At 45.3% G+C, this 72,089-nt stretch overlaps 1 protein-coding gene across 1 annotated transcript; it reads left to right on the top strand.

The window, feature by feature from the left end:
• The first annotated feature begins 19,273 nt into the window (after nt 1-19,273).
• On the top strand, nt 19,274-70,396 carry LOC137301341 (V-set and immunoglobulin domain-containing protein 10-like 2). The gene is made up of 13 exons (XM_067970788.1): nt 19,274-19,346; nt 22,450-22,530; nt 24,075-24,428; nt 27,006-27,284; nt 31,051-31,326; nt 38,561-38,818; nt 42,028-42,318; nt 48,506-48,633; nt 48,676-48,844; nt 55,424-55,481; nt 56,841-57,022; nt 64,202-64,324; nt 70,317-70,396. The coding sequence occupies exons 1-13, from the start codon at nt 19,274-19,276 to the stop codon at nt 70,394-70,396; spliced, it is 2,352 nt and encodes a 783-aa protein (XP_067826889.1).
• Nucleotides 70,397-72,089: the final 1,693 nt, after the last annotated feature.

The following is a 72,089-nucleotide window of genomic DNA, read 5'->3' as shown; positions in this document are numbered from 1 at the left end:
CCAAGAATGGCTCGGTAGCACCACTACTGGCCGAGTCCTGAAGGACATAGCTGCCAGACTGGGCCTGCGGCAGGTGGTGAGCGAACCAACACGAGGGAAAAACTTACTTGACCTCGTCCTCACCAATCTACCTGTCCATGACAGTATTGGTAGGAGTGACCACCGCACAGTCCTCGTGGAGACAAGGTCCCGTCTTCACACTGAGGACACCATCCATCGTGTTGTGTGGCACTACCACTGTGCTAAACGGAATAGATTCAGAACAGATCGAGCAGCTCAAAACTGGCCATCCATGAGGTATTGTGGGCCATCATTCAGCAGCAGAATTGTATTCAAGCACAATCTGTAACCTCATGGCCCGGCATATTCCTCACTCTACCATTACCAACAAACCAGGGGATCAACCCTGGTTCAATGAGGAGTGTAGAAGAGCATGCCAGGAGCAGCACCAGGCGTACCATAAAAATGAGGTGCCAACCTGGTTGAAGCTACAACTCAGGACTACATGCATGCTAAACAGCGGAAGCAACGTGCTATAGACAGAACTAAGCGATTCCACAACAAACGGATCAGATCAAAGCTCTGCAGTCCTGCCACATCCAGTCGTGAATGGTGGTGGACAATAAAACAACTAACGGGAGGAGGAGGCTCTGTAAACATCCCCATCCTCAATGATGGCAGAGTGCAAAAGACAAGGCTGAAGCATTTGCGTGGAGAGTTGTGATCAGACTGCGGTCAGTACTCTGCGCTGTGACCACACCACCTTCACATCGATCCCGAGTCACCGTGGAGGCTGCCATCTGTCTGTTTTAAGTGTCGTTCACTTGCTGCTGATTCAGACGGTTGGGGGTTCGAGCCCCACTCTAGGACTTAAGCACCTGGGTGGGGGGGCGTAACAGCCAATCAGCAGCCTCCTCAGTTTGAGGGCGCACTTGTGCAGTTGCCTTTCTGTTAGTGACACCGGGGGCAATCCAGGGGGAACCTGGGACAACCCGGGGCAACACAAGGGAACCCTGGGCGACATAGGGACAACCCAGGGGAACCCGGGGCAACGCAGGGGAACCCGGGGGAACGCAGGGACAACCCAGGGGAACCCAGGGGAACCCGGGGCAATGCAGGGGAACCCGGGGCAATGCAGGGACAACCCAGGGGAACCCAGGGCAACGCAGGGGAACCCAGGGGAACCCGGGGCAATGCAGGGACAACCCAGGGGAACCCAGGGGAACCCGGGGCAACGCAGGGACAACCCAGGGGAACCCAGGGGAACCCGGGGCAATGCAGGGGAACCCAGGGGAACCCAGGGGAACCCGGGGCAACGCAGGGGAACCCAGGGGAACCTGGGGCAACGCAGGGAACCCGGGGCAACGCAGGGGAACCCAGGGGAACCCAGGGGAAACCGGGGCAACGCAGGGACAACCCAGGGGAAACCGGGGCAACGCAGGGGAACCCAGGGGAAACCGGGGCAACGCAGGGACAACCCAGGGGAACCCGGGGCAATGCAGGGGAACCCAGGGGAACCCAGGGGAAACCGGGGCAACGCAGGGACAACCCAGGGGAACCCGGGGCAATGCAGGGGAACCCAGGGGAAACCGGGGCAACGCAGGGACAACCCAGGGGAACCCGGGGCAATGCAGGGGAACCCAGGGGAACCCGGGGCAACGCAGGGAACCCAGGGGCAATGCAGGGGAACCCAGGGCAACGCAGGGGAACCCAGGGGAACCCGGGGCAATGCAGGGGAACCCAGGGCAATGCAGGGGAACCCAGGGGAACCCGGGGCAATGCAGGGGAACCCAGGGCAACTCAGGGGAACCCAGGGGAACCTGGGGCAACGCAGGGAACGCGGGGCAATGCAGGGGAACCCAGGGGAACCCAGGGGAACCCGGGACAACTCAGGCAACCCAGGACAACCCCTATTGCTTTATTTAAAATAGACAAACTGCCGGTTGGGCCATCCTGGTGGCGCTCAGTACAAAAAAAAGAGCAAAGCTGCACATCGTCAATCGTCGCCTGAGAGGCAAAGTATTCCTGGTGAATGAGAGACTGGGAGCAGCTCCACATTTCTGCCGTTACTACAAGACAGCCACAACACGGAACCCTGTTTGTGCCAACCACATCAAAGAGACCGTGTCTCAACGTTTTGGCCTATTCAGACCCTTAATTCAAACTTACTGAAAACATACTCTCTACACTAATGTTCCCACCAGTGTTCCTGAGATTGGGCTGGCATAGCTTCAAGTATGAAGGGTGTAATGATGGTTAAAGCCTTGGGCTATCGCGAGGCATCTTTCAACAACAGCTCCTGATCTACTGCGTCGAAGAATGATAAAGAGAGCGCATTCCTGTTTCCCATGAAGAAGCGGCTCCTGGTTGTTAACTGCTGGGATTATGTATGGTTTGGTTATTGGCCAGCCCAAACCAATGGCTGGTTCATCACAGGAAATGGAGACAATGGAGCATTTCTTCCACACGCAGGGCGGTGCCAAATGTACCCATACCAGCCCCAGCAGCAAATTCAGCTTTCACTAAATTTTCATTCTTTTAATTCTCAAGCGTTTTGTTCATGAGTAAACCGTCCAGAAAGAAGAAACTCACATTTCTATAGCGCCTTTCACAACCCTCAGGATGTCTCAAAGCGCTTTACAGCCAATGAAGTACTTTTGAAGTGTAGTCACTGTTGTAATGTAGGAAACGCAGCATCCAATTTGCGCACAGCAAGATCCCACAAACAGCAATGTGATAATGAGCAGGTAATGTGTTTTAGTGATATTGGTTGAGGAGTAAATATAGGCCAGGATACCGGGGAGAACTCTCCTGCTCTTCTTTGACATAGTGTCATCGGATCTTTTACATCCACCTGAGGGCACCTCAGTTTAACATTCTCATCCTCCAACAGTGCAACACTCCCTTAGCACTGCACTGGAGTGTCAGCCTACATTGTATGCTTAGATCTCTGGAGTGGTAATTGAACCCACAACCATCAGATTCAGAGGTGAGTGTGCTGTCACTGAGTCCATTCTTCACACGTACCTTGACCCTGAATATGGGTCAATTATTCAACCAGAGGGGGTGCACCAGTCTAGACTGATCCTGTGTTCAACTGATGTCCACACACATGCACTTGCCAGGACTGGCTACTGGATAACAAGTCACTGGATAGAAAATCACTGGATAGAAAATCACTGGATAGCAAATCACTGGATAGCAAATCACTAGATGACAAGTCACTGGATAGCAAATCACTAGATAGCAAATCACAAGATAGCAAGTCACAGGATAGCAAATCACTAGATCACAAATCACAAGATAACAAATCATTGGATAGCAGATCACTAGATAGCAAGTCACTAGATAGCAAGTCACTAGATAGCAAATCACTGGATAGTAAGTCACTGGATAGCAAGATATTGAATAGCAAGTCACTGGATAGCGATCAGGAGCGAGATCTCTTACTGACTATTTCTCATCTCAGTTGCAACCCCAGGTTCAATCTCCACTCTGTGCTGAGTTGGCTGATCTCAGTCGGAATGACAATAGGGGAACTAAGACTGGCCACATTGCAACGTCCCAACTGCCATCCCAAGCTGGGATCAGCTAACTCAGCACAGAGTGGGGATTGTAACCTGGGATTGTAGCCCTGCTGTTTCTAGCCTGTATGAGCCAGTGCCACACCTGGAGCTGCGTTAATCCACCGATCCATCGCGGGGCAGGAACATTCTTCAACAAGCAGGTTCTTACATTACTAAACCATTGTGCTTCTCAGTGTGAGTTAACCAATGATAAATATTGTAAAACAAGCAGCTGAATTATTGACGTTAGCTGCTCAGACTCTTTCAGCAGTGCGTAAATAGGATTAGAAATTCAATCTGCCACACATTCTCAGTTACACTGTGAATTATTCAGTAGGACAGGGCCGTGCATGAAGCATATCAAGCCTCCATCGGCTATATATCTCTTTCGTTACAGAGATGACACGGGTGAGGAGCTGCGTTTGATGTTGCCCGATGTTTTCCTGAAGCTGCTATGATCCAGCAGCACATGGCACAAAGAGTTCGAATCCACTTCAGTCCGAAAGGCAAACGGATCATGAACATCCGCGCCTGCAAGATATCCGAATCTGTGAAGAAATTGCCCCTTGCTTTGTAATCTGGGTGAAACCTTTTCCATAGCTAGACACATTGGGATAATTTTAACCCAACCTGCCCGTCGGGAAGCTGATGGGGTCGGGTGTATCGCTGGTTTTACACCTCTCCATTGAAGTCAGTGGAGACCAATATTAGGCAGGTTGTAAAATCAGCGTTCCGCCCAATCCCATGGGCTTCCTGCTCGGTGAGTTAGGTTAAAATTACCCCCTGTATATCAGGGGTGCTGTTGGTCTGCAATGTTCAATTAAACAAAAACCTGCACATTTTGTGCAGTGATGTCCCGTTCGCCCTACTGCTCAGGCAGATATACTGGTTAAATGCAAAACACATAGCAAGGGTCAAACCTGCACTGGGTCAGTTACTTAATAACCAACTAGCGACCATCCCTCTTGGTGTTGGGGAGGTGTGCAGAGTTTATATGGAGTTTAGTTGGCTCTAAGTTGATATGCCTTGATATTGGAACTGTCCTCAATCCCTGGGGAACACTGGGTAATCAGATATCTAAGAGCAGGGGAGTTTTCCCTGTGTCCTGGTGCCAATATTTATCCCTCAACCAACATTACTAAAACAGATTATCTGGTCATTATCACTGTGTTGTTTGTGGGATCTTGCTGTGCGCAAATTGGCTGCCGCGTTTCCTACATTACAACGGTGACTACACTTCAAAAGTACTTCATTGGCTGTGAAGCACTTTTGGACATCCTGAGGTCATAAATGGCGCTATATAAATGCAAATCTTTCTTTCTTACCCGAGCTGGGAAGATGCATAGTACTCCAGTGTGGTCTTCAGGACTGGCCAGCTCTTTGATGAAACTCGGAGCTGAGACTTCACAAGATGTCTGGACCATCCTGGGATGATCCCTGATCACCTCTGTAGGCTGTGCCGACCCTTATTATTTCAGACAAACCTCCACCCGATCACTGCACTGATTCATTATTCTGCATGCAGCAATGCAGCCAGGTTTCCCTGAAGCACTGGGAGTCGGGATCTGCTCCAGGTATCCAGGGACCTGAGGCGATATGTAAAGCCATACACTGACGGAGATCCAATTCTTACAGTAATTACCAGAACTTTGCATTATCAACGTCACATTAAACACAACTTTAATTCATGGTAGAGGTTGAACTGAAACACCAATTCAGGCAATCATTAGAGGGTGGAAAGGGTGAAGTTTGTTTTTGCCAGTAACCCGATAGCGAATCGGAAGTCTGTTTTACACCATGACTGCATTTATTTTTTTTGACTTCAGTGGAAATGAAAATTGAGCTTGGTGTAAAATGGGTTTCTGATCCGCTATCGCCCATCGCTGGAGGCCGAGACCAATTCCATCCCGTGGATCTCACTTGAATAAACCAGGTTGCCCCTTTCCTGCCTTTCAGCCACGGAACCCCGAAATGGCGAGCCTCCGTTCCCTGCGCGGAGCCTCGCTCGAGAGGAGCACAGGTTGGAAAATCAGAGGAGGTCAGCCCGCCTGACCTGTGGCCACTTTCCAGCCATTCATTTTAATTGTGGGAAAATTGGGTGCTCTGCTAACTGGGCTTTCCCCACCTCGTGCCCCATTCTCCGACTGAACCAGGAGCCCAGCTATCAAATTGGAGTTAGGTTTAATGCCTTCCTCTCTCTTCTACCTGCTCATCAACAGGCATATTTCTTAAAGTATGAATTTGCTTAGTGATGTTCAACTATACAGCCTTCACTATGGGACTGTGCCTGATGCATTTCATTTACCCAATTGTTTCTCCCTTTTCTCCCATTCCCTTCAGGACGTGTAACTTGTGGAGTGCGGTTCCACAGTCACTAGTAGCTCTCTTCATGTGTAAGTGAGTGCCAGAAGGTTATTTATCATGGGAGGCATCACAGTCTTGATCCAGAGATGGATGCAACAGCTGAATGCCGGAGGACAGGTGAAAGTAGCTGTCCTCGCCACCAAGTATGGCACCAAGGAGCCCAAGCAAAACTGAAGTTACTGGGCGTCAAAGGGAAAACCTTCAGTGGCTGGGGTTATGCCTTACGCAAAGGAAGATGGTCGTGATTGTTGGAGGTCAGTCATCACAGCCCCAGGACACCACTGCAGAAGTTCCTCAGGGATGTATCCTCGGCCTAAGCTGCTCCATTAGTGACCTTCCCTCTTTCTTAAGGTCAGGAGTGGGGCTGTTTGCTAATGGCCCTACAGTGTTCAATTCCATTCACAAGCTGCCTGATAATGAAGCAGCCCATGCCAGCTTACAACATGACCTAGATAACATCCAGACTTGGGCTGACAAGTGGCAGGTGACATTTGTGCCACATAAGTGCCAGGTAATGACCACCTCAGACAAGAGAAAGCCCAGTCACCTGCCTTGACTTTCATTAGCACCATCATCAAAAGACCCACACCTTAAACATCCTGGGGCTCACCATTGACCAGCCATATCAAAACAGATGTTATAAACTGGATAGCCAGGTGGTGAAGGATAGCATACTAGATTATATCTCTTATATATGGATACAAGAGAGCCCCAATTGATACGCGCCACCTGAATACAATTAACACTAATTGGTATAATCACATGGATACAATTAACACCATCACTACCAAGACCCCCCACCATAAACATCCTGGGGGTCCACCATTGACCAGCCATATCAACATAGTGGCCACAAGATCATTATAGAGGCTGGATATTCTGCGATGTGTGATGCACCTCCTGGCCCTCAAAGCCCCTCCACCATCTACAAGGGTCAAGTCAGGATTGTGACAGGATCTTCACAACTCGCCTGGATGGGTGCAGCCGTATCAATACTCAGGAAGCTCAATACCATCACGGACAGTGCAGTTCACTTGATTGGTGCCCGTACCATTGGACCCAGTCTCCACCCCTCCACTACTGGTCCCCTGTGACTGCAGTATGTATGGTCTACAGGATGCACTGAAGCAACTCACCAAGGTTACTGTGACAGCACCTCCCCTGTGACCTCCACCATCAAGAAGAAGAGCAACAGCAATGCTGTGGGAACACCATCATCTCCAAGTCGCACACCATACTGACTTAGACATATATCGGCTGTTCCTCCATCGCCGCTGGGCCAAAATCCTGGAACTTCCTACCTAACAGCACTGTGGGAGCATCTTCTCCAAACGGACTGCAGCGGTTCAAGAAGAAGGCCCACCACCACCTTCTCAGGGCAACTCGGGAGGGGCAATAAATGTGCCCTTGCCCATGTCACCCCCATCCCAAGAACAATTTTTCTTTTAAAACAGCTAGCTAAACCCTGACCCCAACCAACTTAGCTCAACATGTGCACCAGTGGCTGGGAGGGGTCACCTGATAACAAACAGGAGTGGGATCCCTGGCTGATTTTTAAAAATTAATCCTAACTCTAACCAATACTGAGTGGGACATTTGACTGGTGTAATGTGAACCTCAACTCAATAAGGCTGCCCTCCACCCATTAGGTTGTCAGGGATAGTGCGACCATATCAAGTTGCATGGACTAGGCTTGTATTCCCTCGAGTATAGAAGATTAAGGGGCGATCTAATTGAGGTTTTTAAGATGATTGGTGGGAGAGTCCAGAATAAAGGGGCATAACATTAAAGTTAGAACTAGGCCATTCGGGAGTGATGTCAGGAAGCACTTCTTCACACAAAGTGTAGTGGGAATCTAGACACTGAAACTTCAACAGACGTTCTTAATCAACGCAAATGTTTTAGCATAACAGGGAGATGAAAATATCCATCTTAAGCTGCACAATATATCTGCTGTTCCTTTGTATTTTCTCCTGTGTAATTGGAGATTTTTTTCAGTGACATTACTCCAGTTAACATTTCTACTTAAAGACCAAAGTGTTGGCATTGAAAGGATTGGCATATAAAACCATTTCACTCATAAGCAATAGAATGAAACGTAATGTAAGAATTTCACATCTGTAAGAGAATGGTTTATAAATTACTTGGTGGCGAAATTGTTTTTCTTAGTCATTTAGCAGAACCATGTAGAAATAATGCAAACCACATTTGGGGCACTCCTACGAGGGATGAGAACCGTTTGCCAAGGCCGGATGCATTGGCCTCTATTACAGATGAAAGTGGAGGACAATGTGAAGCAGCACAGTGCCAGGCCATATGGTCCCATCTGGCAGAATGTCAAGGGATTCTGCTTCATGAAAGAGCCGAAGGAGTCAGGAGAGCATTTACCAAGTCAATGAATTCCAGAGAGACCGGTCGTGCCAGTGCTCAAGAACCTTACATTGTAATCCTGTGAAAGGCTAACAGGTTCATCAACAGCAACAGCTTGCACTTAAAGCACCTTTAACATAGAAAAAGCCTCCCAAGGTATTTCACAGTGGGGTGGTGAGAAATAGGCGCTGAGCCAAAGAGGGAGAGATTATGAGGGGAGAACAAAGTCCCGGTCAAAGTGTGAGTTTTAGGAAGGAACTTAAAGGTGGAGAGGTGAAGGCAATTGGGACGAGAGTTCCAGAGAATGGGGCCTAGGCAAATTAAGGCATGACCATCAACGGTGGGGTGAAAGGTGAGGGGCTAGTCCACAGCTGCTAGAGGAATGGAGAATTCTGGAGAGGTCGTAAGGTTGCAGGAGGTCGCATAGGTAGGGAGGGGTTGGGCCATGGATGGACTTAAAGACAAGGATAAGAATTTTAAATTTGAGTTGTTGGTAGATTGTGAGCCAATGTAGGTCAGTAAGGAAGCGGATGATGGGTGAAGCAGGATTTGGTGCTGGATAAGATACAAGCAGCAAAGCTTTGGATGAGTTTGTGGAAAGAAGGGGTTGGGAGCCCGGTCAAAGCATCATTTGAGTAGTTGAGTCTGGAGGTGATGAAAGCATGAATGAGGTTTTTGGTGGTGGATGGGCTGAGGTAGGAGCAGAGGTGGAGGTAAGCCTTCTTTGCGATAGAGAAGATATGGGGATGGAAACTCAGTGATTGTGAGCAGTCTGGTTAAGGCTGAGACAATGGCATAGGAAGCTGAGTCAGTGGCGAGTGAGTGGAGTCTTCGGCAGGGCCCAAGACAATGGCTTCAGTCTTACCAATATTTAGCTGTAGGAATCTAAGGCTCATTCAGAATGGTATGTCAGACAAGTAGTCTAACAAAACAGAGACAACGGAGGGAATAGATATGGTGGTGGGGAGGTGGACCAGGTAGAAGCTGACTTGATGCATGTGGATGGCCCCAAGGGGCAGCTTATGGATGAGAAAGACAAGGATGCCAAGAATGGACTCCCGGTGGACTTTGGAGGTGACAGTGCAGAGATGGAATGAGAAGCCATTGCTTGAGATGCTCTGGCGATAATTGGATAGGTAAGGTTTAAACCAAGCGAGGGCAGTCCTACCATAATGGCGTAGGAGGAGGATAGTGTGGTCAATGATGTGACAGGCTACGGAGAGACTAGGATGGATAATGCGCCACAGAATGTCATTTGTGATTTTGATAAGGACTATCTTGGTGAAAGGGGCGGAAACCAGATTGGAGGGATTCAAACATGGAGTTACAGGAGAGATGGGCATGGAGCTAGGAGATGACAACATGTAGGAAAGGAAGGTAAACTATTACCTCAGTCGTGACTGCAGTACCTCAATCATGGCTATAGCACTCTAATAATGACGTTAGTACCCCAATCATAGATCGAGTACTCTAATAATGACAGTATTACACAGAATTACATAGAATCTACAGCACAGAAAAAGGCCATTCGGCCCAACAAGTCCATGCCAGTCTTTATGCTCCACAAGAGCCTCCTCCCTCCTTACTTCATCTAATCCTATCAGCATATCCTTCTATTCCAAAATAAAAACAGAGAATGCTGGAAATATTCAGCAAGTCAGGCAGCATCTGTGGAGAAAGAAACAGAGTTAATGTTTCAGGTCGATGACCTTTCAATCTGAAACGTTCACTCTGTTTCTCTCTCCACAGATGCTGCCTGACTTGCTGAGCATTTCCAGCATTTTCTGTTCTTATTTCAGATTTCCAGCATCTGTAGTATTTTGCTTTAACCTCCTATTCCTTTCTCCCTCATGTGTTTATCTAGCTTCCCCTTAAATGCATCTATGCTAGTCACCTCAACTACTCCTTGTGGTAGTGAGTTCCACATTCTAACCACTCTCTGGGGAAGAGGTTTCTCCTGAATTCCCTATTGGATTTATTAGTGACTATCTTTTATTTATGGCCCCTAATTCTGGTCTCCCCCGAAAGTGGAAACATCTTCTCCATGTCTACCCCATCAAACCCTTTCATAATCTTAAAGACCTCTATCAGGTCACCCCTCAGTCTTCTCTTTTCTAGGGAAAAGAGCCTCAGCCTGTTCAATCTTAATGAACAAAACCTTCACCATTATGTATGGTAATTAGCAAATTATGAATGACTTTCAATGGGTGCCCATTCCACTAGCCCAGTACTCTGTGCGGAAATGTCTTATTCCTAGTCTCACTTGAAGCTTGTCAAATATTGCACTCCAATCCCTCAGGACTGCAATCACAGTTTAACCTAACTTCCTTACTTCTGTATTATCTGTATATCTCAAAGATCTGGATCATGTCTCCTTCTCAATCTTCTGTACTCATTTCTTTGTCTCCTGTTCTCTTAACAAGAAAGAAAGGACATGCTTTTTAAAGCACCTTATCACCTCCTCAAGACATTGTAAAACACTTCACAAATAATGAATGCCTTAGAGTTCTGTGTCTCAGAGTTATTCTTGCTGTCCATCTCCAAGCATTCTCCAATGACTTTAGGAACTTTGGAACATAGACCAAGGTCCATCTAGTTCGCCTTCTACCATCCTGGTAGTTGTATGATACAACGATAATGGAGTTATTGACCAATCATAGCAATCAATCTCTATCAATTAGTCTACAACAGGTGAGGAAAACTCCTGTGGTGAAACATAAGAACATAAGAATTAGGAACAAGACGAGGCCATACAGCCCCTCGAGCCTGCTCCGCCATTCAATGAGATCATGGTTGATCTTTGACCTCAACTCCACTTTCTCGCCCCATCCCCATGGAGAGCTTTGGGAACCATAGGTCCAAAGTCACCTGTTCCTCCCAAGCATGTTACACTTACCAAAGGTCACGTCTCAAATTACTGATATACTGTATCCCAAAATGATATTTTCTAAAAGAAACCTATCTAATTTGCATTTGAATGAATCAGTACTAACTGCTTCCATTGTCTCCCTAGGGAGCCTGTTCCATTGATTGACCACTCACTCACTGAAATATTGTTTCTGCAGATTAGTTTTGAATTTATTCCCTTCAAGCGCAGGCCGTGTCCTCTCTGAAGAATTACCTTAATACATTTGCCACTTTCTAATGCCCTCTCCTCGCTCCCTGGTATTTCTTTGTGCCTTGCTGCTTAAAAGGACAACTTGCAAAAGAAAATACAGTTACATTTGTCAATAGGGTACGTTAGTATAGACTAACACCCCAGAGCTCATGAGTCCAAATCCCACCATGGCAAGCTGTAAAATTGAGTTCTGGTAATTTGTGGGCTGGCACCAGGAAAAATGACCATGAAAGTTGTCAAATTGTTGTAAAAGCCCAACTGGTTCACTAGTGTAACCCCTACCTGGTCTGGCCCACATGTGACTCCAGTCTCATGATATATGGTTGACTCTTAATGCTCTCAGGGCAACTAGGCAAGAAATAGCGTTGCTCCCATCTCAAGGACATTTTTTTTAAAAAAGCACTATGTTTCCAGGCAACAAGAATGACTGTTATGGGAAATGGAGACTGTGATTAATGTATATTACTGGGGCAGCACAGAGAGGCAATGGGTAACCTGAACTGGGAATAGTTGATATTAGGTGCCCTAGGTGGAAAAATGTTCCAATCAACCAGAACTGACATCCCTCACCTTGATAAATGCAGAATTCCACTTCCCCATAGTTATCGGGCTCTGATTTTGCAGTGTGACTTTAATTAGTCTTTGCCTCATGCAGTCCTGGTGCTGCGGCTGGACACCACACATCACATTTAGAATCTACCTCCCTTCTTTTACATTAGATGGTGCCATCTGTGGAACAGACTACCAGAAAAAAAGGGATAATTCTGGGTCAATTGATACCTTTAATAAGGAACTATCAATAAGGATTGATAGATTTTTGTTAGATAAGGGTATTAAGGGATATGGAACCAAGGGAGGTAGATGGAGTTAAGATACAAATGAGCCATGATTTATTTGAATGGTGGAACAGGCTCGAGGGGCTGAATGGCCTACTCCTGCTCATATGTAACTGCATCAATGAGAAAGGGGATTGATGGTTATAGAGCTGAATTGTCCGTGCTCTTTGTCTTCTTGGGACCTTTAGGTATGAATCACGGAGCTTCATGGGACACAAAGAAAATTTCAATCAATGTTTCCATTAATTTATTTAATTTCGTTTATTTCCCTGGGCTTCATGAGCCTGACTGCCAAGGCTGCACACCCCTGTTATAGATTAATATCATAACATTGGGGTTAGGAAGTGGTCATAGAGAATTGGTGGGGGAGGTTGAGTCCATGGTTGAGGGAGGAGTGGCCTTGATCGGATGAATGGCTTCTCTTATTCCAAGCTTTCTTATGGTCGTATGTGACAAGAATTTGCAGCCAGAGGCAACTAGAGCCCAGACAGATGTCTCACAAGGCTGACCTTGTTGTTTGCTGGAGGCACAGTAAGACTTGGAGAAAGAGTACCACGAGTTCAAAGGCTGGTGACTGATTTTTCACAACCCAGTGCACACTCATCCACCATATCCTTTCTTCACAGGGCCTGTGGGATGGGTTACAGCTATGCACTTTCTTTACTTCTATTGTGGCTTGGAGCTTGTTGCGTATCCTTCAAGTACATTTGAGCCCAAGTCCTATCATATTATTTGGAGCCCAAAGAATTAATATCAACTCTTTGTGGTTAAACCTCTCCGCCTCTCTCTCCTCCTTTAAGATGCTCCTTAAAACCTACCTCTTTGACCAAGCTTTTGGTCACCTGTCCTAATATCTCCTTATGTGGCTCGGTGTCAAATTTTGACTGAAAACCCTCTTGTGAAGCGACTTGGGACATTTTACTACGTTAAAGGCGCTATATAAGTGCAAATTGTTAATACTTTTGTTAGGTGTGTTTCATTGAAAATTTGCAGGATGTAATTTAACATTATGTTAATTCTTAGAGCCTAATTATGATACTGTTGGTGCCACTTTCATCCAATGTTAGTGACGTGGCTGTTTGAGCTACAAATGCACGATATCCATAGGCATTAATAACATGGAAGATTAATACCAGACATGATACTCGAGAATCAAGCTGAATGATTTATTATCGTTTGCTTCAGTTTTCTAATAGATCTGAGGTTTCGTTGGCTGTGTGCCAGGCGTGTGAAACTGGAGCTCGAGTTTTGACAAAAAGAAGAAAAGGGGTACAATCGTAAAACTGTATTTTCTCACGGTACTGACGCCTGCTGTACAAGAATTCAGAGTGCAGTCCATTTGAGCAAAAGGTGGTAATTTAATTGGAGCCTGCGATGCTTCCCGTTCTTTCGGTGATCGGCTTGTGTGGTCTGTGCATTGCTCTGTAAGTCTATCTGTCTCCAAGGAACCCGTTGTCAAGGAGATCTGTGGCTGACTAAAGCCACTGAAGAGCTTGGATTTCTTGATGATGAAGACTAGCTATTGATAGGCCTTGAGGATCTCACAGGGGATTATTACAGTCGCATTGTATATGTTAGCTCTTATTTTCCAGAATTCAACTGTCTGCTATCGCTGTTAGTACTTGCAGTGATTACATTACAGCTGTTAGTCCTGTGGTATGGATAAGTTCATGGGTCGGCTGCATGGAGACTCCACTTTATTTCCTTCATCTAATGCTATCAACATAGCCTCCCATCCCCTTCTCCCTCATGTGTTTATCTAGCTTCCCATTAAATGTATCTATGCTATTCGCCTCAACTACTCCATGTAGTAGCAAGTTCCATATTCTAACCACTCTCTGAGTAAAGAAGTTTCTCCTGAATTCCTTATTGGATTTATTAGTGACTATCTTATATTTATGACCCCTAGTTTTGGTCTCCCCACAAGTGGAAACACCTCCTCTACGTCTACCCTATCAAACCCCTTCATAATTTTAAAGACATCCATCAGGTCACCTCACCTTCACTTTTCTAGAGAAAAGTGTATGTGTGCCTTTTATAAAGATATATTAATAAAGAAACAACACAGTTGCAGGCTGGGTAGATCTTTCACCCACTGCTTTCTGCACTCACTGTACCAACTGGTTTCCCCTGGTTGTGTATTTAAGCAAAGCATGTAGATTACCTACGCAACTGCCAGACAGCATGGAATGGTCCCAGAACATTCTTAAAGTAACACTAATACTATACAGGACTTCACAACCAACTCCACTATATTGAAACATGGATATTTGGGAGTGATTCCAAGACAGGGATCTGATCTTGGCTTCAGGCAAAGGTTACAAACTACTTGAGCTTCAGTCTCATAGATCATGAGATCACCCGAACTCCTCGATCAGATTCCAGCCTGCAACTCATTCCTGGATATCCAGTATTCAATATATATACCACTCAAACACCTCGATTAAATTCCAGCCTGTAACTCACTCCCGGATATCTGTTATTCTATATATAAACCGCCCGAACCCCTCAATCAGATTCCAGCCTGTAACTCACTCCCGGGTATCTGTTATTCTATATATAAACCACCCGAACCCCTTGATTAGATTCCAGCCTGTAACACACTCCCGGGTATCTGTTATTCTACATGTTTTTTTTATTCGTTCATGGGATGTGGGCGTCGCTGGCGAGGCCAGCATTTATTGCCCATCCCTAATTGCTCAAGAAGGTGGTGGTGAGTTGCCTTCTTGAATCGCTGCAGTCCGTGTGGTGAAGGTTCTCCCACAGTGCTGTTAGGAAGGGAGTTCCAGATTTTGACCCAGCGATGATGAAGGAACGGCGATATATTTCCAAGTCGGGATGGTGTGTGACTTGGAGGGGAACGTGCAGGTGGTGTTGTTCCCATGTGCCTGCTGCCCTTGTCCTTCTAGGTGGTAACGGCCGCGGGTTTGGGAGGTGCTGTCGAAGAAGCCTTGGTGAGTTGCTGCAGTGCATCCTGTGGATGGTACACACTGCAGCCACGATGTGCCGGTGGTGAAGGGAGTGAATGTTTAGGGTGGTGGATGGGGTGCCAATCAAGTGGGCTGCTTTGTCCTGGATGGTGTCGAGCTTCTTGAGTGTTGTTAGAGCTGCACTCATCCAGGCAAGTGGAGAGTATTCCATCACATTCCTGACTTGTGCCTTGTAGATGGTGGAAAGGCTTTGGGGAGTCAGGAGGTGAGTCACTTGCCGCAGAATATCCAGCCTCCGACCTGCTCTTGTAGCCACAGTATTTATATAGCTGGCCCAGTTAAATTTCGTCAATGGTGACCCCCAGGATGTTGATGGTGGGGGATTCAGCGATGGTAATGCCGTTGAATGTCAAGGGGAGGTGGTTAGACTCTCTCTTGTTGGAGATAGTCATTTCCTGGCACTTGTCTGGCGCGAATGTTACTTGCCACTTATGAGCCCAAGCTTGGATGTTGTCCAGGTGTTGCTGCATGCGGGCTCGGACTGCTTCATTATCTGAGGGGTTGCGAATGGAACTGACCACTGTGCAATCATCAGCGAACATCCCCACTTCTGACCTTATGATGGAGGGAAGGTCATTGATGAAGCAGCTGAAGATGGTTGGGCCTAGGACACTGCCCTGAGGAGCTCCTGCATCAATGTCCTGGGGCTGAGATGATTGGCCTCCAACAACCACTACCATCTTCCTTTCTGCTAGGTATGTCTCCCTGATTCCCATTGACTTCCCCCACCCAGAGTTTTCCCCCTGATTCCCATTGACTTCAATTTTACTCGGGCTCCTTGGTGCCACACTCGGTCAAATGCTGCCTTGATGTCAAGGGCAGTTTCTCTCACCTCACCTCTGGAATTCAGCTCTTTTGTCTATGCTCGGACCAAGGCTGTAATGAGGTCTGGTGCCGAGTGGTCCTGGCGGAACCCAAACTGAGCATCGGTGAGCAGGTTATTTGTGAGTAAGTGCCGCTTGATAGTACTGTCGACGACACCTTCCATCACTTTGCTGATGATTGAGAGTAGACTGATGGGGCGGTAATTGGCCGAATTGGATTTGTCCTGCTTTTTATGGACAGGACATACCTGGGCAATTTTCCACATTGTCGGGTAGATGCCAGTGTTGTAGCTGCACTGGAACAGCTTGGCTAGAGGCGCAGCTAGTTCTGGAGCACAAGTCTTCAGCACTACAGCCTGGATATTGTCGGGGCCCATAGCCTTTGTTGTATCCAGTGCACTCAGCCGTTTCTTGATATCACGTTGAGTGAATCGAATTGGCTGAAGACTGGCTTCTGTGATGGTGGGGATATCGGGAGGGGGCCGAGATGGATCATCTACTCAGCACTTCTGCCTGAAGATGGTTGCAAATGCTTCAGCCTTGTCTTTTGCACTCACGTGCTGGACTCTGCCATCATTGAGGATGGGGATGTTTACATAGCCTCCTCCTCCCGTTAGTTGTTTAATTGTCCACCACCATTCACGACTGGATGTGGCAGGACTGCAGAGCTTTGATCTGATCCGTTGGTTGTCGAATCGCTTAGCTCTGTCTATAGCATGTTGCTTCCGCTGTTTAGCATGCATGTAGTCCTGAGTTGTAGCTTCACCAGGTTGGCACCTCATTTTTAGGTATGCCTGATGCTGCTTCTGGCATGCTCTTCTACACTCCTCATTGAACCAGGGTTGATCCCCTGGCTTGTTGGTAATGGTAGAGTGAGGAATATGCCAGGCTATGAGGTTACAGATTGTGCTGGAATACAATTCTGCTGCTGCAGATGGCCCACAGTGCCTCATGGATGCCCAGTTTTGAGCTGCTAGATCTGTTCTGAACCTATCCCATTTAGCACGGTGGTAGTGCCACACAACACGTTGGATGGTGTCCTCAGTGCGAAGATGGGACTTCGTCTCCATGAGGACTGTGCTGTGGTCACTCCTACCAATACTGTCATGGACAGATGCACCTGCGACTGATGGTGATTGGTGAGGACTAGGTCAAGTAGCTTTTTCCCTCATGTTGGTTAGCTCATCACCTGCCGCAGGCCCAGTCTGGCAGCTATGTCCTTCAGGACTCGGCCAGCTCGGTCAGTAGTGGTGCTACCGAGCCATTCTTGGTGATGGACATTGAAATCCCCCACCCAGAGTACATTCTGTGCCCTTGCTACCCTCAGTGCTTCCTCCAAATGGTGCTCAACATGGAGGAGGACTGATTCATCAGCTGAGGGAGGACGGTAAGTGGTAATCAGCAGGAGGTTTCCTTGCCCATGTTTGACCTGATGCTATGAGATTTCATGGGGTCCGGAGTCAATGTTGTGGACTCCCAGGGCCACTCCCTCCTGACTGGATATCACTGTACCGCCACCTCTGGTGGGTCTGTCCTGCCGGTGGGACAGGACATACCCAGGGATGGTGATGGAAGAGTCTGGGACGTTGGCTGAAAGGTATGATTCTGTGAGTATGGCTATGTCAGGCTGTTGCTTGACTAGTCTGTGGGACAGCTCTCCCAATTTTGGCACAAGTCCCCAGATGTTAGTGAGGGGGACTTCGGAGGGTTGACTGGGCTTGGTTTGCCTTTGTCGTGTCCGGTGCCTGGTGGTCCGATTGGTTTTATTCTTATTATGACTTTTTTTAGCAATATTGTACAACTGAGCGGCTTGCTAGGCCATTTCAGAGGGCAATTAAGAATCAATCACATTACTGTGGTCTGGAGTCACATATAGGCCAGACCGGGTAAGGACGGCAGGTTTCCTTCCCTAAAGGACATTAGTGAACCAGATGGGTTTTTCCGACAATCCGGTGGTCTCATGGCCACCATTACTGATACGAGTTTTTTTTTAATTCCATATTTTATTTAATTGAATTTAAATTCCCCAGCTGCCAGTAGTGGGATTTGAACTCATGATTCCGGATTATTCGTCCAGGCCTCTGGATTACTAGTCCAGTAACGTAACCACTATGCTACTGTACTGAAAACCACCATCCAAACCCCTCGATCAGATTCCAGCCTGTAACTCACTCCCGGGTATGTGTTATTCTATATATAAACCACCCGAACCCCTCGATTAGATTCCAGCCTGTAACTCACTCCCGAGTATCTGTTATTCTATATATAAACCCCCCGAACCCCTCGATTAGATTCCAGCCGGTAACTCACTCCCGGGTATCTGTTATTCTATATATAAACCACCCGAACCCCTCGATTAGATTCCAGCCTGTAACTTACTCCTAAGTATCTGTTATTCTATATATAAACCTCCCGAACCCCTCGATTAGATTCCAGCCTGTAACTTACTCCTGAGTATCTGTTATTCTATATATAACCCATACAAACCCATTGATTAGATTCCAGCCTGTAACTCACTCTCGGGTATGCATTCTAAAGTGATAACAAACACTGTGTGAAGCAATATGAGCTCATTTCCCAGTTTATTCACCATTGTACTCCCATCAGTTATGGGTTACTTTCAATGTTTATGCAAGCACAAGTGAGGAAGGATAGAGGTTTATGCAAGCACAAGTGAGGAAGGATAGAGGTGGGAGGAAGGGGTTTGCTGAGACACCTGTGATAAACACTAAGTGAATGAGGAATATGAACATCTTCAGTATTCCATGTGTAAAAGGCTGACCTGTCCTGAGAATGGGACAAGTGTTCCCAGTTGGATCCCGTTTTGCTTTTTGTTTGACTGGGGTAAGGTCATCACGCAAATGATTGGGACTGAGGGGGGAAATGTTTATCTCTGCACGATAGATAGAGCGTGAAGCACATTGGTAAACAGAGACTGGTTTATCAAAGAAGAGGCAATAAATAATTCAGAGTCAATCTGAGAACATTTCAGATGCTTCATGGATCTTGGGTCCCGCTCCTGTAAGTCAGTCCAGGTATTTCACCGTGATTACACCAGCCCTCCCAAGAGACAGTGCACCAAGGCTGGAAATGCATATGAAAGGAGTGAGAAAAGTTGCCCAGAGCAGCTCGTTCTGACAGCACATTAGTCGAAGGGGGGTGTTCTCCGCACATCCTGTGGCCTCTCCAGCAGCATGGTCCCGAAATGGGTGATGGATTGACTTGGAATTTTCAAATCCTGTTTAAGTTCCTCTGGATCCTTGCTTCGGTCTCCCATGGTAAGAACTTGGAGTATGTCTTGTCTTGCTCCTCAAACCAGTGAGAAAGTAATTTTAAAGTTAAGGAGATATAGGATGAAATATAATTTTAAGGCAAAATCCCTTCGGATTGGATCATGTGTAAATGTATTCAGTGCTGTTGCAGGAGAATGTTCTGCAATGTATTTGTGTTTATGTTGCAGAAAAGTTCGGCAATAAGATAACTGTCTTAAACTACTCATAGAATCATAGAAACATAGCTACTCACTTCAGGAAAACAGTGTGGTGCATTGGGTTAAAACTATCACTGCTGGGACCTGGGTGAAGTCCAGCCCAGGGTTGAGTGTCCTCTCTGTGGGCAGTAAGGATTATGTGCGAAAAAGAGTTTGGGACAACAGGCTTCAAGGGGGACTAGAGATGAAAAGAATCCCTCCCCCACTTCCACCAGAGTAGTTAGTGGAACAGACTCTCAGTAAGTGGTGCCCTAAATGCAATGTTTTGTTATCCAGAGCAGGAAGATGCCAAGTTAGATCCCTAGTCTGTGCTGAGTTAGTTGGACTGGTGGTGAGTGCAGTACAGTTAGCTTCAATGGGGGCAATTGTCACCTTCACCAACTGGGCAGAGCGGATTGCCCACCCGATTAGGAAATGAACATCAGGCAGGTTCTATAACAGGCGGGCGATTCACTCCTCCAGCTTACTACCCAAGTGGGGAAGGTGGAAATTATACCCAATGTTTCCGGGATAAGGAGAGGGGAGGGGAAAAAGCCCATTCCTTATTGCTATCAAGTGACTCTTGATGGAAAGTGTGTGCCTGTGAGGACACGGCCTGGCTTAATCTGATGCCTCCCATGGTCGAACTGTCTGCTGACGCTAACTCCCTGAACTCACAAATGAAGAATGGCCATTTGGGTTGCGAATGGACAGAGGATTGGATGGAATATGTAAATCCACCACACCCAATGTGCTACTGCCGTGTGGTGCACTGTACCGGGAGCGCAAAGGTGGAAATTTAACCCTTTGGTGTAAAGTAACTCCTTTAAAGAAGCAATGATGGAGTATCTGGTTGAGATTGGAACTCAAGGTTCTGGGTGTAGATAGAGATAGTCGCACTCTTCATGGCTCCTGTGTGACTGGGACCAAGGAATTGTCATTCATGGAAAGTAACCAGCCAGAGTTGAACTGTGGAGATGTGGGGCAGGACAGATATTTTGGAGTTTCTCTCAATTATATTTGCGCGTCGGGGACAAACTGCTGAGCTCTCAACCTAACCAGTGGTGGACGCAGGTCCATAGCATAAAAACTGTCCCTAAATTGGCACTGGTTCACAATCTCACAAGGTTGATGTGGGCATGGAGATGTTACATGAGGTGAGGGTGCTCTTTTGAGGTTAAAGAACATACCTGGGCAGAGTAGAGCTAGCTTTACTCGGCAACTACCTGGTGCTACACCTGATCTAGAAGTGGTTTGATACTGACACTGGGAGCAAACTCCTCACCCAATATTGGCATCCCTTACTTTGAAGAGTATAAAAGTAAGACCTATCAATATGATGTGAACCAGGGACCATAGCACCAATCTCGTCCTACCTGCTTTCCTCAGCTATGCCATGAACTATTTCTCCTCTATGTCAATGAGAACTGACTTCAAACTATTTAAGAACAATTTTTGAAAGTGGTTGAATTACCTGTATTGGGCAGTTTACTGAAGGAAGCAAAGAATATTGTTCAATTGCAGGACCAGGTAACCAAAGCTCCTGTTTTCAGGGGGCACCCAATGGGTCTTTTGATGATATTTATCCTGAATATATTAACATCCAATTGAGGGTTATTCATTGAGTGTATCAATAAAATGGGAATTCATTTCAGTCCTGAATTCATTCTGCCTCTCCCCTCCCCTCTCCCTTTCTAGAAACATCACAAGGCAGAGATCTGGGGAGTTTCACTTGCCATATTTTACCTTTCAATTTACCTTCTATTCAAATGACTTGCCCCAAGAACTCTCCCCCAATGTTGCTTTGTCACTGGCAGGAAGAGTGGAAGAGTGATCTGAGGTGGCTTGTTTGATGAATTTTCTGTTCTATTCCCCACCAGGAGGGTAGCTTCTCATCTCTCCCTAGCATCTCCTCCAATTCACTGGGCGAAAATCAAGGATTAGGGAGTCATGTGGGCAATTGTGAGGAGGAACCCATTACCTACCAATCTGTGCCATGGCATGCAGTCTTCTGGGCAACTTCTGTTATGAAAATAGCCCCATTAAATATACATTAAGCCCCAAGGCCAATTCCTTCCTGCAATAAATAAGTTCCAGTTGTGATCTGTCAGCATTTGGGAGCATTGTCAGAATGTAACTTCTCCACAGAAACAGTCAGTGTCTTGGAGACAGTGGTCACTCTTTGGTGGGACGTCTACATGGATATGTGAAAGGTTCTGATCATAGACTAGGATTGCATACCCTACCATAGAGGCAAGAGCAGAGTTCACACAATTCAATTCTGCTAAATATTTGAAAGAACAGAGTCAAAGTATCATTGTATCATAGTAGGTACAGCACAAGAGGAGGCCATTTGGCCCATCGTGCCTGTGCCGGCTCTTTGAAAGAACTATCCAATTAGTCCCATTCCACTGCTCTTTCCCCATAGCCCTATAAATTTTTTCCCTTAAAGTATTTGTCCAATTCCCTTTTGAAAGTTATTATTGAACCTGCTTTGACCTCCCTTTCAGGCAGTGCATTCCAGATCATTACAACTCGCTGCCTAAAAAAAATGTTTTCCTCTGGCTCTTTTGCTGATCACCTTAAATCTGTGTCCTCTGGTTACCAACCCTTCTGCCACTAGAAACAGTTTCTCCTTATTTACTCTGTCAACATAAAGACTATTTTATTTGACCTTTATTGGAAAAAGGACATCCAAAAACCTAAAGAACACAAGAACGAATGGAATGAGAAAAGACCATTCAGCTTATCAGTCTACTACCTTCACCGAATCTGTTTCTCATGGCCAACTGTTTAACCTCCTGAGGGAAAGCCAAGAACAATATCCCCTCAAATGTAATCAAGCAACAAGGCAGAATTCTGATCTCTCCTTACATCTTCATTGCTCAACTTTGGTTTGTTACTTTTTACAGGAGATACCTGGGTGGTCCAGCACTACAAGGACCATTGTGTTCCTTGGAGCATCATGGTCCAAGGAGTCAGTGAATGGGAAGGTGCGGGAAGGGTGGTAATAAAGGCAGAAGGTGGTTGAATGCAGCCCTGCACTCCCATATTCTGAGCCTAGAGTGCATGGTGTAACAATGATGGGCCTCCATGTGCTTCTGTGTACTTCTGACTAGTGGATGTTGTTTGTTGAATTTCCTTTCCTACTTCTAACTAGTATGTTAGGACTAAGGAAGTTGGTGGAAGTTTTTCACCAACTTCCACCAACGGTTGGTGAAAGGGTAATAAAGTTTGGAATAAGTTACTAGGGAAGGGCATAAAGTGAAGATTATAAATCAGTGTTTCTGGAGAGAGAAGGGATTGAGGATTTTTCCCCAGGCCAGGGCCATGGTAGATCTCACCCTGTTCACCCACTAACCCCCCGGCTGAAATTAGCTCACTTAGTAAGACCACAGCTGGAGTACTGTGTGCAATTTTGGGTTCCACAGTATAGGAAGGATGTTGAGACAATGGAGAGGGTACAGTGCAGATTCACTAGGATGCTGCCTGGGATGAGGAAATACAAACACAAAGATTTGAAAAATTGCTACTGCTACAGAGGAGATTATGGGGTGATTTGATAGAGGGATTTTAAATTATCAAGGGATGGGACAGAGTAGATAGAAACAGGCTGTTTCCAATGGTTGACGGGTTTAGAGTGAGGGTTCATAGATATAAGATTAAATGTAAGTGATTTAGGACAGAGAGCAGGAGAAACAGGGGGTTGTGAGGCTGTGGAATGCATTGCCAGAGTTAGTGATTGAAGCAGAAACCACGTCAGCATTTAAGAACAGGTTAGATAGGTGTATGAAGGACAGGGGAAAACATGATATGGGAACTGGGTGGGCTCATGGGATTAAGACTAAACACTAACACGCACTGGTTGGGCCAAACAGCCTGTTTCCATGTTGTAATTTCTGTGTAATTCTAACAGGGATTGAGGCCGGCACCTTCCTGGCCTGTATGGTTTAGTGCCACACTGAGCAAAGCATTTACCTAATAAGTCTCCAGAGGTTCTGAGTCTGAAGATCATGGGTTCAAGTCCCACTCCAGAAACCTGTGCACAAAATCTGGGCTGACACCCCAGTACTCAGTACTCCAGTGCAGTACTGAGGGAGTGCTGCACTGTCGGAGGTGCCGTCTTTCGAATGAGATGTTAAACCAAGGCCCCGTCTACTCTTTCAGGTGAATGTAAAAGATTCCATGGTACTATTTTGAAGAAGAGCAGGGGAGTTCTCCCTGATGTCCTGGCCAATATTTATCCCTCAACCAACATCACTAAAAAAACAGATTAACTGGTGATTATCACATTGCTGTTTGTGGGACCTTGCTGTGAGCAAATTGGCTGCTGTGTTTCCTACATTACAACAGTGACTGCACTTCAAAAGTACTTCATTGGCTGTAAAGCGCTTTGGGATGTTCTGAGGTTGTGAAAGGTGCTATATAAATGCAAATCCTTTCTTTCTGTCACCACGGACGCTGCCTGACCTGCTGAGGGTTTTCCAATATTTTCCATTTTCATTCATGTATTTAACTTGTTCCCTTTCATTCACAGCGTTGGTCATCCTGGATCCAGAGGAGGTCACGTACATCGAGACCCAGGTGAAAGGGGTCATTGGTCGATCTGTAGTGCTGGAATGCGGGCAGTCCCTGCCAACCATTTACATCTGGGGTTTCACCAGGCCCGGCTTCAGTGACATTCGCGCGGTCCTGTACAATTATGGGATGGGGGCCAAACTGCAAAAAATGGCCTCGATGTTCGGCGACGTGAAGGTCCTCTCCGACAGTGCGTCCCTGGTCATAGACAACCTGCAGCTCGCTGCCGAGGGGCGCTTCACGTGTCAAAGCTTGTACGACACTAGCGATGGGGCGAACCTTGTCTATGTCTTCGTCACTTTACACGTCCTCGGTGAGTATGAGATTTTAATTTTTTGGGGTAAAGTTCCACTCCGGGGGGGCAGCAAGGAAAATTCGGCCAATCCGCTCCCCCCTCGTTTTGCGCCGCCACTGAAGTTGAATTGCACCCACCCCTCCAATATCTTGCAGCAGCCCTTAAAAGAACATTCCAGAACTGAAACAGATCTAGCACCCGAGGCAGCCTTTCTCACGGCACTTTTTGTACGAATAGACTAACAATGACAGACAGGAAAAGGCCCTCTGGTCCATCCAGCCTGTCCCACACAATTGCGATGCCTTGTGCATCACAATATATAGACTCCGCAGATGTAGACTAACAGATATCCTCTGGCATTGCTCACGGTAAATCAGAAGGTTCAATGTTTTATGGGAATTGGTGCATTATAGTGTGTAACGCACAATGTATTACTCTGCTGCTGACCTGGAGCTGTGTGTAAACTGGCCTGTCCCATTAAGGACCCCACCATAATTGCTCTAAACAGGCACAGCCTGGGGCCAACTAGAGTTTAATTGCTGTGAGTGAGGCCTTTATTTATGGGAAGATTGATTAAGAGCCTGCAGATATTGTTGCTCTGGTATGTGTGTTCTGGAGAATTTTGTACATTGTACATGGTTGCCTTTGTTTCTCTATACTTTTTTAAGCGTGACACAGAAATTTGGATTAGACAATGCTTAACATCTGAATCATGATGGACAGGAACTGTATAAGTATGAAATATTTTTATAATATTACTAGCAAACCTCCGATGCAGTGACTCACAGTAAGTCAGAGGATGTGCTCGACAGGAATATTATACCAAATGAAACGCCAAGGGGCCTAAATTCACTAGCGCCCAAAACCGGGCGCAATCTGTGTGGTGAGCAGCCAAGGCGCGCCGGGACAGATAGGCCCCAGCACCATCCCAAATTGTTCCTCGGGCACCATAATTGTGGCGTAGTGCGGGCACCAATTGGGCACCCCAACGCAGCTCGCCGGCCGGGGCCTGGCAAATTTAGTCCGGCTCGGATACTAGCCGTGGCCCACAGGGTGAGTCTAGGGGCGTGGGTGGGGGGGGGCGAGCACAGACTGGCAGCCACTACAGTTTTAATGTGGAGGAGAACCCCTGCTCCTCCTGGCTCCGCATTAAGGTAGGTTTAAAAAAAACTTACTTGCAGGCTTGCGATCCCTGGTTAGGCCTCTGTAGAGCCTGAAAAGGTAGTTGCAGCTCAATTTGTCTGTGTTGCGCTTAATTTCCGCCTGCAATGGGCACAACACATACTAATTTCTACCCCTTCTACTCTACTCTAATTTCCCTGTCCTTTCCCCGTATCCTTTTATATTCTTCCTTGTCTAATTCCCTTTCAACTGATGATACAGTCTCTGTCTGAATCGCCCCTTGTGGTAAAACATTCCACGTTCTGTGTGAAAACTTGTCTCCTAACATCTCCTTTCAGTCTTCGAGTGATAATCCTGACTCCGTGCCCCCTTGTTACTGATTCACCAGCAGAAACAATTCTTCACTACTTAACCTCTGATAACTCCATAATGATCAGAAGCAGAAACACCAGCTGAATTTTATCTTCCGTGATTAGAGGCCACTTGTAACAACCTCAGGACCACCACACCTGAGAACCAGCTAACTCGGCATAGGCCAGAACACCTTTCTAAAAAAAAGGAAGGGTTCCCTTGCATATTGGCAGGAGAGGCAGTGTAAGGCAGTGACTTATTCTCAGGGTTCGGAAGTTAATTGACTGCCCAGGTTTTGTTCTTGCGAGTTGTGATAGGATTGCAGTCTTCTAACTCCCACCAAGCCCTGTCATTATGTAGTTCTGAAATAGGGCGAAGGGGGGAGGAATCACCTTTTTTGGGAATATTGAGCTTATTTGGTGCCATCTTACGGATGAGATGTTAAACCAAAGCCCCGTCTGCCCTCTCAGGTGGATGTAAAAGATCCCATGGCACTATTTCCAAGAAGAGCAGGGGAGTTCTCCCCGGTGTCTTGGCCAATATTTACCTCTCAACCAACATCACTAGAACAGATGATCTGGTCATTATCTCATTGTTGTTTGTGGGACTTTGCTGTGTGTAAATTGGCTGCCATGTTTCCTACATTACAATGGTGACTACATTTCAAAAGTACTTCATTGGTTGTAAAAGCGCTTTGGGACATCCTGAGTTCATGAAAGATGGTAAATACATGCAAGTCTTTCTTTCTTTGAGGGATGTTAGTGCTGGAGAATGGATCATTTTCCATTTCAGGTCAGTGTCACACACTCCCAGGTCAGGTACACGTAGGTTGGATGCAGACTAACAATCCCTGGCCTCCGGTCCAACATAAAACAACATATCTTCCTACACAGTTGCAACATTTCCATTTCCCACACCAGGCGTCCTGTGGCCTTTCTGAGAGAGATTGCCAATTTAGGGTCAATTGGTGGCAGATTAAGGGGAGGTAATCACCTTTGAGATTGCACAAACTCACTTTCCATAAGATGCTACAGGAGGTGGAGGAGATTTTGAACTAAACTCCTAGAGGTGACAGAGATCAGCTTATTCTGTGGAAATAACCGTGTTCCTTTTACCTTACAGTCCCAATTACCAAACCGTCCATTCAGATGAGCATCTCAGCTCCTGTTGAAGGGGCCGCGATTTCTATATTGTGTTCTGTGGAGAATGGAACCGGCCCCCTGGAGTACACCTGGAACAGGCAGGCAACTCTGTCCAGGAATCCCATCAACGTCTCCGAGACAACTGACAACCTGCTCAACCTCACCTCAGTAAACAGGAACCACACGGGCTGGTACACCTGCACTGCCAAGAACGAGGTGAATGAAGTGACCAGCGACCGGGTTTGGCTCGACGTGATCTGTGAGTCCCTTTAACTACTCGGAGAGAAGGCTTTACGAAATTTACAGTCAGAGAGCTCACCTAAAGAAATCTGGCTCTGTGTCCAACTAATTGCACTCTACTCTGGAAATATAGGAACAGGAGTAGGCCATTCAGCCCCTCGAGTCTGTTCCGCCATTCAATTAGATCATGGCTGATCTAACAGGAGTGACTCCAGACCCTGGGAAAAATCTTCCTCCTCTGGCATACAGTGTAATTGGTTCCCATTGAGGTCCATGCTAGCTGGCCCTTGTTGGCTTGCTGCTGGTTTTTATTGAAATTGGCTGAGGTGTAGCTACAAGTGCCTGCCGTGGCTCAGTGGTCGCCTCGTGGGTTCAAGTCACGCTCCTGAGACTTGAGCACATAATCCAGGCCGACACTCCAGTGCAGGACTGAGGGAGTGCCGCACTGTTGGAGGAGCGGTCTTTTGGATGAGACTTTAAACTGAGGCCCCGTCTGCCCTCTCAGGTGGACGTAAAAGATCCCATGGCACTATTTTGAAGAAGGGCTGGAGAGTTCTCCCTGCTGTCCTGGCCAATATTTATCCCTCAACCAACATCACTAAAACAGATTATCAGGTCATTATCACATTGCTGTTTGTGGGATCTTGCTGTGTGCAAATTGGTGCGTAAATGCGTTCCACGGGGTTCGGCAGCCCCCCTGCACCTTGCCCACGATCCCTGTCCTGGTGGCATTGAGGCTATTTGAACACAGGCGGCATCACAGCTAAACCTACCGTCATCTGATGTCCACACACTTTTTTTTTAAATGATAGCTTGGCTTAGAGTCAGAAGGTCGTGGGTTCAAGGAACACATCAGGACCTAAGCATGTAACCTAGGCTGACACTTTAGTGCAGTGCTGAGGGAGTGCTGAATTATCAGAGGTGCTGTCCTTTGGGTGAAATATTAAAATGAGGTCCAATCTGTCTGTTCTACAGGTTTATATTGGCCTTGGAGTGGGTACAGTGCAGATTTACCAAAATAATACCGGGGCTTAAAGGGTTAAACTATAAGGACAGTTTGCATAAACTTGAGTTGCATTTCCTTGAGTTTAGAAGGTTGAGGGGTGATCTAATCGAGGTATTTAAGATTACAAAAGGATTAGATAGAGTAGATAGAGAGAAACTATTTCCTCTGGTGGGGGAATCCAGAACAAGGGGGCACAATCTTAAAATTGGAGCTAGGCCGTTCAGGAGTGAAATCAGGAAACACTTTTTCACACAAAGGGTAATGGAAATCTGTAACTCTCTTCCCCAAAAGACTGTTGAGGTTAGGTCAATTGAAATCTTCAAAACTGAGATTGCTAGATTTTTGTTAGGTAAGGGTTTCAAGGAATAAGGATCAAAGGTGGGAAAATGTAGTTAAGGTACAGATCAGCCATGATCTAACTGAATGGTAGAATAGGCTTGGGGGGCTGAATGGCCTTCTCCTGTTCCTATGTTGCTGCTACAGAATAACTGCCATGGTTATCTTCATAAGACCAGTCACTGTACTCCAAAAGTCATTCATGTGTGAGGCACTTTGGAAAAGAGAAAAAGAAAGACTTGCATTTATATAGCGCCTTTCACAACCTCAGGACGTCCCAAAGTGCTTTACAGCCAATGAAGTACTTTTGAAGTGTAGTCACTGTTGTAATGTAGGAAATGTGGCAAACAATTTGCGCACAGCAAGGTCCCACAAACAGCAATGTGGTAATGACCAGATAATCTGTTTTAGTGTTGTTGGTTGAGGGATAAATATTGGCCAGGACACCGGGGAGAGCTCCCCTGCTCTTCTTCCTATAGTACCATAGGATCTTTCACATCCACCCTGATTGGACAAACAGGATGTACTGAGTTCCTATACTGAGTTCTTGGTCTCAGAGGAGAGGAAGAATTGAATGCGGGGTCTCCAGTGGGCTGGTCTCAGATATCCACTGATGGTTGACCAAGAGCAGGACCAGCAGTAGTCTGAGAGCAGGTTGCCTATCTCACTTCCTGACCACAGTGGGCTCGTGATCTGGAGAAGGCCAGCAGTAAAAGCTAAGAATATGGGGAAAAAAAGAGGGTTTAAAAAAAAATGAAACTGCATCACTTAACTGGGCTACAGTTTTCTAAACCCTTACCACGTATCCCATGTACCATTAGATTTAGTGCCATTCGCACCAAAATTTTACAGCGTGATATTGTATGATATCAGCACATCGCTGTGGTGACTTGCATGTAGTCAGAATGTTTTTTCCATGAAGGTTAAAATGTTTAAAATTCAAATTAAAAATCAAGAAAGACTTGCATTTATGCAGCACCTTATCACATCTCAGCAACATCTCAATGCACTTGATGTACAAAGAATTGCTTTGACGTGTAGTCACATTATTACAGCAACTACACTTCAAAAGTACTTCATGGGCTGGAAAGCACTTTGGGATGTCCTGAGGTCATGAAAGGCGCTATAGAAATGCAGGTTCTTTGTTTCTTGCACTGTTGTTACGTAGGCCAAAACAGCAGCCACCTTGAATACAGTAAGATTCCACAAACAGCCATGAAGTGAATGATGAGTAAATCTGATTTTTTGGAGGTGGTGTTCTTCGAGAAGTGTTATCGGATTTGTAATGGCCACCTGAACCACTGGAACTGGCAGTCGGGGCCTTCATTTAATATTTCAGCTGAAGGACGCTGCATGACCTCTGACAATGCAGCACACCCTCAGTACCGCACTGATGGCTGACTGGCAGCGTCAGATAACTGGCAACTTAACCAACTGAAGGGCTGTCCTTTCCCTTCTTGGGTGTGGGTTCTAGTTCAGCCCAGTTTGGGAGCATACAGTTCTCCTCAATGTGGTCATTGGGTTCCTACATGAACTGAGTTTGGGGGCAGTTCAACCCAACTGGCACAAAACTGCCCCCAGTTTGGAATAAATCAATACCAACTGGCATGAAGGTGGCGATCTCGATCAGAGAGGATGAAACGTTCGATAGTTGGGTGTGGCAATTGGAAAAAATCTTGCAGTAGATCATGAGGTGGGCTCGAGGCTTTAGCCTGAATTTAATCCCAACAATACTTTCTGCTGAGTCTAAAGGGCTAGTTTTGAGAGGCTCCTCTTCCAACGTGGAGCCTCGCTGGACAGGAGTGCAGGTTGGAGGTAGGGCCAACTCTGATTCAGAAGGTTGTGGGATCAAGTCCTACTCCAGAGGCTTGAGCACAAAATCCAGGCTCACAGTGCAGTGCAGTACTGAGGGAGTGCTGCACGGTTGGAGGTGCCGTCTTTTGGATGGGACGTTAAACTGAGACCCCGTCTGCCCTCTCAGGTGGACGTAAAAGATCCGATAGCACTATTTCCAAGAAGAGCAGGGGAGTTCTCCCCAGCGTCCTGGACAATATTTACCCCTCAACCAACATCACTAAAACAGATTATCTGGTCATTATCTCATTGCTGTTTGTGGGACCTTGCTGTGTGCAAATTGGCTGCCCTGTTTTCTACATTCCAAAGTGAGTACACTTCAAAAATATTTCATTGGCTGTAAAGAGCTGAGGTCGTGAGGGGAGCTATATAAATGCAAATCTTTTTTTATCACTATGGGACCAATTCTACAACCCATGTTCCCGGCTGGTAAACTCAGTGCCAGGAGAAAAAATACCCCTTCACTGCAAACAGCCTTATTATCAATTATCCAGTGTTGATCAATGATGTTGCATCCAAATGTACGATTGTGGCATTCAGCAATGCGTAGTCTCTAAAGTGAAGCTGGCTCGCCTTGTTTTTTTCCTAGATGGTCCTGATCAGCCAGCCATCAACGTCACTCCTTACTCTCTCAACTCAGTAGGTTATTCAGCCATTGAGCAGGACACCGTCTCCATGACCTGCTCAGCCTCTTCCAATCCGCCCAGCCAGTACGTCTGGTTCCACAACAACTCGCAGATTTACGCGGGACAGCAGTTTGTCATCGAGAGAATTGGCCGAAGTCAGACGGGAACCTACATGTGCCTCGCGCACAATACAGTCCTCAACGCCAGGACTAAGACCGCCATCGTACTCACTGTCTACTGTGAGTAGAATTTAATATGAAATCATTTTGGTTTGAAGAAACTCTGTATTTTGTTGTCCTCAGTTATTTTTCTGCCTTTGATTTTACCTTTAGCTCCAATATTTCTCAGCAAACATGCAGATTATAGATGACCTGCAGAGTTTTTCTCTATAATATGAGATTAATAAATATTTGGTGTGTAAGGTGCTGTCAGTATATTATTGTAATGTCCTGCACTAATTCATAACACAATGAGAAAACTATAGAGGCAGTTTACGCAATTGGGATAGTTTTTATTTGTATTGTAAGTACAATTCAGGGCAATTACAGGTTTCTGCCATGTTTTGTTGAAAAATTGTGATGTGCTTCTTTAAAACCTTAATTGAAAATTCATATTATTCCCAACCAATTGTCTGTCAACCAAACTCTAGTAAAAGAGCACTCTCCAGCATGGAGTAATGCATTACCATGCACAGAATACACAGCTGATAGAGCCTGAAACAGACTGTTACGGTAGTGCACAAGTTGCATGGGTGAGACAACCTGTCACATCCTCTGCCATCACCCTGTCTAAGATCAGTCACTGCAGCACAGGTTAGGGCCTTCCGTTGAGGAGAGGTCACCCCGAATGCATGAAATCGGGTAACAGGAGAGAGTTATAGGCTCCTATAAACCTCTTTTCCCAAAATAGATAACCTTAGGACATTCCCAAAGAGTATGCATCAGGGTTACTCTCTTTCTCTCCATATCTCCAGCTGCTTGAGTCTCAACACACTTTTAAGGCATTCGAACACTGGCTTAGTATTTTCAAATCAATAAAATCTTTGAATTCTAGGTATCTAGATCTCTCCCTCATGTTGTTCTTGTGGCGTTAACTTTGCAGGTTAACTATGTTCCACTTTGCCCCATTATTAATCTCCTTAAACTGTTTGTGATCTTAACCTCAGCATGAGATGACTCTTTCTCTCTATATAATTTTGACACTTGGAGATGGATGTCTGAAGTGTGACGGACACTCTCAAACCTTTTATATGGATAGTATATATCACAGGTGGTTACATTGGTCTAATTTCTACCTCGATGGCTTGGGCCTATCTGGGCTTCTGAGAATTCTGACTCCCTCCATGTACGGCAGAGGGATGACCCTTTGTAACTCGAAGCAAGGTTCTGGGATGAGTGTCGATTAAATCTGCGCCATGTAGGGGATTCACTGCAAATTGACTTGTACAAGAAATGCCAATAGGTGACAATAGGTAGCCCAGAGACAAGCCTGAGTAAAATGGCCGCATCTTTAAAGGTATTTTAAAGAGTCTAGGTAAACAATGATTCACAACTATATAAAGTGACTTGCTTCCCTATACTGTTACCATATATGGGTTTGCTCCTATAACAACAACTATTACAACTTATATTTATATAGCACCTTTAACATAGTAAAACGTCCCAAGACACTTCACAGGAGTGATTATCAGACAAAATTTGACACTGAGCTACATAACGAGATATTAGGACAGGTGACCAAAAGTTTGGTCAAAGAGGTAGGTTTTAAGGAGCCCTTTAAAGGAGAAGAGAGAGGTGGAGAGGTTTAAGGATGGAATTCCAGAGCTTAGGGCCTGGATGGCTGAAGGCACGGCTGCCATTATTTAAGAAAGGAGGGAGGGAGAAACCTGGAAACTACAGACCTGTCAGTTTAACATCAGTTGTGGGGAAGTTACTGGAATCTATCATCAGGGACAGAGTGACAGAGCACTTGAATAAATATGAGCTGATCAAGGAGAGTCAGCATGGATTTGTGAAAGGTAAGGCATGTCTGACTCATCTAGTTGAATTATTGGAGGAGGTCACTAGTATTGTGGATAGGGGAGTGTCTATGGGTGTTGTCTATATGGACTTCCAGAATACATTTGATAAGGTTCCGCACAAAAGATTATTAGCAAAAATAAAATGGCATGGAATTGGAGGTAGCCTTGAGATATGGGTTGGTAATTGGTTGGGAGGTAGGAGACAAAGAGTAATAATAAAGGGGATGTACTCTGATTGGTGGGATGTGACAAATGGTGTTCCCCAGGGATCTGTTCTGGGGCCTCAGCTTTTCACCATGAGTTGAATGAAAGAATAGAGAGTTGTGTATCCAAGTTTGCAGATGACATTAAGGTAAGAGGCACAGTAAGCACTGTAGGTGGGAGCAGGAAGTTACAAAGGGACATAGACGGATTAAGTGAGTGGGCAAAACTGTGGCAGATAGAGTTCAATGTGGATAAATGTGGGGTCATCCACTTTGGATCCAAGAAAGACAAATTGGAATATTTTCTTAATGGTGGGAGTCTGGGAACTGTGGAGGAGCAAAGGGATTTGGGTGGCCAGGTACACAAATCACTAAAAGCTAGTACACAAAATGTATTCAAAAAGGCTGATGGAATGTGGGCCTTTATCTTAAGAGGGCCGGAATACAAAGAGGAGTTCCTGATGCTTTAGTTGCACAGAGCCTTGGTCAGATCCCATCTAGAGTGCTCATTTAACAAGTTTGCCAATTCCTTATTATCCATTATAGTATCACCTGCATCTGTTTTTAATGGGGCAAAATTCTCCTTTGCTACTCTATTTTTCTTAATATATTTATAAAATCTTTTACTGTTAGCTTTGATATTCGTTGCTAGTGTACTTTCATATTCCTTCTTTGAAGCTCTTAATTCTTTCTTTGTATCCCTTTATTGCTTTTTATAGCTCTCCCAGTTTGCTGGATTTCCACTTTTCTTTGCATTTGTGTAAACCTTTTCTTTTAGCTTGATACTACCTCTTACCTCATTTGTTGACCATGGTTGATTAACTACACAAGTGGAGATTTTGCCTTTTAGGGGTAGGTACTAGTTATTGTATTGTATCCAAAACTTCTTTGAATAATTGTGTTTGTCTGCAGGTTTACTCATTAACAATTCAGCCCAGTTTACTGTAATCAGTCTATCCCTTTGAAATTTGCATTACTTAAATTTAAAACTGTGATTTATGACTCTCCCTTCTCCCTCTCAAACCTAATATCAAAGTCAATCCTATTATGGTCACTATTTGCAAAATGCTCCCTTATAGTCAGATTGTTAACTAATCCTGGTCCATTACTCATCACAAAATCTAATATGACCTGCTCCCTTGTGGGTTCAAAAACATAATGTTTCAGAAAACTGTCCTGAAAAAATTCTAGAAGTTCGTTGCCTTTGCTACTTGAGTAATTCCACTTCTCGCAGTTTCTGTGAAAATTAAAATCTCTCATTACAACCCAATTGTTTCTGCTACATAGTTACATTTCTCTTTATTTATATATCCTCTCACTACATCACTACTTTGAGGAGGCAACTCCCACCACAGACTTTCCTGTTCCATAGTTCGACCCATACTGTTTCCACTGCCTGTTCACCCTTACTGAAGTCCTTTCTTTCCACTGCTGGAATTGTGTCTTTAATCAATATTGTTACTCCTCCTCCTGTCCCAATTTCCCTGTCCAAAGCTGTGTACCAAGCTTACAACTGGCTAATCCAGAGGTGGTGAGCTTTGCCAAAGAGATGTGCCGTCTGAGGGCTTGCAGTGATTGGACTCTGTTTGCCTCCCTGTTTTTTCCATATAGTTTGATCTTGGATCTCTCACACAAGGGGGAAATTTTAACTCTCTCCTCCCGGTGGAAACTGGACAGAATGGGAATTAAAATCCTTACTGCTCATTTCCCTCCCCACAGCCATTTTAACGCCGCTGTGGCACCTCCTGACTCGGGCGGGTGCCTCATAAATATATACAAATTGGGGTCTTAACACTTAGATAGGACCTCAAGGCTATTTTAACTGCTTACTGATTGGGGCACCCACCGTGGACTCCATGCTTAATAAAGCCTGATGTGGAGAACCTTTTCACTCATTCATCTGACGAAGGGGATAATCTCCGAAAGCTTGTGATTTTAAAATAAATTTGTTGGACTATAACCTGGTGTTGTAAGATTCCTTAATAAAGCCTGGGCAGACAACCAATGGAGACCCTGTCAGGTAAGTTTAAAACTTATTTTTGTGGGGCCTGGAGGAACAGGAGTGCTGCCCTGGGCTCCTCCCCCTTCTCACCCACAAAACCCTCCCGAAACTACCACCGCAACTTACCCGAATGCCAGCCTGGCCGCCTGATCTTTATAGGCCCAAATCTGTCCCAGTTGCCTCTGGACTCATTTTGGGCGGTGGCATGTTAATGAGGCCCGGCCATTGAAATGGCCTCTCGCGGGCCGCTGGCTTGGGAGCTACAGTGTGTCCTGTCGGTTCCTGCCCAGGAGTTAAAATCCCCCCTGTAGGTGAAGGAAGCCTTTCTGTTCAATGTACCATGAAAGAGAGCTGTCTCGGCTTACGTCTTACACGCAATGTGCTTACCCTGCATCGGGGTATTTGCTATCATCGAAAGAAGGCCAAAAATACCAAAGAACCCTTCGTGCTTTCTTAGTACGGTTCCAAAGGATTTTTTCCAGGCTAAAGTTGACCTCCACCAGAACCCCCAGGTGCTGGTACCAATCACTGAACTCTGTGTCTCCAAAACACACTCAGGCAAAGTTGTCCATGTCATTCATTCTAGTTGATGTCTTCATTAGTGATGTGTTGCTTAGTCTCCGAGTTTCTGTTCTAGATAATTCTGAAAGAATTGTGGCCCTGCTTCTTGCAGATGATATTGGGGGTAATATTCACCTTCACTGCCTGGGTGGTAATCCGATGGAGCGTGTGCACCGCCCACTGTAGAACCTGCCTGATCATCACATTGAAGTCAATGGGATGAAAATCAGGCAATTCTACAACAGATGGGTGATCTGCTTCACCAGGTTACTGCCCAGACGGTGAAGGTGAAAACTGCCCCCTCTTGGGCTGTTGGCAACTCATCTGGAGATCTAGTGTGATCTATTCACCATCTCAAGCAATGGGCTAACCTGTCATGGGTGCCACAGTGGGGTATGTTGGTTTAAGAGGGGACTTCAAAGGTTATTATTGCTGGGAATTTCCTCGGAGTTGCCCCTGCTCCGTCGTTATATCTTCGCTGGAAGTGTGGAGGGAAATCCTGTATACTTGCGTAAACGAGGTTCCTGCCGCATTTCTGGCGAAGTTATGGCGGTGGAGTGGGAGCAACTCCGAGGAAATTCCTGGCTGCGACTAGTGCCACACTGCTGCAGTGGTGGTGGTTTTGGGAGGGGGGGGCGTCAGGGGGGCTCTTCTGAGTTTGGGATTGAGGCACATTCTTAGGCTGAGTCGGGGAGACTTCGCTCTGTGTCTAACCCATGCTGTGCCTGTCCTAGGAATGCCAAAGTGTAAAAGCATTCCACTCCCATCTCTGATGCCCCTCAAACAAACAAGAGGTCCTCACTTTTTTTAACACAAAAATTTGTTGCATCATAAAAAAATCTGGTGACTCATTGTACATAGTTTTGATATAAAAACTATTGGATGAAAATTAATTTTGCATGAAACTTATTCCTTACAACCATGAGCAGGGTTTGTTGTAAAGTATATGGTGTACATCAATTGTTGGCAGCCTAGACTACAGATAGCTCACTTGTGCTTGCTCTATGCTGTAGGTCTGTTATCAGGGGTACAACTTCTAAGAGTGTGACCATTGTATCTGGAGTTGCCCGCAGGTTACTGGTAACATTGGCTTGTGCATTAACTGTGCTGTTTGTAATCATCTTAAACCAGTTAAAAGCAAGTACAGAAAATAATTCTTCAGACAAAAGACTGTGCAACTGTAGGATGTGCTGGCCCCAGAAGGTCATGGGGCAGAATCAACTGTGGTTGTTAAAAAGGGGATAGATACTTACTTGGCGAGTGACGGTATTAAAAGTTATAGAGAACAAGCAGGAAATTGGGATGTAGAGCTGCTGAAGCTAGCTAAACAGGCTCAACGGGCTGAATTACCGACTCCAATTCCTACATTCCTATCTTCCCTCTTGAGCTGTTCATGTTGACCAGATGTATCTCCATGATACTCTTTATTGGAGACAGGTTGTCCACTGGCTAATTGTAAATGGGAAGAGGTGGCGGAAAGAGTGAAGGTAGGACCAGGTTCAGTTTTGTTCGTGACGTGTCCTTGTCATACTGAGTTACTAACCTCTGCAGTCCTTCATACCATGTATAGATCTGCCTGCTGGGAGGCCCATTTGCACCGTGCTATCCGTTAATGATAACCGGGATATAGCTTTGTGGTGCTCATGGGAAGGTGGAGACCCGCCAGCGACTCTCCACTGGGTTAATACGGTGAGAGATGGCATTGAAGTGGAGGGACAGTCCAGTATTTCAAGAGTAAAACCGGGACGAGAGACCTCAAACAATAGTACCTATACCTGCCGACCCTCTCACCCAGCTCTGAGGGCAGACTGGTCCTGCAGAACCACAGCACGTGAGTATCAATGATTAGTAACTGTTGGCGTGGGTAGCTTTATGTTCATTGCTCTTTTCCCTTGCCCCCTCCATTTTTTTCCTCCCCTCTCCCGAAGGTGCTGACTATTTGGCTGTGGGAAGCACCACAGTTGAGTTTGATTCTGTCCTCACTCAACGCGCACTATCCAACAGGAATCACTGGATAATGATCAGGATTGGGAGCCCCATTTGCTTTTATACAGCACCTTATCATGTCTTCAGCAAGTCCAAGTGCATTTCTTGCTCTCAGTAATGACGCTGGGCTTTTCTAGACTGGACCAATATTATGAAAAATATAATTAACCCCCAAACCCAACCCCTCAACTCCTGAAAGTGCCAACATGCAGAAGGACATGATAATGTATAGCACAAACTCCCGCCGAGGTTAAATTGCATGAAATAAAGCTTCTGCGTTCTTTTTGCGACAATGGCGGAATGAATAAAAGAAAATGGCAAGTGTATGCGTTTTTTTCTTAGGATTTAATTTTGAAACCGCCATCTGAGAAGAAAATTCCAACTTGTAAAGAACAAAATGGCTGATGGAGACAAAGTAGAACTTTTAGTGAGAACATATAATGGGAGACAAAGCATGACATTGGGAATGTAGAATGCTCTATAAATCATGCATCTGTTGAGATATAAACCCCCTCAATTGAGGATATGATTATAAAGAAAGTCCCATTTCGGGATTCAGATGACAACAAGCTGGTCTTGTGGTTTATGACATCTTTTTGAACTCACTCTTGAGATTACTTTCTTGTTCCCACTTTCACCCATGGGTTGTTCAATGTCTAATATTGTTTTTAAAGTTCTTTTGTGCTTTCGTTTCCGGCTAGTGTTGCCTGAAGGAAGACCCAAATGCTCAGCTACTGCCGTGAAGAGTCTGGAGTACACCATGCTCTCGTGTAGTTGGGAAGGAGGCCTACCTCAGGCTTCACTGCAGTGGAAGAACTGGAGAAGTAGCTTCCTGGGTAATTCTGAACGGTCCATCAATAATCAGGTGCTAAAGTCCAGTCCAACGTACAACGGCAAGGAATTTATCTGCCAAGCGACACATCCTTTGACCAGAAGCAGGGCATGCAGCATCCGACTAGGTACGGACTCTTTCCTAGAAGATTCTTCATTTTCAAATAGTCACTACTCTTCCATCCTGAACTCAAAGCTTCTACTAACGTGTAGGAGAGTAGTTAGTCTTTGACTATCATCTTGCTTAACTCTTATCACTTCAGTTAAAGATACTGCCCTTGAGCAGGTACTGAGGCAAGGAACCAAAATGGTTCTGGATATCAAGGATCTAAATTATGAGGAAAGGTTAAGGACGCTGGGCTTGTTTTCTGTAAAAAAAAAGAGGAGACTTTGAGGTGACCTAATTGAGGTTGTCAATATTATGAAGGGAATTGGCGGACTTCAGACAGACTGTTCACTGTGGTGAAAGGTTCAATAAGCAGCAATCACAAGTTAAAGATGGGAAAGTTCTGAGAAAGGGGGAGTGTTTTTATTCAAAGGGTGAGAAACTTCTGGAACGGGAAGGCCTTTGAAACTGAGAGTGTGAGTAGGTTCAGGAGGGATTGAGGAATATGATGAGAAGTTGAGTAGGTGGGGTTGATCTATTAAAAAGTGACGGGTGGTTTGGCCTAATGACTTTTCCCTAAAGATTCTTGTTGGCCAGAAATCCGTCTATTTATGGTCCATGAATGGAAGATGTAACCGATGTTCTTAGCATCAGTTAGGGAACCATTTAGTGGTTGGGGGTGCTCTTCTGATGGGGTTCAAGCACAATGTTGGGGCAATGTTGGGCCTGTACTTGATGCTGTAAACAGTTGAAATGGGAGAATCATCATTTAAAAAACCCAATGAAGACATCGATTGTATTGTCCTGTTGATGCCAGCCAGCATTAGCCCTGCTACTTGCAGCGGAATTTGAGTAAAAAAAATTAACTCCGCTCTGACGTCATGATGTTTGATTTCTGGTCGAATACCTCTTTAAAAAATCTTCTCAACAACAAACGCAAATAGAAGATAGTTTAAAAGAGTCACATGTACAATGGACAGAAAAATCTGTTACTCTGCTTATGAAGAGCTGCTCTAGGGCTCGAGTTGACTTTATCCTTGAAAAGAAGAAAGGAAGAAAGAACTTGCATTTATATAGCGCCTTTCACAACCTCAGGATGTCCCAAAGCGCTTTACAGCTAATTAAGTACTTTTGAAGTGTAGTCACTGTTGTAATGCAGGAAATGCGGCAGCCAATTTGCGCACAGCAAGATCCCACAAACAGCAACGTGATAATGACCAGATAATCTGTTTCAGTGATGTTGGTTGAGGGATAAATATTGGGTCAGGACACCGGGGAGAACGCCCCTCCTCTTCTGCGAAATAGTTCCAGGGGATCTTTTACGTCCACCTGAGAGGGCAGACTTGGCTTAACATCTCACCTGAAAGACAGAAGTCTAATTCAGGTTCATCGTTAAACAAAATGTCAGATCTCAGGTTGCCATCCCATTCCCAGGCCCCTGTCCTGCTCCCTATTTGGTTTTGAACCTATTCACAAGTGAAGGAAACAGTTATGATCCACGTGAGATGGCTCAGTCCCTTCCACAGAGAATTCACACTCATTGAAGAGCATGGAGAAGAACCAAAGACATTTTAATTTGTCTAAACTCTAAAGGTCCATCTCTTTGACCATGCCTTTGGTCTCCCTTCCCAAATTTCCTCGCTTTCCTACCTAGTATCCTATTTTCTCCTTTTCTAGTGTGTTTAGACTTTTTTTTCCATGTAAGGAGCATCATCTCCTTGAGTATAGAAGATTAAGTGGTGATCTAATTGAGGTGTTTAAGATGATTAAAGGATTTGATAGGATGGATAGAGAGAAACTATTCCCTCTGGTGGGGAAGTCCAGAACAAGGGGGCATAACCTTAAAATTAGAACTAGGCCGTTCAGGGGTGATGTCAGGAAGCACTTCTTCACACAAAGGGGAGTGGAAATCTGGAACTCTCTCCCCCAAAAAGCAGTTGAGGCTGGGGGTCAATTGAAAATTTCAAAACTGAGATTGAATTATTTTTTTTAGGTAAGGGATATGGAACCACGGTGGGTAAATGGAGTTGAGAAATAGATCAGCCATGATCTGATTGAATGGTGGAACAGGCTCGAGGGGCTGAACGGCCCAAGCCTGTTACTATGAGCGCTCTACAAATATAAGTTCTTGCCTTAAACTTTAGCTTTTGGTTCTGAACGTCCAGATTTCAGCCCTCCCGGGTCCAAACAGCCTTCGACCTTTAAGGGCAAGTGAATTAACCAACAGCCGACTTACATTTTTCCTGGCTTGCAAAATTGAGGATAAGACGGAGTTTGGGAATAAAAAGCAAGATTTGATTCAAATGCCATATCAGGGAGGGACAATGGGAGGAATTTTAACTCCTCCGGCTCGACGGGAAAGGAACAGGGGAGCAGTTAAAATGGAGCGGCTCCAAATCCCGCTCTATTCTCGCTGATTTTACCGCCGGCAGTTTTGGCGGAGGATGAGGTGCCCTGAGGCGGGAGCCTGGTGCTCATCTGCCAATCGGGGCCCTGTTGCATCAACTGATGGCATTTTAACTGGGGCCTGGGTGGAGAAACCGCCACGGCTTTCTCACTGGGCTGAAGCAGGTCGGCAGCTGGTGGGGAGGGTGAAGGGGCCTCTCTAGGTAACTCAAATGATTTCCTTTGTGGGGCCAGGAGGGGCAGGAGTGTCTCACCGGGATCCACAAGGAAAGTCGCGGCCTCCCCTTCCCCTGGACTTCCCTGCCCCCTCCCCGATACCTACCGGCCAGCAGCTCCTCTGTGCTGCCTTCCCGCCTGGAACCAATGGCATTTAAACGAGGCCCAGTGGTTAAGATCACGGTGGCCTCCTGCTGTCTCTGCCAGGCGGGATATTAACTCTCCGGCATGTTTTCCTGCTAGAAACCCACTCTGAGTTAAAATCCACCCCCCGGCAGCCTGATCTGGATTTAATTTGTGTCACAGAAGTCAAAGGGCAACGTCTGGTTCCCCCACTCCTAATTTTTTTACGCGTCGAATTGTAATGATCTGGAATGCGCTGTCTGAAAGGGCGGTGGAAGCAGATTCAATAGTAACTTTCAAAAGGGAATTGGATAAATACTTGAAGGGGAGAAATTTAAAAGGCTATGGGGAAAGAGTAGGAAAGAGCCGGCACGGGCATGATGGGCTGAATGGCCTCCTTCTGTGCTGTATGATTCCATGATTTTATGAAATGAAGTAAACATGTTATTTGAAAGTTATAATCCGCTGTGTTTATTCTGCTTTCAGAGGCGCCCAATCTTCTCACCCCAAAAAACGCCCTGACAATGTACGAGGGGAGTGACGTCCATCTGACCTGCATCCTTAAAGCCGCTTACCCGCCCTCGGAGATCGTCTGGCACAACAACAGGAATGAAAGCATCTGGCTAATGCCCAAAAAGTACCTGCTGCACCAGGAGACCTTCTGGTCCAACCTCACCATTCGGGAAACAGATGGAGACAGGGACAATGGGACCTACTGGTGTACAGCAAGCAACGTGGTGGGGAGTTCCACCATCGGGATCCAGCTCCATGTGAACAGTGAGGGAGCCTCTCGCTAATGATTGTTACCGTGGCAATTTGTGTTTGAATTGTACAATTCTTTGGCTATTCTTTTCATTGTGTGCGCATGTATGTGTATCTGTGTGAATCTGTATGTGCGTATGTTTATCTGTGTGTGTGTGCATGGTCATCTTTGTGTGCATGTGTACATAATCTGTGTGTGTGTATCTATGTGTGAATTTGTTAATATCTGTATACCAGTGCGCGCATATGTGTGCATCCGTGTGTGTGTATATATGTGTGTGCGTGTGTGTATATCTGTGCATGAGTGTGCGGTGTGTATATCTGTGTGAGTGTGTGTGCATATCTGTGTGCATATATCTGTGTGCATACATGTATGTGTATTTCTATGTGCGTGTGTGTGCATCTGTGTGTGCGTGTGTGTGCATGTGTGTATATCTGTGCATGCACATGTGTGTGCATCTGTGTGCATATGTATGTATCTTTATATCTGTGTGTATATCTGTGTGCATATGTATGTATCTTTATATCTGTGTGTATATCTGTGTGCATGTGTATGTATCTTTATATCTGTATGTGTATATCTGTGTGTGTATGTATATATACCAGTATATCTGTGTGCTTTTGTGTATACCTGTGTATGCGTGTGTGTGCACCTGTGTGCACATGTGTATAGCTGTGTATGTGTGTTTATATAATCTGTGTGCACGCATCTGTATGTGTGTGTATATCTGTGTACATGTGTGCGTATCTGTGTGTGCATGTTTATATCTGTGTGCTTGTGTACACTGGTGTGCAAGTGTGTATGCATCTGTCTGCGTGTGGATATACCTGTGTGTGTGTATCTGTGGTGTGTTTGTGTGCACGTGTATATCTAAGTCTGTGTGTGCGCATCTGTGTGCGTGTGTGAATATCTATGTGTGCATGTGTGTATATCTGTGTGTGTGTGTGTATATCTGTGTGCGTATATTTGTGTACGTGTGTATACGTGTAAGCTGGTGTGGGCAAAACTTGACGAGGCAGCCTCACCTGAGCGACTGCTGGTCACCAGATGTCCTTTTGCAGTTTGAGTGAAAACCACACAGATTGTAACACATATCACACGCACACCGTAACACATATCACACGCACACCGTAACACATATCACACGCACACCGTAACACATATCACACGCACACCACACACACCGTAACACAAATCACACGCACACCACACACACCGTAACACATATCACACGCACACCACACACACCGTAACACAAATCACAAACATACCACACACACTGTAACACATATCCCACACACACCGTAACACACACCACATATGCTATAATACATATCACACGCACACCTTAACACATATCACACGCACACCACACACACCGTAACACATATCACACGCATACCACACACACCGTAACACAAATCACAAACATACCACACACACTGTAACACTTATCCCACACACACCGTAACACACACCACATATGCTATAATATGTGCCACGCACACCGTAACACATATCACACGCACACCGTAACACATATCACACGCACACCTTAACACATATCACACGCACACCGTAACACAAATCGCACACATACCACGCACACCGTAACATAAATCGCACACATACCACACACACCGTAACACATATCACACACATACCACACACACCGTAACACATCACACACATACCACACACACCGTAACACATCACACACATACCACACACACCGTAACACATATCACACACATACCACACACACTGTAACACACACCACATATGCTATAATACGTGCCACACACACCATAACACATACCACACTTCTAGTTATGTCAGTTGGTTTGTGAAGCCACTGCTGCTAAGTTTTACTCAGTGGGTTTGCTGCTGGATGGGACTTCTGACCCGCCCAGTTAAAATCCCATCGGCATCCTAATGACATCATTGGATCCTTATTTAAATTTATGATTGAGACTGGGGGCCAATTGAAAATTTCAAATTGAGATTGATAGATTTTTGTTAGGTAAGGGTATTAAGGGTTACAGAACCAAGGCAGGTGGATGGAGTTAAGATACAGATCAGCCATGATCTAATTGAATGGCGGAACAAGCTCGAGGGGCTGAATGGCCTCCTCTTGTTCCTATATTCCTATGTAATCTTGAGGGGTGGCGGAAGCGTTTCCGATCGGCGGGTTTCTGGTGGGAAAGGGGCGGTAGGTTGATTTTTAACCACCCACCCACCCCCTTCCCACCAGGTGGGTTGGGTCAGAATTGGGGCCCCTTCTTCTTCAGAAGGCGCTGACCTTTGCTGGGGTACAGTTCCAAGGGTGCCCGCAATCCGCTGGTGTGTCCTTCCCACGTGTGGACCTGGATCGTGCATGTTGGCAGGTCACCACTGTGCCCACCCAATGTCCACATCCAATGTCCACACAGGGGCCAATGGACAGTGATCAAGAGCACGAACCCTGACTGACCTTTGGCCTCACTTCCCCAGTGACACTGAGGTCAGCAATAGCTGAGAACAACATCAGTAAAAATAGAGTCAGTAACACAGGGTACCCTTGAGATTGCACGTGCGTGTGCGTATGCGTGCGTGCATGTGTGTGAGCGCGCATGTGTATACACGCGAGTGGGTGTATGTGCATGCACGCTTGTGTGAGCATGTGTGTGTGTGCGTGTGTGCTGGAGGGCCTATCAGTTTCCCACTGTAACTCTAACAGGGGACTGGTTGGAAATATCAGAAATGGCTGCTCCAGCTGTTTCCCTGGAGGTTTTGTGAGGAGAGACCGGCAGATTCCCTGTGGAAGTTCAGCCTATTGGTTTTTAGGTCCTGTGTTTGTGAATATCATTTTATCGGGTAAAAGGGTACATTTTTGAATTGCCTGCTCCCAGCACAGAGTCTCACCCGTCGGGAGCACATATCAAAGGAAATTGAACATGTGTAGTTCACGATTTTCCAACCATGAATTTTGATGGTCAAAATCATGAGCTACACACCCACAATTTCCTGAGCGATGCTCCTGGTGGGCGAGGAATTGCAACCCATACCTTGCTGTGTTCGACAATATTAAGGTTTCCCCTTTTATACCAACTTATTTCTTAATGTTAAGCATTTGAGAAATGTCCGCCAAAATGATTTGCTGAATTTTGGTGCTAATCAGGTGAAGGAACATTCATGCCAGAAAATAAGAATGCTTCACACTTCGGGCAGCTAGTGTTGACATCAAGCAATTCTAGTCAGTTCCCTCAACTCAACCCCAACAAAGGGCCTCAGGCCCAACCTCAGAGGAGGGCTCATGCTTGGTCCAGCCTGAATATTTCCATTTCTCATGCCAGCTGCCCTTGTGCGGTTTGAGTGAAAACCATACACACCGTAACACATACCATACAAACCATAACACATACCAGACAAACCATAACGCATACCAGACAAACCATAACACATACCAGACAAACCATAACGCATACCAGACAAACCATAACGCATACCAGACAAACCATAACACATACCAGACAAACCATAACACATACCAGACAAACCATAACGCATACCAGACAAACCATAACACATACCAGACAAACCATAACACATACCAGACAAACCATAACACATACCAGACAAACCATAACACATACCAGACACACACCACGCACATCATAACATGCACCACGCACAATGTAACACACACCATGCACACCATAACACATACCAGACAGACACCATGCATACCATAACACACACTACACACACCATAACACACACTACACACACCATAACACACACTACACACACCATAACACACACTACACACACCATAACAGATACCACACACACCATAACACATACCACACACATGCTATAACACATACCACACACACCGCAACACATACCATACATGTTATAATACATACCACACACACCGTAACACACACCACACATGCTATAACACATACCACACACACCATATTACATACCACACACACTGCAGCACAGACTATAAACACTATAACACATACCACACACACTGTAACACATACCACAAACACTGTAACACATACTACACATCATAACACATACCACACATACCATAACATATACTACATGCACCATAACACATGCCACACACACCATAACACATACCACACACCATAACACATAGCACACACATCATAACACATACCACAAACACTGTAACACAGACCATAATAGACACCACACACACCGTAACACAATCACACACACTATAACACATACCACACACCATACCACATATCACACACACACCTCAATATATATTACACCACATAGAGCCACCCACCCCAAAACCATGTACACTTTTGTTGTGCTGCAGAATTTTACTGGCCTGTGTAAATTGAACATAAACCTACCCAGAGCAAAGTCCCACGCACAACACTGTACCTCAATAATTTCACCCGGTTTATCCGAGATTGATGCTCTTGTGCCATTTGGATTCCTTATCTCAGGAGTTCTCAGATCTCCCTTTAATAAGTTTGGCTCCACCGAGGGTCGGGAGGGTCATTGGTAGATTGTTGCTCAGGTGCAGAATATTTACACCAGGATTGAGAGCATAATATATCGTCATCATATATTCTACTGCTGGCAAAGTCATATCCTGTATATATCCCATTCTGTCTGTGTCATATCCTGTATATATCCCTCACCTGTCTGTGTCATATCCTGTATATATCTCACTCCTGTCTGTCATATCCTGTATATATCCCACTCCTGTCTGTGTCATATCCTGTATATATTCCATTCCTGTCTGTGTCATATCCTGTATATATTCCATTCCTGTCTGTGTCATATCCTGTATATATCCCACTCCTGTCTGTGTCATATCCTGTATATATTCCATTCCTGTCTGTGTCATATCCTGTATATATTCCATTCCTGTCTGTGTCATATCCTGTATATATCCCACTCCTGTCTGTGTCATATCCTGTATATATCCCCACTCCTGTCTGTGTCATATCCTGTATATATTCCATTCCTGTCTGTGTCATATCCTGTATATATTCCATTCCTGTCTGTGTCATATCCTGTATATATTCCATTCCTGTCTGTGTCATATCCTGTATATATCCCACTCCTGTCTGTGTCATATCCTGTATATATCCCCACTCCTGTCTGTGTCATATCCTGTATATATTCCATTCCTGTATGTGTCATATCCTGCATATATCCCACTCCTGTATGTGTCATATCCTGTATATATTCCATTCCTGTCTGTGTCATATCCTGTATATATTCCATTCCTGTCTGTGTCATATCCTGTATATATTCCATTCCTGTCTGTGTCATATCCTGTATATATCCCACTCCTGTCTGTGTCATATCCTGTATATATCCCCACTCCTGTCTGTGTCATATCCTGTATATATTCCATTCCTGTCTGTGTCATATCCTGTATATATCCCACTCCTGTCTGTGTCATATCCTGTATATATTCCATTCCTGTCTGTGTCATATCCTGTATATATTCCATTCCTGTCTGTGTCATATCCTGTATATATTCCATTCCTGTCTGTGTCATATCCTGTATATATTCCATTCCTGTCTGTGTCATATCCTGCGTATATTCCATTCCTGTCTGTGTCATATCCTGCGTATATCCCATTCCTGTCTGTGTCATATCCTGCGTATATCCCATTCCTGTCTGTGTCATATCCTGCATATATCCCACTCCTGTCTGTGTCATATCCTGCATATATCCCATTCCTGTCTGTGTCATATCCTGTATATATCCCACTCCTGTCTGTGTCATATCCTGTATATATTCCATTCCTGTCTGTGTCATATCCTGTATATATCCTACTCCTGTCTGTGTTATATCCTGTATATATCCCACTCCTGGCTGTGTTATATCCTCTATATATTGTATTACTGTTGTGCCACAATGTTGTTTGTGGGACCTTGCTGTGGGCAAATTGGCTGCTGTGTTTCCTAATTTACAACAGTGACGACACTTCAAAAGTACTTAATTGGCTGTAAAGCGCTGTGGGACATCCTGAGGTCATGAACAGCACTATAGAAATGCAAATATTTTCTTTCTTTCTTACTGGCTCTTTATCTGTTTCCGTCTGTACCAGTTTTCACTGGGCGTTTTCTGGATTGGAGCGGCTTGGAGCCTCTACAGTCTGTTGTCTTGCTAACAATGCGTTTTCCCTAAATCCTTCACAGAGTACCCTACCCCACCGAACGTGACCATCAGCAAGCTGCTGTACGGCCGCCAGCGGACGGAGGTGGTTCTGGAGTGGATGACCCGAGGCTCTGGCGATTTAACAGGTTTCATGGTACAGAGGAGACCCGCAAGGCGATCCCTTCGGGGACGTGACGCGACCAAATCCGAGGAGTCTATCGCCGACCCACACATCCCCTGGCAGATCGTGGCCAGTGCCATCGAACCCGCCATCAGAGGTCACAGGCTGGGGGGCATGGACCCCAGGGTCTTATATGCTTTCCGCATTTTGGCTGTCAATCACAAGACAACAGGATATCCTTCGGAAGTCAAAACTCCAGGTAAAGTATCAAATCTTTCGGAAGAATTTAAAATGAGTTCACTTCGATTTTAAAGGAGCAGTAATCTTTTTCCCAATTCTTTTCTATTGTGTATTTGGAGATGTGGCTGACACTGGCAAGGAACCTTTTACTGCCCATCCCTAGTTGTCCTTAGAAGATGGTGGGTCTTCTTCTTGAACTTTCTTCAGTGATTGTTTCTACAATTGCTTGCTGGGTCACTACAGAGGACGTTAAAAGTCAGCTGGAGTCACTTGTAGCTCATAGAATCATAGAATCATCACAGACCAGGTAGGGTGGAAGGTTCCCTTCCCCGAAGGACATTCATGAAGGAGTTGAGTTTTGACGACAACCTGCCAGCTTTCATCGTTACTTGTCTTTCCCGGTGTCACAAACTACCAGATTTATTGAATTCAACTCACAACTTGCCATTTAAGCACATGGTCTCTCCGGGTTGCTAGTCCAGTGTCATAACTACACTGCTGTATTAATCATTAAAAAAACCCGACAACTTAACTTCAAGGTGATCCAAACCAGCTCAGATGGGAGTGAAGCTGGGGGGAGATGGGGTTTTTCTAATATAAACCCCACCGATCAACACAGCAGGGGAAAGTATGGGTCCCAAGGTCTGGAGGCAGCTTCTCAGCAGTTCTATCATCGGAACATAGGAGCAGGAGTAGGCCATTCAGATCCTCGAGCCTGTTCTGCCATTCATTGAGATCATGGCCGATCTGTATCCTAACTCCATCCACACGCCTTGACTCCATATCCGTTAATATCCTTGGCTAACAAAAATCTATTGATCTCAGATTTGAAATTATTAATTGAGCTAGCATCTACTGCTTTTTGTGGGATTGAGTTCCACACTTCTACCGCCCTTTGTGTGAAGAAGTGTTTCCTGACTACTCTCCTGAATGGCCTGGCTCTGATTTTAAGGTTATGTCCCCATGTCCTAGACTCCCCCACCTGCGGAAAAGGTTTCTCTCTATCTACCCTATCAATTCCTTTCAAAACCCTAAAAACCTGAATCAAATCACCCTTTAACCTTCCATAGTCCAGGGAATACAAGCCGAGTTTATGTAATCCCTCCTCATAATCTAGCCCTTGGAGCTCTGGTAACATTCTGGTGAATCTGCGCTGCCAAGGCCAATATATCCTTTCTAAAGTGCGGTGCCCAGAACTGTACACAATACTCCAGATGTGGTCTAACCAGGGCTTTGTAAAGCTGTAGCAAAACTTCCTCCCCTTTATATTCTAACCCTCTAGTTATAAAGGTTAACAGTCCATTAGCCTTTTTGATTACTTTTTGTTCCTGACTGCTACATTTTAGTGATCTGTGTACAGGGACCCCATAATCTCTTTGGACCTCCATTGTTCCTAGCTTTTCACCTTTTAAAAATATTCGGATCTATCCTCTTTTGGTACAAAATGGATGACCTCACACTTTCCTGCATTGAAATCTATTTGCCACAGTTTTGCCCATTCACTTAATCTATCAATGTCTCTTAGTAATTTTATGCTCCAGTCTACACTACTTACTATGCCACCAATCTTTGTGCCATCAGCAGACTTGGATATATGGCTCTCTATTGTGTTATCTAAGTCACTAATAAATAAAGTGAATATTAACGCTCCAGCACAGATCCTTGTGGGGCACCACTAGTCACTTCCTTCCAATTCGAGTACATACCCATCATCCCTACTCTCTGTCTTGTACCGCCTAACCAATCTCCTAACCAGGTCAATATCGAGAGTCCACAAGACAAGGGTTACTGTAGTGGGGAGAGATCTTGGTTTTGAGAGTGATTTTGTAGGGAGGGAGACAGATAAATTGGTACTGAGCCATTTTGCTGGGAGTGGGAAACAGAGCTTATTTGATATTCTTCTCCTTTAAAAGCACTTTAAAAACATTGACTAAAAGCTCCCAGTTGCTTAATAGGTAAAGGGAGCACTTACTGTGGGACTGAGCCATACAGTCCAGAGGGTCTCAGGGTCAATCCCTGGTCTCTGTAGACTTAGCGTTTCTCAGCCTTAGCAGTAGGAGAAGGACTACTATTGATCTCAGCATGCTTTGGTTAGGCATGAGAAACATTAGCCAAGGTTCCTGCTCCTGGTCACAATTTAGTAATTCCTGCTGGATGTTGGGTGAAAACAGGCTTGAGCTTTCCAGTGATGCCTTCTATTGTGGAATAGCTTGGTGTCACAAACAATCTATTCCTCTCACATGAAAAATGGCCACTTTGGCAAGCTACTGGAGTTTGACCAATACCCATGGGGAACCCTACTGCAGGAAGAGTAAAGAGCTTCAAAAGAGGAAGAGAAAAACCCGAAGAGGTCCACAAAGTTTGCTCCAACCCATCAGCAGATCCAAAGCGTTCGATCAGCCAGTGAACCCAGCACCAAATACACCTGGCAGGGCCAGCACACCCAGTGCATTCAGCACACCCATCACACCCAACACACTCAACACACCCACCCAACCCGACACACTCAACACACCCACCCAACCCAACACACTCAACACACCCACCCAACCCGACACACTCAACACACCCATCACACCCAACACACTCAACACACCCACCCAACCCAACACACTCAACACACCCACCCAACCCAACACACTCAACACACCCACCCAACCCGACACACTCAACACACCCACCCAACCCAACACACTCAACACACCCACCCAACCCGACACACTCAACACACCCACCCAACCCGACACACTCAACACACCCACCCAACCCGACACACTCAACACACCCACCCAACCCGACACACTCAACACATCCATCACACCCAACACACTCAACACACCCACCCAACCCGACACACTCAACACACCCACCCAACCCAACACACTCAACACATCCATCACACCCAACACACTCAACACACCCACCCAACCCGACACACACAACACACCCACCCAACCCGACTCACTCAACACACCCACCCAACCCGACTCACTCAACACACCCACCCAACCCGACACACTCAACACACCCACCCAACCCGACTCACTCAACACACCCACCCAACCCGACTCACTCAACACACCCACCCAACCCGACTCACTCAACACACCCACCCAACCCGACTCACTCAACACACCCACCCAACCCGACTCACTCAACACACCCACCCAACCCGACTCACTCAACACACCCACCCAACCCGACTCACTGAACACACCCACCCAACCCAACACACTCAACACACTCACCCTTACCTAACACACACACAACCCAACATATCCAGTGCACCCAACACACTCAACACACTCACCCAACCCAACACACTGAACATACCCACCCAACCCAACACACTCAACACACTCTCCCTTACCTAACACACACACACACAACCCAACATATCCAGCACACTCAACACACTCACCCAACATGACACACACAATCCAACACACTGGACACACTCAACACACTCACCCAACCTAACACACTCAACACACCCACCCAAGCTGACTCACACAACACACCCACCCAACCCAACATACTCAACACACCCACCCAACCCAATACACCCAACACACACAAACAACCCAATACACTCAACACACACAACACACCCACCCAACCTGACACACACACCAACCCGACACATCTAACACACCCAACACACTTAAAACACTCAACACACCCACCCAACCTGACACACAACACACCCAATACACACAGCCAACCCGACACACCCAGCACACCCAACGCACTTAACACACCCACCCAACCCGTCACACCCGACACACCCAACACACTCAACACATCCACACAACCTAACACACCCAACCAACCTGACACACCCACCCATCTGACACACCCATTCAGTTTGCAGGCCAGTAAACTGAGCTCTTACAGCATGTCCACCAAAGCCAGTATGATCTGCGCACAAAATGTAGTGTTGTATTGTGTTGTGTTATGTACCAGGATGAGAAAAGGCCATCAGGCCCATACGCACTTGTCCCATTTTCTGCTGGGATCATCCCCATGTACATCCCCTTCTTCCCCTACCCCATCTACTGAGAGAGGGAAAAATAGAGAGAGGCAGAGCCAATTCAGGAATCCTCTGTCAAAATTTCCTCTCCAACCTCAATCAGCAGTCCCCAAACCTGTTAGTTATTCCCCGGAATAATTAGTCTCTCTTGTCATGTGCTGAGATCATGTCATTTTTCAAAAATACCTTGTTGAAGGGTTGCAAGGAGCCAGTATTCACTTTACCTCAGGCTGACCGTTCTCTGAGAAAAATAAAACTTCTGAATATCTAACTTTGCCCCCTGCTCACTGAAGTTATATTGTTGGTCCCTAATTTTACCTGGCCCCATCACCTCAAACAATCTATCTATTTGTATGTTATCGATGCCCCTAATCATTTTAAAGACCTGAACCAGATCCTTCTAAGTCTGCACCTCTTCAACCAACATCACTAAAAACAGATTATCTGGTCATTATCACATTGCTGTTTGTGGGATCTTGCTGTGCACAATTTGGTAGCTGCCTTTCCTACATTACAATAGTAACTACACTTCAAAAGTACTTAATTGGCTGTAAAGCACTTAGGGACATTCTGAGGTCGTGAAAGGCGCTATATAAATGCAAGTCTTTCTTTCTTTCAGTGAACCTAAACCCAAAGCATGATGTGTAGCTCCATAGTTCAATGGACTTAGGCCAGGGGTCACCCTTGTTGACCCTTTCGGTCCCGTCTCTAGAGTCACAGTGTCCTTCTTGAGGTGGGGGAGGGGAACCAAAAACTGGACACAATAGACCAAACGAGGTTTCACCAAAGCCTTATATACCCTGATTATCTTGACCCTGATTTTATACTGAACAGTCCGGGCAATACAGCCCTGGACCCTGTTCAGTTTGTCATTTTCTGCACACCCAGGATGCTCTGCACAACTAACACACACTGTACTCTGCTTGATATCTAGACTGTTTGAATTGTGAGTTCAGTTACAGGTACAAGGCCCACCTGCGTTTGGTACAAAGGTTAATGTAATTCATTCATCTACTTATTTTTTAATCATCTCTGAAAACACTTAGAGGTTAAATTAACATTTTGGCTAACTAATTACTTTAAAAGGGTTTGGCTCTCATTCTGTCCTCAGTTACATCACTACCTCTTAAGATCACAGATCTCAACTATCCCCGGGTTTCCTTCAGCGTCCCTGTATTTCCATAATTCACAGATCAATTCAGTTTTATTCCAGAATGAAACTTCACCCGACCTGCAGAAAAGCAGGCTTTTCTGTCGATTGTGGTAATTCCATTCCCCACATTAGCTGTTATATCACCATAGAATCATAGAACACAGAAGAAGGCAATTTGGCCCATTGTGCCTGTGCCAGCTCTTTCAAAGAGCTATCCAATTAGTCCCACCCCCCTGCTCTTTCCCCATAGCCCTGCACATTTTTCTCCTTCAAGTATTTATCCAGCTCCTTTTTGAAAGTTACTATTTGGAAACTGCTTCCAACACCCTTTCAGATCATAATAACTCGCTGCGTAAAAAAATTTCTCCTCATCTCACCTCTGGTTCTTTTGCCAATTATGTTAAATCTGTGTCCTCTGGTTACCAACCCTTCTGTCAGTGGAAACAGTTTCTCCTTATTTACTCGATCAAAACCATTCATGATTTTGAACACCTCTATCAAATCTCCCCTCAACCTTCTCCGCTCTAAGGAGAACAACCCCAGTTTCTCCAGTCTTTCCATGTAACTAAAGGCCCTCATTCCTGGTACCATTCTAGTGAGTCTCCTCTGCACCTTGTGTCCATGGCCTCTCTGAGTGATGTGACGATTTAACACCATTGATGACATTTTGTGTGGTGAACTCACATCCTCTGGCTTGAGACTGCCCTGAATTAATTTCACTCACCATCCTCACAGCAGACGGAGGAGACTTTCATCCCATCAGCTAGGGCTGGACAACTTTAACCAACCACACCCTCCAGCCTCCCAAAAAACAGCCCATAAATGTGGAGCAATAGAATGTGCTTTGTTATAGTTATTTCAAGCGAAGGCCCCAGGTTTCTGCTAAAGATTCTACTGTGGTCCCAGTGGGGGGGGGGGGGGGGGTGGGGTGGGGAGGGTGGGGGGATGGTGGGTGGGGGGGGGGGGTAATTTTAACATTCGGTGATGTGTAAAATGGGCAATATCTGATTGATCACCTGATATACATCCCATCCATTCACTTCACTGGAATGGAAAAAAAACGGGCAGGTAAATCGTATAACGGGGGGGGGTGTATAACGGGCGGCCAATCCGAAATTGCCTGTTTTATACTATCGCCAAGAGCTAAAATTACCCCAGGGAATAGGAGAGCAGTTAAACAATGAGTGAGAATGGAATGGAGGTTTGAAAAGAGATAATTATCCTTAGTGAAACAGTGAGGGAGGTGACTGATTAACTCATTGTGATGCCTTAACGAGAGGGATATGATATCGTGTGAATCATACAAGATAATTATAATTTCTTTGACATTTTAATACTGTGCCTCATGTGGAATACAAATCTACAGCAACAGGACTGAGACTCTCTGACTGTTGTTTGCACCCTGACCCAAGGACCACTGAAGGCCACAAGCAGTACGATCACGCTGGGTGTGGGTCAAGGGCAACAGAGGTCCTAGGTTCAACCTCTGGTCTGTGCTGAGTTAGATATTCTCAGCTTGCACGGAGCAATGCAGCTGCATATTGCTACATCCACAGGTTTGTCTCCTCACCCTGCCCAGTGCCTCAGGATTAGGGGATGGCCAATAAATAATTCGGCCAGGGCCCCCACTGCTGAGGACTATTCTGTGACCCCTGCTGGGAAGTGTGTCTGGATGGTGGGTGAGGACAGGGTCTGGTTTGTTTGTGATGCACTCTACGGTTAAATAGCTTGCTGACATTCACCGTTTGAGCTTGCAGATGAGTACTTCGATTACTGTGCACAGTTCTAGTCTCCAGATTACACAAAGGATATAGAGGCATTGGAGAAGAGATGCAAAAAGATTTACAAGTGTGATACCAGAACTGAGAGATTATAACTATCAGGAAAGACTGAATAGGCTGAGGCTTTTTTCTCTAGAAAAGAGAAGGCTGAGGGGTGACCTAATATAGGTCTTTAAAATTATGAAGGGGTTTGATAGGGTAGATGTAGAAAAAATATTTTCACTTGTGGGGGAGTCCAAAACTAGGGGTCATAAATGTAAGATAGTCATGAATAAATCGTTACCCAGAGAGTGGTTAGAATGTGGAACTCACTACCACATGGAGTAGTTGAGGCGAATAGCATAGATGCCTTTAAAGGGAAGCTAGATAAACACGAGGGAGAAAGGAATAGAAGGAAAGGCTGATAGGTTTAGATGAAGTAGGGTGGAAGGAAGCTCTTGTGGAGCATAAACACCAGCATAGACCAGTTGGGCCGAATGGCCTGTTTCTGTGTTGTACGTTCTATGTCGGGCAGCCAGAGCACTTCCCGGTGAGAGTCACTTCCTTTAGGAGAAGAGGGCGGGAAAGGAACATATTGGCGGAACTATCAAATCCAGTATCTTCCCACAGGAGCTGTCCTGGGTAGAGAAAGAGTTTATTGGATTGATCCATGGCAGCAGAGGATTCCTGAGTTGAACCCGGAAATTGTGAGGAAAATTCCATGACTGCAGAACCACGGATTCCGAGGGAACTGTTGTGACTCTAGTGTTAAGACCAGTTGATCCCTGGTGATCCATTTGGTACCTTTACACCTGATTTTTGGAGGCCTCTTCATTTTCCAAAAATGCTGTCCATTCTATCTTTTGTTTATTTTTATTTTGCACGTTAGAGTTTGATGTGTCCACTTAACAGTTATAAATGCATATGCTTATTGATGTATTTTTAAAAAATGACCATTTGTTACTTTTAGGCCCTCATGAAAGGACAATTCAGTCTAAGTGTTAAATTGAAAGGAGTTCTTTGTGTAATCTGAGCACTCAGATCTAACCCTTTTTCCCACTTATTCCAGTTTACAGCTAGCCATTGGACTGCAGAAGGGATGGATTCCAGCATCGTGCCTCTTCCCATTTACAGCTGGCTTCCTGAATTATAACTGTAGTAGCCACCTGGCCACCCGTTTCCCAATGGAGAGCAACAAGGAGCTATATTTAGCCAGAGTGTTAAAATACCTTCCAGAGGAATGTACATATGGTAAACAGGAAAAGGAAGAACATAAAATGGATATGGGAAAAGGGTGGGGAGATGGGATTAGAGTAGATACCTGCAGTTGAAGAGCTAATAATGGCATAGGCTCAATGGGCCAAATGGTCTTCTGTGCTGTCATTTCTATGATTCAAGAATCAGCAAATTCTTTTTTAATGAACAAGAATTTTCGTGTTGCCTGTGCTGAATTTTGATTGCACTTCATTGAAGCCTGATTGTTACAAACTCTCTCATCGCAAACCTCCTCAAAATACAAACATTCCCCCTGAATTGGCTAAAAGCCTCTATTTGTTGGGAGAGAAGACTCAGTCTGAATAAGATGGACCCTTGAGAGACACAATAACTTCCTGGAACCTAGGAGTTTGTAGTAATGAGTACTGGCTGTGTATAAGTGATTATTTAAATCTTAATTTGTAAGGTTTCTAGGAATAGTGTTGTTTGAATGCTAGTTGGACAAAGAACAGGCTTGAAATGAGAGGTCCTGATCTATGCCTTATTGTGATCGATACTCCTTCTACAGATGTTGGTGTTGTAGATTAAGCTGCTGGAGTTTGTGGGAGTTGCAGTGTCTGTAACAGCATTCAGTTGAATCTTTGTAAATTAATACTTAAAGATAAGAGGATGACACTGTCCTGTCATCAGAGGTCACCATCAAAGGCTTCTCTTTAAACAGACTGGACTTTTCACCTGAGCCTGTTTCAAATCTAACTCAGTGAGAGTAGATGGCAATCTTCTATCTCTCTGATGGAAGGCCAGGTGATACAGTATACGAGCGCACTCCTCTTTCCGTGTAGGGTAGTAAGATGGTGGGTTCAAATCCAGCCCAGCTCACAGCAATGAAAATATTTTGTCTTTGATGATTGTTAACACAGAAAAGTCAAGGACGAGGAAAGGTCATTTGACTCATGGGAACTTTCCCCTCAGGTATCCCAACCCTCTGGCACCCTAACTGGGTAACATTCTAACTGGCTAGTACACTAACCCTCTGGTACACTAACTGGGTAACATTCTAACTGGCTAGTACACTATCCCTTTGGCAACCTAACTGGGTAACATTCTAACTGGCTAGTACACTAACCCTCTGGTTCCTGATCTCCATACCCATCCAGTTATTACACTAATCCTCTGGTACCTCAACTGTCAGGTACCCTAATCATATAATAACCTAACTGGCTAGTACCCTAATCCTCTTGTACCCTAATCCTCTTGTACCCTAATCCTCTTGTACCCTAACCATCTGGTATCCTTAACCCTGTGTTAGCCTAACCATATGATACTTTAACCATCTAATACCCAGCCATCTAGTACCCTAACCCTCAGGCATCCTAACCATATGGTACCCTAACTGGCTAGTACCCAAATCCTCCGGTTCCCTAGTTAGTTAATACCCTAACTCTCAGGTACCCTAAATGGGCAATGCCCTAATTCTCAGGCACCCTAACCATCTGCTATCATAATTCCCTGGGATGCTACTCTCCTATAACAGCAATCACCTGCATTTTGAACGGTCCAATGTTTTTACCTCCATTACCTCATTTGGCAGATTATTCCAAACATTTAGCCCTTTTCCTGACGTTTTCCTGATAATCCTTTGAAGTGAATTTCTAATCAGATTTTTAATTCTGACAGCTAATGGCTCTGTTATTAACCATTAGTCTCTCTCTTACAACTGTTTGATTTTACTTATACAGTCGATGCTGGCCAGGTCATTGAGTAAACTGGGTTGGAGGAGTTACTGAGCATGACAATGGGAGGGAGTTAAGCTAACATTGCAAAGTTACTGTCATTAACTGGGGTGATCTTCAGACAGAGTATCATTTGAACCAAATTTTGATCTTCTCAAATTTTTGTTCACCTCTTTGCACTGTTGGGCTGACCTCCTCACTGTTGGATTCATCTTCATTGTTGGATTCATCTTCACTGTTGGGTTCATCTTCATTGTTGGATTCATCTTCATTGTTGGGTTCATCTTCATTGTTGGGTTCATCTTCACTGTTGGGTTCATCTTCATTGTTGGGTTCATCTTCACTGTTGGGTTCATCTTCATTATTGAATTCATCTTCATTGTTGGGTTCATCTTCATTGTTGGGTTCATCTTCACTGTTGGGTTCATTTTCATTATTGAATTCATCTTCTCATTGTTGGATTCATCTTCACTGTTGGGTTCATCTCCTCATTATTGGGTTCATCTTCATTGTTGGGTTCATCTCCTCATTGTTGGTTTCATCTTTACTGTTTGGATCGTTGAGCAGCATGTTAATTCATTGAACTTTTCTTATGCAACCTGCATCATTCCTAATGTCTGTCTATTGTCTACTGCTGCATTATAGGGCTGATTTTAACCCCCTGTGCCTGATGAGAATGGGATGTGTGAGTAGGGGGTGGGGGTATGTGTTCAAATAGTGGCAAGGTCTTGCCCTTCGGCTTGGTGCCGCACTCATGCCGGCGAGTATTTCAACTCCTGCGTTTCGGGAGGGGTATGGGGCCCTCGCTGCAGACTGGTGAGGTGCTCACTAAAATGCAGTCATCAGGGTCTGATGATGTCATTCAGATCCCGACGCCATTTTAACGTGCAGTCACCGGTCAGGGTCTGGTGCAGGCCTCGCCAGGAACACCAGGTGCCAAGGAGCAGTGGGCCCAGAAGGGGGCCGAGAAAGTTCGTCAAAGATCATTTTTAAAGGTTTCCTTGTGGGGCAGGGGGAACAGGAGTAGTAACTTTCAAAAGGCAATTGGATATATACTTGAAAAGGAAAACTTTGCAGTACTATGAGGAATGAGCAGGGGTGTGGGACTAATTGGATAGCTCTTTGAAAGAGCCAGCACAGGCACAATGGGCCGAATGGTCTCCTCCTGTGCTGTAAAAGTCTATAGGAGTGCTCCTCCGGGTCCCACAAGGAAATCTAGGGCTTCCCCTGTCCCGGGTTTTCCTCCCCCTCCCCCCAACAATCACCTCCGAACACCCCCCTCCCCAGACCTACCTTTGCTGGGGACGGTTCCCGTGGGTCCTTGGCAGCGGCCTCCTTGCCATGCTTGCCCGCCAATGCCACTTCTTTGATGCCCGGGCATAACCTATTTAAATGAGACCTGGGCCTCACGTTGGCAAGTTGGGCAATCCTGCCTCTCACCCCATCTCCCTCATGTTTGCCCCTCACCTCCAGTTAAAATCGGGGCTATATTCATCTGAACTCACCGCCAGTGCCAACATTCTTATATCTCTCCATGGCATCTTTCTCCTACGATCCACAGGCTTTAAATAACCCGAGCATATGGTCACCAAACCACTAATTTATGGTTCATTTTGTCTTCTTTTCTGTTCTTCTCAACACTGTGGTGTTCTCTACAATGGGCCTTTACAGTTCACAGGTTTCTCAATGAAAAAAAATTGCCACTCAATAAGAGTGACTGAATCCATTGATCAATCCTTAGTCATTTACCTATATTGTGTGCGTAAATATGTTTCCTGGGAAACAAATATATCAATGCAAGGCACAAATCCACAGAAGTAAGTAGCACATCATTTATTTTTGACAAATGTACGTGTGCCTATTTTATTTATTATATCTTTCACCCCATCAGAACTTTGTACTTGCCATTGAGTTTCTACATTGCTGGGTCCCTTGTGATTACTTTGTGATCAATTGGAGGAAGGACTCAGATCTAAGAGGGGCTGTAAGATTTGTGGGATGATGGAGGGGTTCAATGGGGCTTTGTGTTACATGGGCATCAGGATCTGGATTGGCTTGAGGTGTTTCAAACTGCACACCTGCTAACGGGTGTGCAAACAGATAATGTTACGGCTCCATATCATCACAGTGAAACTGATGACTTGAAAGCCAGTAGTGTCCAACACTTGATACCATAATGATCTGGATAAGCAGAAAGACTGTCATTAATCTGGCTGATGCTAGATTGGGTGATCTCATCCTTAGCATGAACTAAAACCCTCATCAGTATCAGCTAGCTCTCCTCTCAAAGCTTCTTGGAGAGTTGACTTCATATCAGATTCTGCAACACTCTTTCGATGTTGCTGCATCCTCAGTCATTGAGGATTCCACGACAGCCACCATGTAGAATGTCAGTGTAGACTCCCATGTAGCCAACTGTTTTGTTAAGAAACTTAGATGAAGGATCAAAACACATAGTAAGAGTAGCAGAGGAGATAAATCAAGAAATAATGGTCAGGTGTTGCTAAGCTTGGGTTTTAAATGCCTATAGATTGTAGGAGAAACAAAATGCCGAGAGAGGTAAGTTCTCAGGTCCTGAGAAAGAATGAGTTAGAGTAGGAGATGGTGCCATGATTCTTGATTGCAACACAAGGATGGAGGGAGGAGGAAGACAGTGAGGGTGGGATGGGGTATTTGGAGCATAAGAAGATGAGAGGAAGTTGAGAGGAGCAATGGCTATAGCAGAATTGATAAAATAGAAAAAGACAACAGAGAGATTAAGGGCTGCAGGTGAAAGACAATCAATGTTCTTAATTATGTTCTTATGTAAACCAACTATTTGTTGTATCCTCTCCAGGAGTGTGAGAGGTGCTAGAATTGTCTCCAGATATGGGAGCAAGATTCAAGCCTTGGATGGACTTGAGCTTTATAGAGCAAGAAACTGTTGGAGAGGAAAAGTGTTCTTTTGCATACGCAGCAATAGTGTATATTTGGAAGAAGTTTACCACTTTCCTCCCCAGTGGCTCCTTCCTCAGTCCCACCAACACCTTCTAGGTATCTCCAAGCCACCTTGACCTCTGAGGTTGTCAGCTCTTATAGTTGTGCGATCCCTCTTCTTGCTTGGTGGTGAAATGTTATTCTCTCTTCTGTGGTCTTCTTCATGTCATTAATTTTTCCGTGACTCATGCCAGTTGCATTTCATTCGTTGTTGTGATTGGGACCCAACAATTTACTGGGGCTCAGTCCTGGTAATTATGCCAGGATCACGTTCCTTTGGCGATCTGCTGCTGAAGCTCGTGGGGTCAGGGGAAGAACCTTCAGGTGTGGGCCTTCGGTCACTTGAGGGCGTATCTGTGGTGAGCCCCACTGCACAAGGCTCTTGAAATATGGGTGTAAGAGGTCCAGCCCAGGGGGATTCTACCCCCCAGAAAATGTCCTCTGTGTCAGGGGGTCACTTAAAACATTTTATTTACATTTTCTCAGCAATCTTTGGGGGGTTCTACTTGCACCTTCAGGGGGCTGGTATGCCTTTCCTCACTTGGCTTCCAACCATACCCTGCGGCCATTTAGGCCAAGAAAGTGGGAACTCGTAGAATAGGGAGTCCTCACCCTTGGCTCTGCCTCGCCATTGTCATTTACCTTATTTGGGGCAAGTGCAGGTCACTGGAAGTTGTAAGACCAGGCCTGGTGTATCTGCGTCTCTGCAGCGGACAACCAATGGAACGGCCAAGCAAACTGTCATTGTGTTCAAACACTGAGCAATGCCCTCTCAGGTCTTCCTCCTGGTCCTTCGGTTGGGGAAAGTTGAAATCAGTGCTAAATATTTTGGACTCTTACCCATGACCTCTTTCAACCAGAGCTGCTTCTTGGTCAATATACTGGGCTTATATTATGCAGGTGAGCCATTTTGTGACTCGCTCTGCAATCCGTATTAATGGTTGACTTGCTTAAGGTGTCAATGTCTTCATATTGGGCTTTTTTAGGTGTTGAACTATGATTATTGGTCCTTATTGTCTGCTGCTCTCTAAGCCCCCTGGTGACTTCCTCACCAAAATCTGTGTCCTATTTGTCTCGCTCAGTCTTTGCACTAAGGGACTGCTCATCCTCAATGACTTCAAACCTACATCTAAATTCCTGCTCCCCCTCCCCCTCCACTCTTCTGTTCTTATACAACCTCATCCTGCATAACAGCTCTCCCAACCATACCCAGAGCCAATCCCTCGACCTCGCCATTATGCAAGATCGTGCCACCTCCAACATCACCGACAAGGCCATTTTGAAGACTTCCTTGTTTCCCTTTCTATCCACATCCCCCTGTCCACTTCCAACCCCTCTACCTCTCCTTTGTCCCAGAAAAGAGCCTAAATAAAAATCTGAAGGGGTTAGAGAAGCAACGGGATCTGGGGGTTCAGATACACAATTCACTAAAAGTAGCAACACAGGTTAATAAGGCCATAAAGAAGTAAACCAAGCACTGGGGTTCATTTCTAAAGCAATAGAATTGAAAAGCAGGGAAGTTACGTTAAACTTGTATTGAACCTTGGTTAGATCACACTTGGAATAGAATGCACAATTCTGGTCTCCATATTATAAAAAGGATATAGAGGCACTGGAGAAGGTGCAAAAAAGATTCACAAGGATGATAACAGAACTGAGAGGATATACTTATCAGGAAAGACTGAGCTGGGGCTTTTTTCTCTAGAAAAGAGATGACTGAGGGGTGACCTGATAGAGGTCTTTAAGATTATGAAAGTGTTTGATAAGGTAGACGTAGAGAAGATGTTTCCACTTGTGGGGGAGACCAAAACTAGGGGCCATAAATATAAGATAGTCACCAATAAATCCAGTAGGGAATTCAGGAGAAACTTCTTTACCCAAAGAATGGTAAGAACGTGGAACTCGCTATCACAAGGAGTTGTTTAGGTGAATAGTGTAGATGTATTTACCTATCTGCTTCCACTCACCTATCATTTCAGTTCTTGCTGACCTCCATTAGCTCCCCATCGCCCAGAAACATCGAATTCCAAATCCTCACCCTTGTCTTCAAATTCCTTCATGATCTCACTACCACCTCTCCCACCATCCCGCAGCCATTGCCACCTCTACAAGCTGCACCAGTCCTCGAGCCCTGGTCGCTCTCTGCTCTTTTGACTCTGGTGCCCTGTGCATTCCCGCTCTCTCTCCTCTGCCATCAGCAGCAGAGCTTTGAGCCACCTTGGGCCTCACGCTCTGGGACTCTCTCCCTAGTTCTCTCCCCCTTGCTACTTCTCCCCTCTCCTTCAAGATCCTGTGTAATCATGCTTCACTTAATGGGAGAGCCCTTGTTAAAATTGCAGAGGGAGTAATTTCACATGAATGTGTTAAGTGTTCATATATTGCAGCCTCGTTTCTGTTTTTTTAATTGCTGTGTAACATAATTTTTTTTAAGGGTGTGAGCAATGCTGGTTGAATAAAACCACTTTAAAAAGGGCAGTATTGAATTGTCGCATATGTTGTTTATCAGCGGATCCACCTTTTAGTGCCTTGCCAGCCGTGATTGGTGCAGCCGTGGTCGGAATGCTGGTTGCCGCCGTAGGAACTGTGTTGGTGTTTCAGTACGTTATAAGGAACCGGGAAAACATTCCATGTAAGTAATTCCCAGCCCCGGAACAGGCAATTCTGCAGGGTTAAATAAAGATTTAATTACGAAGATACGGAAACGATGGGCAGGAAAAGACCAACTGGTCCATCAAACCTGCCCCGCGCTCGTTATGGCCGGAACATCATTACTGGGCACTTCCTACCCCCACCCCACCTACTCCCGCAGCCGTGTAATCTTCTGGGAGTGGCAAAAAAAAGAGAAAAACCCAGGGCCAATAAGGGAAAAAATACACTGGAAATTGCTCTCTGACCCCCCCACCTCAGGCAATCAAAAGTCGTCCAGGAGACCACATGGACCATGTGTTATCAATAAAACCACAATTTCTATACATCACTCCTGAACAGCCTAGTTTATGCCCCCTTGTTCTGGACTTCCCCATCAGAGGAAATAGTTTCTCTCTATCTAACCTATCAACTCCTTTAATCATGTTAAAGAGCTCAATTAGATCACCCCTTAATCTTCTATTCAAGGGAACACAAGCCTAGTCGATGTAATCTGTCCTCGTAATTTAACCCTTTTATCCCCAGAATCATTCTGGTGAATTTGCGTTGCACATCCTCCAAGGCCAATATATCCTTCCTGAGGTGCAGTGCCCAGAACTGAACACATTACTTCAGATGGGGTCTAACCAGAGCTTTATATAACCGTGACATAACTTCCACCCCTTTGTATTTCAGCTCCATTGAGATAAAGACCAACATTCCATTAGCCTTTTAAATTATTTTTTGTACTTGTCCACTAGTTTTTAATGATTTCTGTACTTGGATCCCTAAATCTCTCTGCTCCTCCACAGTTCCCAGTTTCTCACTATTTAGAAAATACTCTGATCTATACTTCTTAGGTCCAAAATGAATGACCTCACACTTACCTACACTGAACTCTATCTGCCACAGTTTTGCCAACTCATTTAATCTTTCAATGTCCCTTTGCAACTTTCTGATCCCATCTACACTATTTGCTGTGCCACCTAACTTAGTGTCATCAGTAAACTTGGATATACAGCTCTCTATTCCTTCATCTAAGTCATTTATAAATATAGTGAAAAGCTGAAGCCCCAGTACAGATCCCTGGGGGACACCACTAGTCACATCCTGCCAATTTGAGTACATGCCCATTATCCGTACTCTCTGTCTCCTACCTCCTAACCAATTCCTTACCCATGTCAATAGGTTGCCTCTAATTCCATGCTCTCATTCTTGTTAACAGTCTCTTATGTGGAACCTTATCGAATGCCTTCTGGAAGTCCACATAAATAACATCCATAGACACTCCCTTATCTACCATGTTAGTCACATCTTCAAAAAATTCAACTAGGTTTGTTAGAAATGACTTACCCTTTACAAATCCATGCTGGCTCTCTCTGATCACTTCATATGTATCCAAGTGCACAGTCACTCTGTCCCCAATAACAGATTCTGGGGTTTGAGTCCACAGACTTCTAGAACCTCACCAGGTTGCCATTTCTCATGCATGGGCCTGGATAGTGACCTTTAGTTAAAAAAAGCATAATAATTTTTGTCATGTAGGTATACATAGCAGCCATTCTGTACATAGCTAGATCCCACAAACAGCAATGAGACAAACAATCAATTAATCTGTATTTTTGGTTGAGGGAGGAATATTTGGCTAGTTTCCTAGGATATTAGGAAAGCTCCATGCTCATCTTTGAACAGTTCCGTGGATCCTTAACACCCAGCTGAACAGGCAAACAAGACCTCAGTTTTCCAAAGGACGGCTCTTCTGACAATGCAGCACTCCCTCACTATTGCCCTGGTGTATCAGCCCCGATTATGTGCTGAAGTCCTGGAAACGTGCTTGAGCCCACAACCTTCCAACTCAGAGATGAGATTGTTATCAACTGAGTCAAGCTGACACTGCTCTGCCAAGCAGTCCCCAGGACAATTATGACAAGGAGTAGATGCAGAGTAAAGCTCCCTCTACACTGTCTCAACAATGTGTTTTAACCCTAACTTCAGAAGACCTGAAATGACCCTGGACCATCTGCTTACCAGTGTCAAATGTGGCTCAGTGGGTAGCATGCTTACCTCTGAGTTAGAAGGTTGTAGGTTCAAGTCCCACTCTAGAGACTTGAGCATATAATCCAGGCTGATACTCCAGTACAGTACTGAGGGAGTGCTGCACTGTCAGTGGTGCTGTCTTTCAGATGCAATGTTAAACCGAGGCCCTATCTGCCCTCTCATGTGGATATAAATGATCCTGTGGCATTATTTGAAGAAGAGCAGGGGAGTTCTCCCTGGTGTCCTGGCCAATATTTATTTATCCCTCAACCACCATCACTAAAATAGATGATCTGGTCATTATCACATTGCTGTTTGGGGGACCTTGCTCTGTGCAAATTGGCTGCTGTGTTTCCTACATTACAACGGTGACTACACTTCAAAAGTACTTTGTTGGTTGTAAAGTGCCTTGGGAAGCCCTGAGGTCCTGAAAGGCGCTATATAAATGCAAACCTTGCTTTCTTTTTATTAATGGCTCACTTGCAGAGCACCTTTCAACCACCAGGTTGGATACTACTGGCTGGAAGGCATTGATTCCGGACAATGACTCTTTGACATTTAGAATCTAACGCCCACTAACTTTTCAGGATTAGTAAACATGAGTGATAGGTTTAGAAATTCGGGCCTGCCTGTTTTTGGGCACAGGGTACATGACCTGCACTTGAATGGTGAGGCCTGAGGTGCCCTCGATATTGGGCCTCAAGCCTCATCATAATGGAGCCAGCGAAAAGGAGTGCAAGATCGGGCCGTTGCTAGAGGCCCTCAGGTACGTGGGTCTGGGGGTCAGGTACGGGATCGTGGCCGGGGGTCGGATTGGGCTGAGGGTTGGGGTCAGATCGGGGCTGGGAACACGGAGGCCAAAATATCAAACCAAGTAAAGCTTCTGAATGCTTCCGTCTATTCAACAGCCATTAACACTATCTGGGCTTGGGGTGGACTGAGTGGAACATTGAGCTTTCTCACTGCTTCTTCGACCCTGTGATTCATGTTTGAATGCAACCCAGGCTCTTTCCACTGGTTGTAAAGGTCCTTAATGACTTGAATTTGAGCAGACTCAAACTACTGCCTAGTATGTGCCCACTGCAGCGATTATATTGACGATCGCATTTAGAAAGATTACAATGATTGTTGGCTGGGAAGGGGAAACATTCACACTTGTGTTTGATGCTCTTTTGAGGCTGAAGTTAATGTACATGAACTGTACATCTAGCCATGCTGTACCTGGCCTGGGAGCGTTAGATACAGACATTGGATGGTCAAGTAGAATGGATACCCCTCACCTTGGTAAGCACAGATATTCACCAAAAAATTATTCAAAAAAAGTAAATTTGGAATAAGGAATCATTTTGCATCATGAGTACCCTCTTTAGCTAGGGGTGTATTTTCAGATTGTGCCCTGTCCCCATATAAATCCTTGATATTAAATCTCTGCACTTTTCAACTGCTCCGTATTGCCTGGTCTAAAAAACGCACAAAGGGCTTTAGTTCGAGGGGGTGAAGTGCTTGAATGGGAACAACACACAGTCTGAAAAACTCACTAGTCCAAACTCACGCTTCTGCCTTTTTAAAATTCATTCTTGGGATGTGGGTGTCGCCGGCAAAGTCGGCATTTATTACCCATCCCTAATTGCCCCCAAGAAGATGGTGGAGGGCCTTCTTCTTGAACCGCTGCAGTCCGTGTGGTGAAGGTTCTCCCACAGTGCTGTTAGGTACGGAATTCCAGGATTTTGACCCAGCGATAATGAAGGAACGGCGATATATTTCCAAGTCGGGATGGTGTGTGACTTGGAGGGGAACTTGGAGATGGTGTTGTTCCCATGTGCCTTGCGGGTTGTGATACTCAGGTCTGGTCAGTTAGGCTACAGCCACATCTGGTGGCAAACCCCAATGTAAAAGCCGTTATTAATCTAAATATAGTCCAGTTGAGGGGTTCAAATTGCAGGAAACCTATCTGCGACTAGGCCTGAAAGGGTCTCTGTTATCCTGAGCAAGGAGGGAGAATTAACAGAAGAGGGAGACATCATTTTGCAGTCATCCTGAACAAGGGAGGAATGCAGTGACATAAATCACATTGTTTGAGAGGAGATATGTTTGCTAAAATATCTTTGCATAACAACAGTGTTCCCCTTAATCTAGGGTTGCCAACACTGGTGGGACATTTCCCTGGAGGTTTCATCACATGACCTCCCCCCTCCAACCATCCCGCCCAGTCCAACAGTCATTGTTCCCCCATCTCCGGTATTTTTATAATTAATAAACAAAAGTGTTCAAAGAAAATGAAAATAATTTTTTTTAATGCCCCTATGATTTTTCTCCCGGGCTGCTCACAGCAGAGTCTTGGAGATTAATTTTTAATTCCTGGAGACTCCAGGACAATCCTGGAGGGTTGGCAACCCTCCCGTAACCAGTTTATGGGTAGTGTTGCGATATGGATATATTATAATGGTCGACTATCTCTCTTTCCTAGGGTTGCACAACCTGCTGTTTCAACGGTAAGTACTGCACAACCCATAATATGTACACGTGTACCTTGCGGAACGTGATTGTGTGTTTTTCTGAGATTCCTTCAGAATAAAACGTCCCGCTCTCCCAGCTGTTACTGAGAGTTCACTTCCTAGTTGTCCTATTCCTGATGCTGTTAGAAGCTTAGGTTCGTCTTGAAAATTTCAATTGACCCTCAGCATCCACAGCCTTTTGGGGGAGTGAGTTCTAGATTTCCATTATATTTTGTGTGAAGAGATGCCTCCTGATTGCACTCCTAAATGGCTTGGCTCTATTTTAAAGATTGTGCCCCCTTGTTCTCAATTCCCCCACCAGAGGAAAAAGCTTCTCTCTATCTACCCATTATCATTTCAATCACCTCATTTAGCTCTCCGCTCAACCTTCTAAACTCAAGCGAATACAAGACAACCTGTCCTCTTAATTTAACCCTTTAAGCCCTGGTATCGTACTGGCGAAATGGCTGGTTTTTCAGCAGCTAGTTGCAGCTTTGCTATTGGTGTTGGTTGCCAAAAGATGGTTCTAACCAGCAATATGTGACTATTTATTTCAATACAGCAGATCAGCCAGGTGATGCTCGCGGTCAGTTGAAGGATAATCTATTTCATAACAATAGGGGTGTTATCAATAAAGTGTGGCAGGGAAAGTGTTACAGGAAGTAAGTGTTACAGGGAGTAAATGTGACACTTAGACTCTGGGGTTTAGAAGAATGAGAGGTGATCCCATTGAAACGTATAAAATTCTGAGAGGGCTTGACAGGGTGGATGCTGAGAAGCTGCTCCCCCTGGCTGGAGAGTCTAGAACTAGGGGTTGTAGTCTCAAGATAAGGGGTCGGCCATCTAGGACTGCGATGAGGAAAAATTTCTTCACTCAGAGAACTGTGAATCTTTGGAATTCTCTACCCCAAAGGGCTGGGGTTGCTCAGTCATTGAATATATTCAAAACTGAGATAGATAGATTTTTGGATACCAAGGGAATCAAAGGATATGGGGATCGGGCAGGGAAGTGGAGTTGAGGTTGAAGATCAGCCATGATCTTATTGAATGGAGGAGCAGGCTCGAGGGGCCGTATGGCCTACTCCTGCTCCTATTTCTTATGTTCTTACGTTCTTACTTACAGGGAGTGCATAACACAAGACTTTTTCCATTATAAATGTGGAGATTGGAATTTATAAAGTTGTGCGGATGTAAGATTTTTAATATAGTATTTAGATGGTCCGTGGTTTTTTTTATGTTCTTGCACTGAGTTGAGAAATTGTAACAATGAACCGAGATGGTCTCAATCCTCAGAAAGCCTCCACCTTCCTTTCCATAGACCACCCAGTGAATCGGGCGAGCAGATTAATTATCCGGAGGATGCTGATGTTACTTCCCCTGCTGAGGGAGAAGACATCGAGGAAGGCAGGGTACAGACAGAAGGTATCAGTCGCTTTTTCTATTTCCTCCTTTTGTTTTCTTCAGGTCTCGCTGGGCCACAACCCAAGAGATGGGCAAACGGCACTCACGCCAGTGCTATCCTTGAGCTGGCCTCTAAAAGCTGAATGAAAGTAGCCTGGGATAAGTCATCCTGTTCAGTTACTCTCTATACCTGTGGGGAAAGGTCTGTCCTTCTCCCATCCACCCAGACAGTAACTGCTGAGGTCTGAAGCCCACCATAAGGACATCGCAGGGGTGAACCTACGCACAACAGTCAGAAATAATGTGCCTGGCTAGTTGAAGTTGAATTATCAGTAAAGAGTTTTCATCTGTGTTTGGGTTGAGGCACACTGGTCATAACCTTCTCTTTTGGGGTGGTAGTGTAGTTCTTATCAAGATCATTTTTGGAAAATCTACCATCCAATTCTGTTATTTCCCCTTTAGCAGTTCCAATCTTCCAACAGATCTCCAAATGATGGCCCAGAAGTCCATTGGCGATCTGGGGGCCTGGTTGATGTTGCCAGCATTCCAATCCTTGAATTAGGGTCTTTGTTAGGGTTCTCATTATACTTTACCCTCAGAAGGGACTTTGGTAAATGCCTGGGGGGTTAGAAATTCCGCAGAGTTCTCTTGATCTCCAAACGCAAGAAGATCTGACAAATAGCAGAAATGGCCATCGGCACTGTTTCTCTGGGTTTTCCCGCTGATCTTCCGCTGAAGTTACGGCAGGAGTAACGTTACAGCCCCTAAGTTACACTAAAAAGTAGATATGGGGCAGTGTGAGTCAATTCCAGCACATAAGGAGTGTGGGATCCACTTACAGGAGCAGCTGACGCCATTGAAAGTATCTCTGGCAAACCCTAAACTAGTAAGAGCCTCCCTGAAAGGAGGACACCACAAAAAAAAAGTAAATGGCCTGTTCAAACTAAAAATGCAATTGTCTTTATATTATCATTTGAAAATTTGGATCAATAAAGCAGTCAATGTCTTGTGGTACCCTCCAGTCAGGGAATGGACTTCCCATGCCCTTGTACTCTGGTATATTGAATTATGATTGGCCAAGGAAACCGTTTGGTGCACCATTTGAATGGGGGCAGCCCAGTATTGGTTTCTCTAAGAGCCCAGGACTTGTTCTCAATGGCTGAATTCCATCTTGCAGAGACCAGTCCAGGCGGTTCCGCTGAGGAGACATTTACCACGACAGCCACCATCGAATCTCCGCCCACTGGTGATGACCAAGGCGACACTGCAGTCCCCGAGCCAGCCAGCACCTGAGAGTCGGAGATGGAGCCTGAGGAACCAGCAGAGCACTTTCCCCTGACCCGAAATAATAAAAGTTTCGTAAAGTCTTAATGGTGACCAGTATTCCACTAGTTCGTCCAATTTGAAAATAATGCACGTTGTTTTTTTGAGACAAAACACCAATCAAACTTTTCTGTCCAAGTGCTGACTGAAGTCAGGAAATAATTACATCAATCTGACTGCGTTATGAATTTCACTACATGTTATTTTGTTCCCAGGAGTGCATTGCCATCTGTGTCTTATTCTCACCCTCCTGCCACCCTCCCTCTTACCACCAGCTCACTCTTGCTTTCGCTGAGTTTTCTGGTAGTCACTTAGGCCGATGGTCCCACACTGATTTTGATTTTTTTTCCCTCACTGTTGGCATTTAGGTTCTCATGAGCCTTTGTATCAATTGTTACAATTTTTTTTGGCCCCTGCACCGTTACCGGCAGCAATGTGGGGTTTGGTGGTGTAGCGGTATTGTTACTGGACTAGTAATCCAGAAAATGTGAGTTCATAATCCCACCATGGCAG

The sequence above is a fragment of the Heptranchias perlo genome, chromosome 33 (genome assembly GCF_035084215.1).
Source record: "Heptranchias perlo isolate sHepPer1 chromosome 33, sHepPer1.hap1, whole genome shotgun sequence".
In the NCBI taxonomy this organism is placed as follows: Eukaryota; Metazoa; Chordata; class Chondrichthyes; order Hexanchiformes; family Hexanchidae; genus Heptranchias; species Heptranchias perlo.
Note: the sequence above shows the minus strand (reverse complement) of the source record. Positions and strands in the feature narration are given on the sequence as shown.

Bases quoted from the DNA above. Each gene is read 5' to 3' on its own strand.
- LOC137301341 (XM_067970788.1), top strand. From the start codon at position 19,274: ATGGGTGATGGATTGACTTGGAATTTTCAAATCCTGTTTAAGTTCCTC. The intron at 19,347-22,449 runs GTAAGAACTTGG...TACTTTTTACAG, and splicing joins CCTTGCTTCGGTCTCCCATG to GAGATACCTGGGTGGTCCAG. The intron at 48,634-48,675 runs GCAAGGCGATCC...ACCAAATCCGAG, and splicing joins TCATGGTACAGAGGAGACCC to GAGTCTATCGCCGACCCACA.